This window comes from Jaculus jaculus, chromosome 1 (assembly GCF_020740685.1).
Source record: "Jaculus jaculus isolate mJacJac1 chromosome 1, mJacJac1.mat.Y.cur, whole genome shotgun sequence".
In the NCBI taxonomy this organism is placed as follows: domain Eukaryota; kingdom Metazoa; phylum Chordata; class Mammalia; order Rodentia; family Dipodidae; genus Jaculus; species Jaculus jaculus.
This window is the reverse complement of record NC_059102.1, coordinates 147,817,359-147,886,554: the sequence shown is the minus strand read 5'-3', so window position 1 is coordinate 147,886,554 and position 69,196 is coordinate 147,817,359. Positions and strand designations below refer to the sequence as shown.

General features: G+C 49.7%; 1 protein-coding gene and 1 pseudogene across 2 annotated transcripts; one reads left to right on the top strand and one right to left on the bottom strand.

Annotated features, from left to right (window-relative positions):
• The first annotated feature begins 9,651 nt into the window (after nt 1-9,651).
• On the top strand, nt 9,652-10,604 carry LOC101595715 (annotated as a pseudogene).
• Nucleotides 10,605-30,832: 20,228 nt separating this feature from the next.
• Nucleotides 30,833-52,561, bottom strand: LOC101600803 (histo-blood group ABO system transferase 1-like). 2 transcript variants are annotated; one of them, XM_045141923.1, is made up of 7 exons: nt 52,398-52,561; nt 37,430-37,499; nt 36,733-36,783; nt 35,248-35,298; nt 33,448-33,483; nt 32,829-32,963; nt 30,833-31,967 (listed from the first exon to the last, which is right to left on the bottom strand). In XM_045141923.1, exons 1-7 carry the CDS (start codon nt 52,423-52,425, stop codon nt 31,280-31,282), a joined length of 1,059 nt encoding a protein of 352 aa, XP_044997858.1. In that variant the 5' UTR covers nt 52,426-52,561; the 3' UTR covers nt 30,833-31,279. The 2 variants fall into 2 exon arrangements, with proteins under 2 accessions (XP_044997858.1, XP_044997859.1); XM_045141924.1 differs by lacking the exon at nt 36,733-36,783.
• Between the last annotated feature and the right edge of the window lie 16,635 nt (nt 52,562-69,196).

The window sequence follows — 69,196 nt, the reverse complement described above, 5'->3', positions numbered from 1 at the left end:
ATGCCTTTTAGTTTTCTAGTGTCTCAATTTATCTCTTGAGTATTCTAAAGTTTGCATTGTAGAAAAGCTTTCATTGTAGAGCTCCTTCACTTCCTTGGTTAGGTTTATTCTTGTCTTACTGTTGCAGCTAAGACTTCAAGTACTATTGAATAAGAGTAGAGAAATTAGACACCCTTGTCTTGTTCCTGATTTTAGTGGATTCAAGTTTTTCTCCATGTAGTATAATTTTGGCTATAGGTTTATTATAAATCGCCTTTATGATGTTGAGATATGTTCCTTCTATTCCCAGTTTCATTAGGACTTTTATCATAAAGGGCTATTGGATTTTGTCAATGTATTTTCCACATCTATTGAAATCATTATGTGATGTCTGTTCTTGAGTCCATTTATATAGTGTATTACATATATCGATTTTCATATGTAAAACTTTCCATGCATCTCCAGTATAAAACTCAGTTGATCAGGGTTAATGATCTTTTGAATGTGTTCCTGTATTCTGTTTACCAGTATTTTTTTTTTTTTTCTTTTTCCAGGTAGGGTCTCACTCTATCTAGCTCAGGCTGACCTGGAATTCACTACGTCCTCTCAGGGTGGCCTTGAACTCATGGCGATCCTCCTATCTCTGCCTCCCAAATGCTGGGATTTTAAAGTCGTGAGACACCATGCCCAGCTGTTTACCAGTTTTCTGCATCTATGTTTATGAGGGAGATTGGTCTGTAATTTGTTATCTGGTTTTGGTATCAGAGTAATACTGGCTTCATAAAAGGAGTTTGGTATTACTTCTGCTTCTACTTTATGGATTAGTTAGAAAAGCATTGGTTTCAGTTCTTCTATGAAGGTCTGATAAAATTCACTAGTGAATCTATCTGGGCCTGGACTTTCTTTAGTTGGGAGATTTTTTTAAATAACTGTTTTGATCTCATTGCTTGTTATAGATCTGTTTAAATGATTTATATCATCTTGCTTTAATTTTGGGAGGTCATATATATCTAGAAATCCATCCATTTCTTTTAGATTTTCAAATTTAGTGGAGAATATGTTTTTAAAGTATATCCTTATAATTTTCTGAATTTCATTGGTATCTGTTATAATGGTAACTTTTTCATCTTTAATTTTATTGATTTGCATCTCTTCCCTCATTTGAAATCATAATGTTCTCTTGTTAGATTGTGTTGCATTCAGGTCTGTATTGCTGGTAGAAATCACTCAACCAAGAGCAGCTTCTGGGAAAAAGAAGTTTAGTTTGGCTTATAGGTTCTAGGGGAAGCTTCATAATGGCAGGGGAAAATGATGGCATGAGCAGAGGATGAACATCACCCCCTGGCCCACATAAAGTAGACAACTGGAACAGGAAAGTGTGCCAAACACTGGCATGGGGAAACTGGCTATAATACCCATAAGCCTGCCCCCAACAATACACTGCCTTCAGAAGGCCTTAATTTCTGATTTCCATTAGCTGGGGAACTTAGCATCCAGAACACCTAAGTTTATGGGGGACACCTGAATCAAACCACCACATTCTGTCCCTGGCACCCATACACTGATACCCATACATGATGTAAAATACAATGCATTCAGTCCCACTTAAAAAGTCCCCATAGTTTTCATCATTCCAATGATGTTCAAACTTCCCCATAATCTAAGGTCTTTTAACTGAGCCATAATACCAAAAAGTATCCCCCAAATCCCATAATGGCACAGAATAAACATTTACACTGCAACAGATGACATTGGACATAGCAAAGAAATACTCAAAGCAATATATGATTTAAACAAGGCAAATACCAAACTCTGTAGCTCCAAGTCCAACAACTCTAGTCAGTGACAAATCTCCCACTCTGATAACTCTAACCAGCAACAAGTCTCTGGACTTCCAATTCCACCCCTCCAGCTAGGCTACTCACAGTCCTGAAAACTTCATCCAGGGTGGGCAGCTTTCCTTAGCAGCCATCTTATGGTCCTATCATCTCCACTGGGTCTCCTTTGCAATCCACGGTTCATCCTCATGGCCCCATGGGGTCTCCATGCAGGCAACCAGCAAACCTGCTACATGCTGCCATGGCCATTTCCAGAACACAAGAACCACATTGCAAACACAATGATCCTCTCTTTCCTGCATTTCTTATATGCCACAATACAGGTAGGGTGTCAATTTGTTAATCCAGAGGGTAATAAAGCAGACTTTGAAGAACAGGACACTTTTTAAAAATTTTTTGTAATTTTAAAATTTTTATTTATTTGAGAGCGACAGACAAAGAGGCAGAGAGAAAGAGAGAGAATGGGTGCGCCAGGGCTTCCAGTCACTACAAACAAACTCCAGACGCCCCCTTGTGCATCTGGCTAATGTGGGTCCTGGGAATCAAGCCTTGAACCGGGGTCCTTAGGCTTCACAGGCAGGTGCTTAACTGCTAAGCCATCTCTCCAGCCCATGGACAGAACACTTCTTAAGCACTCAGTCCCCTCCAGAAGAGTCTACATTCTTCCTGTTGCCCCAGTGCAGGTCAGCTGGCCCAGTCTCAAAGGTTGTAATCTCTCAATTGCAGCTGAATGGGCAACAGTTCACTCAAAGATTTTTCTTTCTGTACCATATCCCTCTGCTCACACCAGTTCATTTCTACACAAAACAACCCTGCACAACTTCTCAGAACATGTGCATAACATCAAGCTTCCCATACAAAATGCTAACCCAGTCCAAGCAAAGCTCTTTCTTACTCTCATAAGCCAAACCTCACAGTCCATAGTTCTTATTGCATTCAGGCCTTTCAATTCTGACCAGAATAGTCCATCAAGCTGTACTTACAGCACTGCAAGACATCTCTTAGGCCAAGGTTTTAAATCCTTCTACATTCTTCTTGAAAATCAGCTCCAAAAGGCCAAAGCCACATAGTCAGGTGTCTATCAGCAATCCCACTCCTCAGTAACATTTTACTGTTGCAGTCAGGTCTGCATTACTGGTAGAAATCACCCAACCAAGATTAGCTTGTGGGAAAAAAAGAGGTTTATTTTGGCTTACAGGCTCAAGGGGAAGCTCCACAATGGCTGGGGAAAACGATGGCATGAGCAGAGGATGGACATCACCCCCAGGCCACATAAGCAGACAAAAGGAACAGTAGAGTGTGCCAAACACTGGCATCGGGAAACTGGCTGTAACACCCATAAGCCTGCCCCCAACAATATACCACCTCCACGAGGCTTTAATTTCCAATTGCCATCAGCGGGAGAACCTAGCATCCAGAACATCTAAGTTTATGGGAGACACCTGACTCAAGCCTCCACAGTTGTTACCTTAATCAGTATAAAATGATCTTCTTTATCTCTTCTGACTAATGTTGGTTTGAAGCATATCCTGACAGATATTGGAACACTGATGGCCATGTGTTTGAATTATCTGTCTGGCATTTCATAAAATTCAATCTCATTAGAGGTTACTACTGTTGGATTTACAATTTTTGGAGGAATTATTTTGTCTTGATTTTTTGTGGTTTTTATTTCATTGAATTGAAATTTTTGCATCTCAAATGTTTCCAAGTCTTGAGCTTTCTAGTTATCGGCTGTACTCTTAAATGTGGAGATCAGAAGTTATATCTTTAGGGTAGGATGTGAAGGTGCCAAGTGTGGCCTCTGTATTACTCCCAGAATAACAGCAGGAGTGACCCAAGGTGTTGGATATGTCTTCTCTGCAAATGTCCTAGATACAAATTAACAATGTTCTTTTTTTATGAGAGGGAATGTTGCAGTCCAGTTCGCATTGCTGGTAGAAATCACCCAACCAAGAGTAGCTTCTGGGAAAAAGAGGTTTATTTTGGCTTACAGGCTTGAGGGGAAGCTCCTGATGGCAGGGAAAAACGATGGCATGAGCAGAGGGTGGACATCAGCCCCTGGCCAACGTAAGGTGGAACACAGCAGGAGGGTGTGCCAAACACTGGCATGGGGAAACTGGCTTTAATACCCATAAGCCCGCCCCCAACAATAACACTGCCTCCAGGAGGCATTAACTCCCAAATATCCATCAGCTGGGAACCTAGCATTCAGAACACCTAAGTTTATGGGGGACACCTGAATCAAACCACCACATTCCGCCCCTGGCCCCCATAAACTGATATCCATACATGATGTAAAATACAATGTATCCAGTCTGACTTTAAAGTCCCCATAGTTTTTATCAATCCCAATGATGTTCATATATCCCTATAGTTCAAGATCTTTTAACTGAGCCATAATACCAAAAAATAACCTCAAAAAACCCAGAATGGCACAGAATAAATATTCACACTGCAATAGATGGCATTGGGCATAGCAAAGAAACATTCAACCAATACAAGATTTAAAACAACCAGGGCAAACATCAAACTCTGTAGCTTCAAGTCCAGCAACTCAAACTAGTGACAAATCTTCAAGTCCGATAATTCTAACCAGCAACAAGTCTCTGGCATTCCAATTCCGCCCCTAGCTAGGCTACTCACAGTCCTGGGAAACTTCACCGGGGCCGGCAGCTCCTCGGCAGCCATCTCATGGTCCCGGCATCTCCACTGGGTCTCCACTGCAAGCCACGGTCCATCCTCATAGCCCCATGGGGTCTCTATGCAGGCAACCAGCAAACCTGCTTCACACTGCCCATGGCCATTTCCAAAACACAAGACCGTGTTGCAAACTCAATGACCCTCTTTCCAGCATTTCTTATACTCCACAATACCAGGTAGGGTGCCAATTTGTTAATTCAGGGGGGAATAAAGCAGACTTTGAAGAACAGGACACTCCTTGAGCACTCAGACCCCTTCAAAAGAGTCGACATTCTTCTTGTTGCCCCAGTGCAGGTCAGCTAGCCCAGTCTCAAAGGTTATAATCTCTCAGTTGCAGCTGAACGGGCAGCAGTTCACCCAAAGATTTTCCTTTCTGTGCCATATCCCTCTGCACACACCAGTTCATTTCTATGCAAAGCAACCCTGCACAACTTCTCAGGACATGGGCACAAGAGCAAGCTTCTCACACAAACTGCTAGCCCAGTCCAGGCAAAGCTTTTTCTCACTCTCATAAGCCAAACCTCACAGTCCATAGTTCTTACTGCCTTCAGGTCTTTCAGCCCTTCAGGTCTTTCAGCTCTGACCAGGATAGACCATCAAGCTGTACTTACAGCACTGCAAGGCATCTCTTAGGCCAAGGTTTCAAATCCTCTCACATTCCTCTTGAAAATCAGCTCCAAAAGGCCAGAGCCACACAGTCAGGTGTCTAGCAGCAATCCCACTCCTCAGTACCACTTTACTGTTGCAGTCCAGTTCGCATTGCTGGTAGAAATCACCCAACCAAGAGTAGCTTCTGGGAAAAAGAGGTTTATTTTGGCTTACAGGCTTGAGGGGAAGTTCCTGATGGCAGGGAAAAACGATGGCATGAGCAGAGGGTGGACATCAGCCCCTGGCCAACGTAAGGTGGAACACAGCAACAGGAGGGTGTGCCAAACACTGGCATGGGGAAACTGGCTATAAAGCCCATAAGCCCGCCCCCAACAATAACACTGCCTCCAGGAGGCATTAACTCCCAAATATCCATCAGCTGGGAACCTAGCATTCAGAACACCTAAGTTTATGGGGGACACCTGAATCAAACCACCACAGGGAAAGAGCAAGACAGTGAAAGAGAGAGAATGAGAATTGGTGTGTCAGGGCTTCCAGCCACTGGAATCAAACTCCAGACATGTGTGCCCCCTTGTGCACATGTGTGACATTGCACACTTGCATCACCTTGTGCATCTGGCTTATGTGGGACATGGAGAGTTGAACATGGGTCCTTAGGCTTCACAGGCAAGTGCCTTAACTGCTAAGCCATATCTCCAGCCCAAAAATGTTCTTTTTTTTAAAAAAATTTTTATTAGCATTTTCTGTGATTATAAAAAAATCCCATGTTAATCCTCCCCACTTTCTCCTTTGAAATTCCATTCTCCATCATATTACCTCCCCATCACAATCATCGTACTTACATATATACAATATCAACCTATTAAGTACCCTCCTTGTTCTTTTTTTTTTTTTTTTTTTTTGAGGCAAACCAAACAGACTAGCCTCTTTTATGCAAGAGAGAGACAGAGAATTGGTGTACCAGGGCTTCGAGCTACTGAAATTGAACTGTAGACACATGCACCACCTTGTGCACATGTGTGACATTGTACACTTGCATCACTGTGCATTCGGCTTACATGGGATCTGGAGATTCAAACATGGGTTCTTAAGCTTTGCAGGCAAGCACTTTAACCTCTAAGACATCTTTCCAGCCCCCAACAGCATTCTTTTTTTTTTATTTAAAAGAGAGAGATACAGAAACATGCAGGGAGAGAGGGGAGGAGAGAGGGAGAGGGAGAGAATGGGTGCACCAGGGCCTCTAGTCACGGCAAATGAACTCCAGATGCATGTGCCAACATGTGCATCTGGCTTATGTGGGTCCTGGGGAGTTGAACCTGGGTCCTTTGGCTCTGCAGGCAAAGACCTTAAATGCTAATCCATCTCTCCAGCCCAGCAATGTTCTTTTTCATTTCAGTAATAGCTGGTGGGTAAATTAACAAGGCTGGTAGAAGTATGTTAGGGTTTCCATTAATTAGAAGTGAGAGCAGTGTAGGGTGAGTTAATATGAGAACTAGTATTAATTTTGAACTATATAGAAGTGGCACAAGTATATTTGAAAGGGAATTTGGGGTACTGTTTCCACAGAGCTTGCATGTGGCCTCCTTGGAGCCTGTCACCCAGGAAGGTGCTAGCAGTTGTGATGTCCCACTACGTCCCTACCTGATGGTCCTCAGGTTCCATGACAGCCTGGCAAGTCCAGGGTGAGTAACCTGAAGGGTCTGGATCAGACTGGCCACCAGAGTCCAGAAACAAAGCTCAGGACACAAACAGAATGAATTCTGGGTAGCTGGGAGCTAGATGGACACTGACATCTTGGGGACAGATATGGGATCATCTGTCTAGGCAACAGGTTGCAACATCCATTTCTAGATCCTGAAACATAAGGTGTCTTTGGGTCTCCCCAAAGCAGTGTGCTTATATAATTTATGGGCTTTGGGACACAGGGAGTCATCCCTTGGTCTTCCCACAGCAGCATGTCTCAGGGAATACTTAACCTAAGCTTTAAAGTTTACATTATTGCAGGCTTCCTTTGTTCTCCCTCGGGTCTCTTGGCACCAGTGTGCTGACAGAAGCTGGACAAGAGCTCCCAGATCTCTGGAGAAAAGAAGGCAGCAATAGATCCCAACATGACTGGCATCATCTAGACTATTTTGGAAGCATATACTGTGTGTATCTTGTTTCTTTTTACCTCAGTTTTCTTTTTTTTTAAGATTTATTTTTGTTTGTTTATTTATTGAAGACAAGAGAGACGGATGGGGGAGAGAGAGGGAAAGAGAGGGAGAATGGGCCTCTAGCCACTGCAAACAAACTCCAGATGCATGTGCCACGATGTGCACGTGGCTTACATGGACCTGGAGAATTGAACTTCGGTACTTAGGCTTCACAGACATGTCCCTTAACCACTAGTCCATCTCTCCAGCCCTCCCCTTAGTTTTCTTTACTGAAACTCCTATTCAGCCACTTTAACTGGGAGTCCAGAAAGGTTCTGAGCCTAAAGCTTTCTTATATGGAGCTTATTTTCCCTTAGTACTTGCAGTCAAGTTCATATTGCTGGCAGAAAACACCCAACCAAGAGCAGCTTGTGGGAAAAAAAAGTTTATTTGGGCTTATAGACTTGAAGGGAAGCTCCCTGATGGCAGGGGCAATTTATGGCATGAGCAGAAGGTGGACATCACCTTTTGGGCAACATCAGATGGACAAGAGCAGCAGGAGAGTGTGCCAAACACTGGGAAGAGGAAGCTGGCTATAACAGCCATAAGCTTCCAGGAGGCTTTAATCCCAAATTGCCATCAGTTGGGGACCTAGCAATCAGAACACCTAAGTTTAAGGAGAACACCTGAATCAAACCACCACAGTGCTTTTCTCATTCAAAATGTCTTTGGGGGCTGGAACAATGGCTTTGCAATTAAAGCACTTGCCTGTGAACCCTAAGGACTTATGTTCTTCTCTCCAAGATCCCATGTAAGCCAGAAACACAGTGACACAAGAGTGTAAGGTTGCACATGGGCCCAGAGAGGTGTACACATCTGGAGTTCAATGGCAGTGCAGGGAGGCCCTGACATGCCAATTCATTCTCTCTTTTTCTCACTCGTGCAATAAAAAAAGGCAGTCTGTTGAGCTTGCCTCAAAAAATGTCTTTGGGTTATTCTTGTCTACTGATTTTTACATATGAACTGCAGAATCAGCTTAACTGCCTGCAGCAGTTTGAATGTGAGATGTTCCCCATAGTCTCATGTGTCTGTGATTAAACCTCATCCTTGATCTCTTGCTGGTGTAACCTTTGAGAGGTGGAGCCTTGCTGGAAGAGGTGTGCCCACAGGGATGGGCTGTGGAGTTTAAAAATCCAGCCTCCTATTAGTGCTCCTGAGCTTACCCTTGCTTCTTCTTCCCTGCTGAAGTGATAAGATGTGACACCACCCTTGCTTCTTCTTCCCTGCTGAAGTGATAAGATGTGACACCTTGGCTGTCTACTGTGCCATTCTTTCCCTGCCATGATGAAACTTCCCCTTGAAACTGTATGTTGAAATACATCATGGGCTATGGAACTAAATAGAGAGTTCTCAAAAGAAATACAGATGGCATATAAGCATCTAAAAAAATGTTCTGCATCCCTAGTCATCAGGGAAATGCACATTAAAATTACTTTGAGATTACATCTCACTCCTGTCAGACTGGCTACCATCATGAAAACAAATGACCATTAATGCTGGTGAGGATGTGGAAAAGAGGAATCCTTCTGCACTGCTGGTGAGAATGCAATCTGGTCCAGCCATTGTGGAAATCAGTGTGGAGGTTCCTAAGACAGGTAAAAATTAATCTACCATATGACCCAGCTATAGCACTCCTAGGCATATATCCTAAGGACTCAATCAATACCTTAGAGATACTTGCTGAACCATGTTTATTGCTGCTCTATTCACAATAGCTGGGAAATGGAACCAGCCTAGATGTCTCTCAGTTGATGAGTGGATAATGAAGATGTGGCACATTTACACAATGGAGTTCTACTCAGCGGTAAAGAAAAATGAAGTTATGAAATTTGCAGGAAAATGGATGGATCTGGAAAGGATTATACTAAGTGAGGTAACCCAGGCCCAGAAAGCCAAGCATCGCATGTTCTCTCTCATATGTGGATCCTAGCTACAGGTGACTGGAGTTCTGTGTGAGCAGGAAGAAAACTCAGTAGCAAAGGACAGTAAGCCAGAAAAGAGATATAAAGTGAAGAGAAAGGAAGGGACGGGGTGTATATATGTAAGTGGAAGAATAGATTAATGGGGGTGAAAAGGTCTAAGTGAGGTCAGTGGAAGAAACAGAATAAAGAATATGTGGAGGGAGGGCTAATCAAAATCCATGAGGACATAAATAAATCATATGGAGGAGGAGGCAGAGGGCTGCGAGCGACATGTCCCGGGGCTGCTGTGGCCAAGCGGTCCGTGGGGCTGTTTGACTGAGTCCGTGGTGGCCTGGCTACCGGCCCAGGATGAGTGGTGGCTGTCCGCCTCCCTCTCTCCCTCCCCAGTCCCCGCGGTTGGTGGCCCCTATGCTGGGACCCGGGGCAGTTCATGGGGCGGTTGTGGCGTCTCTCCGACTGCTGTTGCTGCTGCTGTCGCCGGTGCTCGGGGATCAGGCACTCCGTGTGGTCGGTTCCAGTGGGGCCGGGTTGCCAGAGAGCATCGTTTGGGCGGTCAACGAGGGCAGCGAGGTGCATGTGGACGAGCATGGGATCCACTTCCACAAGGACCCTCTGGAAGGCCGGGTGGGCCGAGCCTCAGACTATGGCATGAAACTGCCCATCCTGTGTTCTAACCCTGAGGACCAGATCCTGTATCAGACAGAGCGGGACAATGGGGAGACCTTTGGCTATGAAGTACCCATCAAGGAGGAGGGGGATTATGTGCTGGTATTGAAATTTGCTGAGGTCTAATTTGCACAGTCCCAGCAGAAGGTATTTGATGTCTGATTAAATGGCCATGTTGTTGTAAAGGACTTGGGTATCTTTGATCACGTTGGGCACAGCACAGCTCGTGATGAAATCATACCCATGAGCATCAGAAAGGGGAAGCTGAGTGTCCAGGGGGAAGTGTCCACCTTCACAGGAAAGCTCTACATGGAGTTTGTCAAGGGGTACTATGATAATCCCAAGGTCTGAGCACTCTACATCATGGCTGGGACAGTAGACAATGTACCAAAGCTGCAGCCTCATCCAGGATTGGAGAAGAAAGAAGAGGAGGAGGAGGAGGAGGAGGAAGAATATGATGAGGGGTCTGATCTCAAAAGACAGGCCAATAAGAACAGGGTGCAGTCAGGCCCTCGCACACCTAACCCCTATGCCTCGGACGACAGCAGCCTCATGTTTCCCATCCTGGTGGCCTTTGGAGTCCTCATTCCAACTATCTTCTGCCTGTGCCGCTTGTGAGAACAAATGACCAGCCTAAGCATGGTGGAGGGAGGGGAGTGGGAAAGAAACCATACCATGCTTCGGTTTCTGTATTTTTCACAATGATTACAAAACGAAAAACAAAACTAAACAAAAACCCCACACACATAAATTAAAGGAGAGTAAAAGAGGCAAAAAAAATCATATGGAAACCTACTTTTTTGGACATGGAACACTCAGAAGCTGAAGATTATTGCTGGAAAAATTTCAGTGCTAGGGATGGGATACCTTCCAGTGAGTTATTGGCCCGAGAGGTCCCTGATGCCCCCAAAACATCATAGGCAATTGCCAAGGCCCTTGTTTTCCCACCAGGAATAGATGGTAAGACCCTATTGCTGAAAACTCCACATACTTGGGCTGCAAAGCCACTGAGAAATCCTGTTTGAACTGAGCTGATAACCTCCTCCATGTAGACCAGCTGACAGAGAGATGCAAGAAGCCATTCTGCATGCAGTTCAATGGGAGAGAGAGAAATCACCAGTGAAGATACTCAGTGGTGGACAATGAAAGCCTTATATTTGGCCAGCCTGGCCAAATGAGCCAATGGGTGCAATAGTGGCACATCTGCCATGGTGGAAACCAACTGCCCTCCATTTGGACTGGAGGCACGCTCCATGGGAGGGAATACATCCCTGATACTGAAAACTTAAAACAGGGGTAGTTATGAGCCCTAGGGGTGTAACATCTGTTGCAGTCTTGCTAAATGTATATACTATGCCTATCAAACTGCCCAGTATGCATTCTCATAATGTTCACACCCTTATATTAATGCTATCCTCACTTTTGTTAGAGAATCTTCTCTTTTCAGATGGCAGTGACTTTGGGATGACTCAGAAGGCATCATGGTACTGGAAAGAAGTGACAGGAGTGCTCAGCACTGCAATATCTCTATCATACCTTCCAAGGCTCAGGGTCTATTGCAGAAGAGGTGGAGGAAAGAATGTAAGAGCCAAAGGAAGGGTAGAACTACTTACAACCTTCTCCCCCCAGACACAAAACGGCCTGGTTATCCATGACCTCACAGTGCCTGACACTACCTACACAAGACCATCATAATAAGAGGAAAAGATCATGACATCAAAATAAAAGACTGATTGAAGGGGGAGAGGATATGATGGAGAATGGAGTTTCAAAGGGGAAAGTGGGAGGGGGGAGGGAGGGCATTACCATGGGATATTGTTTATAGTCATTGAAGTTGTTAACAATAAAAGAGAAATTCTTTCATTTCATAAGCTGCTTCTGTTCAGGTATTTAGCAATAAGAAGGTATTGGTTACAGAAAATTCATACTAAGAAATTGAGCCATTGCTGGGTGAACTTTACAGAGTAGATTTTAGTATTTTTTTAAGAATAAGGTTTATTTATTTTTTATTTGTTTTTAGAGAGGGGGGAGGGAGGGAAGGAGGGAGAAAATGAATGTGCCAGGGTCTCTTGCCACTGTGAATGAACTCTAGACACCTGTACCACCTTGTGCATCTGGTGTTATATGGGTATTGGGGCATTGAACCTGGGTCCTTTGGCTTTGCAGGTAAGTGCCTTAACCACTAAGCCATCTCCCTCAGCCCTGGATTTTAGTCTTTTGGAATAGGTTTGGTGGCAGAATATTGAAGGATTGGGAACTTTGGACTACAGAAGCCTTCCATATACACAGGAAGAAGTGTGTACTGTGAAGATTTGGCCTTTGAAACTTCAGAGAGGAAACAGGACCTTTTCAGTAACTGGGCTAGAGGTAGTTCATGTGATATTCTGGCTACATTTGGCCCATGTTCTGAGGACTTGGGGAAAGTTGAATTTAAAAGTAATGGATTAGGGCCAGATATGGTGGTGTACATCTTTAATCCCAGAACTTTGAAGGCAGAAGTAGGAAGATCACTGAGTATAAGGCCAGCCTAGAACTACAGAGTGAGATCCAGGTCAGCTTCGGCTATAGTGAGACCCTACCTCATAAAAACCAAAATGATGATGATGATAATAATAATAATAGATTGGTGTGCTTGGCAAAGGAAAATACAGAGTAAAAGGCTATGAAAAATGTAAAATTTGGTATGGAAGGACATATAGATTGTTTTAGGCCACTTCAGCTGCAATTGTTTCAGAGATTCCCACCAGTGAGGATGGTCTAGCTGCTCTGCTCTGCAGAGGGACATTAGGAGGAATGCTGATTCTTTTGAAAGAAAGGGTGGGAGCTTGAAGGAAGATTTCTAGAGTTTCCTGCTCTGCAAGATCACATTTTATCCCACCTGGATTAAAATTTTTGACAGTGTACACTTGGTACTTGTTTTGGAAGTATGATAAATGAAGAAATTAGAGGGTCATTGAATTGCAACATGGTTTTCTGGAGATGACCACTGAGGCTTGGCAGTGTGAAGCAGGATCATGGTTCTCCTTGGAGTCCCTGGGGGCCATGGCATAGAGCTAGGAAGATGATCCAAGGAGTGCAGTGGAGACCCTAGGATTTTGGACATACCAGGACTATAGGATAGCCACCAAGGAAAGCTGCTGGTTCAGGTGAACTCTGTCAGGGAAGCAAGCAGCATGATTTGAGGGCCAGAGCTACCCAAAAGCCTTTTGAAGCCCAGGGGATTTCATCATGAGTCCCAGATTCTGGACAGGGAGCTGCAGGTTTTGATGTTTGCCCTGCTGCTTTTCCATCTTTCATTGGTCTGTTTTTCCTTGTTATGCCTTCATTCCTTCTTTGGAGACTAGAATTTATTTTTATGTTGTTGTTTTTAGTATTTCAAGGAAGGGTCTCACTCTAGCCCAGGCTCACCTAGATTTCACTATGTACTGTCAGGCTGGCCTCGAACTCATGGTGGTCCTTCTACCTCTGCCCCTGAGTACTGGGATTAAAGGCATGTGCCACTATACGCAGCTTAACTTTTTTTTTTTTTTTATGGGGCTCACAGTTAAGAGACTACCTAGGATTTCAGATGAGACTTTGGACTTTTGAAAAATATTGGGTCTGGTGAAGACTATAGAAACTTTTTTGTTATGTTTATTTATTTATTTAAGAGAGAGAGAGTGAGAAAAGAAAGAGAGAGAGAACAGATGGTGTGCCAGGGTCTCCAACCAGTGTAAATGAACTCCAGACACATGCACCACTTTGTGCATCTGGCTTTACATGGGTACTGAGGAATCAAACCTGGGTCCTTGCCAGAAGGTGCTACATGGGCGACTGGGGAAAATGACCAATATCTGTCCAAGCAACTCATGGTCGAACCTACTTAGCAGTAAATAACCTGTTGTGATGCCCACACAAGTGCAATAGTGGCACACAGCCATGGAGGGAACCAACTGCTCTTGATATGGCTAACTGATCCCTTCAGTGGTACGGGACCCATAGGTGGACCTGGGAAACAAGTCAGAACCATATCCAAACATAAGCCCACTCTCCTATATCAAGATACCATCAATCATGGGCTACAAGAGGGCCTACACCTATTAAACTCTCTATAAAAAAAAAGGAAGGGTTATCTCATTTGTCCTGGTGGTAACTTACTCTCCATTGGAGAATCTGCTTCTTTTTATCAGATAGATGTAGATCCTAAGGAGAGAGCCACCCAATCATACCTCAAAAGGGCCCCAGCTGAAACTAAGGAAAATTGGCGAAACAAGCAAGGGTGCTATTTCCCTGATGAACCGGGTACCAGCACAAGGGGGGAGACCAACACAGAGAAAAATCAACTCCTACCAAATCAGAGAGCCAGAGCCCCAGAGGCCCCCAACACCTCGTCACTGAAGCAGACCAAAAATGAACCCAACATGGCTCAGGGAAATTTTGTGGAAGAGGGGGTGGAAAGAATGTCAGAGCCACATGTTGGGTCATGATTTGCAGAGACATTTATCGTACCAATAAACGTAGGCTAACCCCACAATGCACGACCCATACACCTCAACAAGGAGGGGCCAATGGGGAGGGGGTAGGCCACGGATGAGCCTAATAATGGTACCAAACTGCCTGTATTTGCTAAATACAAAACTAATTTTAAAAAATACACACAAAAAAACCCTGGGTCCTTTGCCTTTGCACACAAGTGCTTTAACCAGTAAGCCATTTCTTCAACCTTTTTTCTTTTTTTAAGTCAGGGTCTCTCACTATAGCACAGGTTGACCAGGAACATACCTGTATTCCAGGCTGGCCTCAAACTCATGCCAATTCTCCTACCTCTGTCTCCTAAAGTGTTGGGATTAAAGGTGTGGCACCACACCCAGCTTAAGACTACAGGGACTTTTAAAGTTGAACTGAATGTATTTTGTATTGAGTTGGCCATGAGTTTGTGGGGGCCAGGGGGTGGGATGTGGTAATTTGAACATGAGATATCCTTCATAGACTCCTGTGCGCATGATTAAGCCTCCTACTCGATCCCCAGCTGAGCTGGCAGAACCTTTGAAAGGTTGAGCCTTGCTGGAAGGAGGGGTGTCAGTGGGGTTGGGCTGTGGGATTTGACAGTTCATTCCCCTTGCCAGAGCTGAAGTCATTTGTCTGGTGGGAGCAGTGAGGTGCAAGACAGTTCCAGACTGAGCTGATGATGCCCACTAGGGCTCACCATACAGAATCTGTAGGAAGGCACCATAGGCCAGGCTCTGGGGGTCATATGACAGGCCCACAGTGGGAAGTAGGTGGCTCCTTGAATGGTACTTTTGGAGATGAAGAGAGTGGGATATTGAAATCACCCACTTTTATTGTATCAGGGCCTGTGTGTCTGTTTTACAAAACTGGGAGCCCCAGTGTTCAGTAATGTGCCACTTTCTTTGAGGCAGGGCCTTTGGCTGCTGCAAGTGAACTGTTAGGCTGTAAAGGAATGTCTGACTAGCTGGCCTGTCAGCTTTAGGTTTTCCTAGATTTGCCTATCATCACAGGCAGGCTGCGATCATAGACACATGCACCACTATGCATTTGGCTTTATGTGGGTGCTGGGGGATTGAACCTGAGCTGGCAGGCTTTGTGAGCAAGCACCTTTGAGTGAGCCATCATCCCAGCAATGCTACCTTCATGATGAATTGTTCCCTTAATTCTATGTAGTGGCTTTCGTTATTCTTACATGGATGGCTTGGGAAGTATCTGCTGACTAATTTTCAGTTACAAGAATAGCTATGATAACTTGTTTTCAGCCTCTGCTCATTTAAGAGTTTTTTTGTCCTCCTTTGACTTCCAGTTTATGGTTTGGTTTACCTGTTACATGTGTTTCTTGGACTCCTGGGTGGTGGGATTAAAGGCATGTGCCATATACCTAGTTTAAGACTAATGTTTTATAATCCAGTAAGACTATGCATTTTTGTCATTTAAGGTTACTAAATGAGAAGTGTTTAGCAATATTTATAATTTCCTTATTTGCTTTTCTGGTTGGCTGGATTCTTTTTCTCTTTATTTTTTCCTTTATCAGTATCAGGGGTGTTTGTTTACTGTGCTGGATGTGATGGATTCCTTCCTACTCTCCTCTGTTCAGTAATTTCTCCACTAATCTATTCTTTCCTGTGCTCTTATGATTGAGACTGTCTTTCTTCTTCCTCTGTGCAGAGTATTCCTCTAAGTATCTGGCTTCTTAAGTGCTGGCTTGGTGGTCATGTATTACTTTCTGCATATCTTGATCTGACTTGTTTCTCTATTAAGTTAAAAAAAAGATAGGTTTGTTGGATATAGTATTCTTGGTCAGCAGTTATTTACTTTCAGGTATTGAAATAGAGTATTCCATACTTCATGGCTTTGATGGTTGCAGGTAAAAATTCTGATTTCTTTCTCTTTTTTTGGGTGGAGGGATGAGGTAAGGTCTCGCTCTAGCCCAGGCTGAAGTGGAATTCACTATGTAGTCTCAGACTGACCTGAACTCACAACAACCCTCCTACCTCTGCTTCCTGAGTGCAAGGATTAAAAGTGTGTGCCACTGCTCCAGAGAGAGAGAGAGAGGGAGAGAAAGAAAGAAAGGGAGGAGGGAGAGAGACAATAGGCAAAACTTGCTCTCTAGCCACTGCAAACAAATGCCAGATGCATATGCCACTCTTTGCTCCTGGCTTTATGTAGGAACTGGGGAATTAAACTTGGGTTGTTAGGCTTTATGGGCAAGCACCTTAATGGCTGGGCCGCCCCTCCAGGCCCTAAATATCTGATTTTATTTGGATGTTTCTGCCTTTGCAGGCAAGTTGGACTTTTGTTCACTGACAGCTTCCTTCAGAGCTTATGGTGGGAACATCTAGGCTCCATCATCCTTGGACAGGTCTACCCATCCAACTCTGCCATCTGCAGCTCACATGGTTCCTCTTTTGAACCACTCCTTGCCTTCAGCTTTCTGTGGCAGATAACCCACAGTCCTGGCATCACCAACACTCTAGAATCTGCACTGCAACTTAAACTTCTCAGCTTTGGGCTGGAGAGATGGCTTAGCGGTTAAGCGCTTGCCTGTGAAGCCTAAGGACCCCGGTTTGAGGCTCGGTTCCCCAGGTCCCACGTTAGCCAGATGCACAAGGGGGCGCACGCGTCTGGAGTTCGTTTTCAGAGGCTGGAAGCCCTGGCGCGCCCATTCTCTCTCTCTTCCTCTATCTGTCTTTCTCTCAGTGTCTGTCGCTCTCAAATAAATTAAAAAAAAAACAAAAAACAAACTTCTCAGCTTCATTTAATGGCCTCTGAGGGCCTCTTTGTTACGAATGTCACTCCCCTACATATGATCTGGCTTCAGTGGCTACCTGACACCTTTGTGTAAACTTTGTGTAAACCTCCATGAACCTCTCTCTTGCACTGAATAGGCATGCAAAACCAGCAACACGTGGAAAACGCTGCCAAATGCTGCTGGCAACTTGAGATGCAGTCTGCCTTGGTCGACTTGTTGGAGTTTTTCCCTTACAGCTTTTCCTCTGGGGTGTGTACAGAAAACATCAGGGTTCTAATAGCCTTGAGTAGCTCCATTCCTCCAAGGGTGTTCACCCCTTCTATGTCACTGTAGTGACTTCTGTGTACCATGTTGGCTTAATATGTGAAAATACTCTGCTAGAGATGGTTTTTAGTGGTTAAGGCACTTGCCTGAGAAGCCTAAGGACCCATGTTTGACTCTCTAGGTCCCACGTAAGCCAGACAGACAAGTTCACACAAGCACACAAGATGACGCAGGCGCACAAGTGGTGCACGTGTCTGTAGTTCAATTACAGTGGCTGGAGGCCCTGGCATACCAATTCTCTTTCTCTGTCTCACATAAAAAAGGGTGGGGGGCAGTGCGTTGGGTTTGCCTAAAATAAAAGAGAAACTGTTCTACTAGGCAGGAGTTTTTGAGCAGGAAGTCACTTGTGTGGCAATCTAAGTTCAGGCTCTTGTGTTCAGGTGAATTTTCATTTGTATATGTGTCCTCTATAAATTTTATTTCCATGGGTGGGGTTTGTCCTCAGGCTAACTTCCCTATTGTCCAATCACACAGCCCAAGGTTCTCTTTGGTGTTCTCATCTCTTCGGCTCTTGGAGCTGTTTCCTCATCTGCACCTGATCCTTGCTCATGCTCTTCTCCTGCTCAGACTGCATGTGGATCCTGTCTTCCTGTTCTACTCCATCTCTCCAAGTGTGCACTTAAAAGAGCAGTGAGCCATAACCCTGGCAGAGCCTGAATGGTATCTAGTCTTCAGATTTCCACAGATAAACCAATTAGCCCGTATTTTGAATCCAGCCTCACTTAATGTGGTCAGAATGCACCCAGATGTTTTTTTTTTTGTTGTTGTTGTTTTGCCAAAATGCAGCATGAAAGGCTTCTGCCCAGTTCCAGGTAGATTCCTGCCTCGTCTCTGAAACCACATGAGCCAGGCCTCCCCTGTCTGCACTTCACTTGACATTCTTTTTTGTTCTTAATTTTTATTAACACTTTCTATGATTATAAAAAATACCCCATAGTAATTCTGTCCCTCGTCCCCCCACTTTCCCCTTTGAAATTCCATTCTCCATCATATCCCCTCCCCCTCTCAATCAGTCTTTTATTTTATGTCATGATATTTTCTTCCTGTTTTGATGGTCTTGTGTAGGTAGTGTCAGGCACTATGAGGTCATGGATATCCAGGCCATTTTATGTCTGGAGGAGCACATTGTAAGGAGTCCTACCCTTCCTTGGCTCTTCACATTCTTTCTGCCACCTCTTACACATTAGACCCTGAGCCTTGGAAGGTGTGATGGAGATATTACTCCTACTGCATTCAATTCTTTCTAGCACCATGATACCTTCTGAGTCATCCCAAGGTCACTGCCATCTGAAATGAGAAGATTCTCTACCCAAAGTGAGAGTAGCATTAATATAAGGGTATGAATATTAAGAGAAGTGCTTACTGGGCAGTTTGATAAGCATAGTATATACATTTTTCCAGAAATCAGCAGATGTTACACCCCTAGGGCTCATGACTACTCCTGTTTTAAGTTTTAAGCATCAGGGATGTGTTCCCCCCCATGGAGAGGGCCTCCAGTCCAATTGGAAGGCAGTTGGTTTCCACCATGACAGATGTGCCACTATTGCACCCGTTGGCGCATTTGGCTTGCCTGGCCATTTATAAAGCTTGCAGTGTCCACTGTTGAGTATTTTCACTGGTGGTATCTCTTTCTCCCATTGAACTACATGTAGAATGGCTTCTTGCAGCTTTCTGTCAGCTGGTCTACATGGAGGAGGTTATCAGCTCAGTTCCAGCAGGATTTCTCAGTGGTCTTGCAGCCCAACTCTGACATTATCTTCCAAACTCAAACCAGAATGGCCCATTAGGCTCTGATTACAGCATTCTAGGGATTCTGCAATACCAAACTTTAATCTCTTCCTCATCCTCTGGCAACATTGTTCCAAAGGCTAAAGAGCGACATGGTCAGGTTCATCATTCATCACAACAGCAGCCCCATACTTGAAGAGATGACCTGTGCAAAATGACTCCAAAGTCAATGTATCTTTGTCTTAATCCTGTTTTATTTATTTATGTATTATTATTTTGGGTTTCCAAGATAGGGTCTCATTCTAGCTCAGGCTGGCCCGGAATTAACTATGTAGTCTCAGGGTAGCCTCGAACTCTTGGTGATCCTCCAACCTCTGCTTCCCGAGTGCTGGGATTAAATGCACGTGCCACCACACTCGGACTAATCCTGTTTTTTGAGTTCTAATTGGATGGAAAAATATCATGATTCTAAGTGACATCTGGCCCATGTCTTGCTAAACAAACATCTTTCAAGAGCCAGAGGGTGAACAAACACAGAAAACTATGTGCTGTAATAAAATAAATACTTGATTACAATTTCTGGAACCATGAGGTAAATGACTTCCAGGAACCTGCTGTCTTCCCCTTTCCCTTACTTGGCTCAACTTCAACAGAAACCCTAGCCTCTGACTAGAGCACCCATGCTTTCTTTAGCATCTCCACCCCTCTGTCCATGGAGCGTGAGGAAACTTTTTGCTTCTGCTATACTGCTACAATCTTTGCTTCCCAAACTCTGGCCTCAATGTCCACCTAACACTTGGTACCAATTTTTTTTTATTAGCTACTTTTCTTGCTGCCTTGACAAAATACCTAGAAAAAGCAATTTAAAGAGCTGGGGAGATTGCTTCGTGGTTAAAGATGCTTGCTTGCAAAGCCTGTACCCAGCTCCAATTTCCCAGTCCCATGTCAAGCTGGTGACAAAAGTAACATGTTTGGAGTTGATTTGTCAAAATAAGAAATCCTGGTGCACCCATACTTATGCACACAACCTACATAAATAAATGAAAAATTTGAAAGGAACTTAAGGAAGGAAGGGTTTGTTTTGCTTAGGAGTTTGTGGGGACAATCCATCCTGGAAGGGGAGGTGTGACTGCAGAAGCACGAGGTCATTGCACATGTGGTCAGGAAGCGGAGAGGTCTGAATGCTGGTGTTCCACTCTTTATTCAGGGCAGGATTCCCACCTATGGAATGAGGCTGCCCACATTCAGGGTGGGTCTTCCCTCCTTAGTTCATCCTCTCTGGAAATGTCTTCACAGACACATGCAGATGCTTGTTTCTTAGGTGATGCTGAATCCAGTGCAGTTGATAATGACCACAAACTGTGGCCATGGCCATATGGATTTATTGCAGGAAGGCAACTCTATCACTTACTTTTCTTGTTGCTGTCACAAAATACTTAACAAAACCAACTTAAATGCACCCATGCTCTTATTCTGAGGAAGAGGACTAGACTTGTGTCTTGTTCTAGGTACTCTGAGGAAAACCCTCCCATCTCAGCCTCAAAGCAGGTACCATGCCACTGGAAGTATTCCCAGTGGACTAAGACCAAAAGGAAGGCAACGGGGTACACTGTCACCACAGGTAGCCGTGTTCTAGAGGGACCAACTAACACCCAGCAGTGCCCCCAACTGAAACGACAATTGGGGAGTGTGGGAATCCGTTCTGAGACTCGCGGCTTCTGAAATTATGCTGTCTGGTAGGTAGGACTGGGAAACAAGCAAGAGACATATTAGTGCCAACCTTTCAGGTGGCTTTCACTGGAAACATGGTGGCACTGTATTCTCACTTCCTCCTTGAATAGCTAGAACTGTCCTGTCCTGTCACATGCTGGGCACACACCAAGACATGCATTAGCCTATGCCAGCCACTACCCTGACAGGAAGGGAGAAGGGAAATGCCCTATTCTCCTGAGGGTGTTTAGGGCACCCCAAAACCCAGATTATAGGTCTGGACTGAAAGGCCCAAGAATTCAGAAGCCCAGAAATACTATCACGCTCCAAAGGGAGCTTAAGTGGGCCCCTGCATACCTCAAACTCCAGGCTTTACTCTCTGTTGAAAGCAAGTAAAGAATCCCTCTTCTCATTATATCAGAGCCCGCTCCTAATATAAAACTAGGTAAAAAGGGCATGAGATAGCCCTCAAGGATGGGAAATGAGTAATAAAGTGAACCACTTATTTGGTTTCTGTAAATAGCCTGCACCATAAGCCTTAATAGACCACACCGTAAGCCTTAGTAGCCCGCACCATAAGCCGTAGCAGCCTGCCTCAGACCACCAAGGTCATAGGAGACTGATACCACACTCTGCTACTCCCACCCAAGGACCTGCGCAAATGCTGACCTCCAAGGTCATAGGAGACTGACACCACACTCTGCTACTCCCACCCAAGGACCTGCGCAAATGCTGACCGCTAAGGTCATAGGAGACTGATTGGTCTAATGCACAGGCTTTGTTAGAAACCCTATAAAAACTGTCCCGTTCCTGCATCCGGGGATCTGCAGTCCTCTACCCCTGTGCGGTGTACGACTGTGGGCCCCAGCGCGCTTGGAATAAAATCCTCTTGCAGTTTGCATCAAGACCGCTTCTCGTGAGTGATTTGGGTTGTCGCCATATCCGGGCAGAGCATGGGGTCCTTGTTTTGGGGGTCTTATAGGACCTGTGCAAACTTAGCAAACAGGTGGGGCCCACCCTCCACCTCAACCTTAACTCCTTTTATTTTTAAATGTCTTATTTTTATTTATTTGACAGAGAAAGAGGGAGAGTGTTGCAGTCAGGTTCGCATTGCTGGTAGATATCATCCAACTAAGAGCAGCTTGTGGGAAAAAGAGGTTTCTTTTGGCTTACAGGCTCGAGGGGAAGCTCCACCATGGCAGGGGAAAATGATGGCATGAGCAGAGGGTGGATATCACCCCCTGGCCGACATAAGGTGGACCACAGCAACAGGAGTGTGTGCCAAACACTAGCATGGGGAAACTGGCTATAACACCTGTTGGGCCTTGAAAGGCCCGGACATGAGGCCTAGTGGAACTTCCTGAGCCTAGCTAAGCTTTGAGAACTGCCTCCACCCAGCTATGACTCAGTAGGGGGCCAAAGGGCCTCTGGGCTGCTACTTCTGCTCAGGAAATTAGAGTTCCTGCCTGTGGGCGCTTAGAGCTCAGCATGGGGCCAAATGGCCTCTGGCCTGCTACTTCCACACAGGAAGTTAGAGTTCCCGCCTGTGTGTGCTTAGAACCAATCATCTCAAAGGTCGTGGTATGCTATTGGCCCTTACATCTCACCCCATCCTAAAATCCCCCGCCTTTGTTCTCAACATTATATAAAATAAACACCCGCCTGTAACAAAGTGAGCTCCTGCTTTGAGACTCCCAGCTTGGTGGTTTTGTTCCTGGCCATCTACACCTACCCTCCTCCTCAACCTCTTGGAAAGAACCAGTGGGCCTGGTACTTCCCCAGCACTACCTGCTGGGGGGGGGGGCAAATTCCCAAATCTCCATCGGCTGGGAACCTAGCATTCAGAACACGTAAGTTTATGGGGGACACCTGAATCAAACCACCACATTCCGCCCATGGCCCCCATAAACTGATAACCATACATTATGTAAAATGCAATGCATTCATTCAACTTGAAAAGTCCCCATAGTTTTTGTCAATTCCAGTGATGTTCATACATCCCCATAGTCCAAGATCTTTTAACTGAACCATAATAACCTGAACAAAACCATAATGCAACAGAATAAACATTCACACTGCAGAAGATGGCATTGGGCATAGCAAAGAAACATTCAGCCAATACAAGATTAAAACAACCAGGGCAAACATCAAACTGTAACTCCAAGTCCAACAACTCTAGCCAGTGACAAATCTCCAAGTCCGATAATTCTAACCAGCAACAAGTCTCCGGCATTCCAGTTCTGCCCCTCCAGCTAGGCTACTCACAGTCCTGGGAAACTTCATCGAGGCTGCCAGCTTTCCTTAGCAGCCTTCTCATTGTCCCTGCATCTTCACTGCAATCTCATGGCCCTGTTCTGGCAAGAGAGGAGACTCTCCTCTAGGGCACCCTTAGAAACCTTGAGATGATGTATGTGGGTCTTAAGCTTGGAATTTTCCTTTTTGATCTTCTGTTGTTCCCTCACTAGTTTGTCCAGAGATGCTAAAAGCAACCAACCAGCCTCATCATTTGTCTTATTTTTCCACAAATTTTCAAATATTTTAAATACACAGTCAGTAAATTCTTTTCTCTTCACAAGACATGACTCAGGATCACCAAATACATCTATCACACGGAGTTCCTTAAATAGTGCACACCATGGATTATTAGTGCCCTCCTTATTTCCAGTAAAAGCGCTCTCCTTACCACCAGTAGGGCCTTTGGTAGCATTGAAGTTGGAAAGCCAACCCCAGATAGCACCAAGCCCACTAGAGAAATTCATCCTTACAATTCTGTTTCTCTAGAACCACTCCTGGTACCAAAATCTATATTAGTCAGGGTTCTCTAGAGGAACAGAACTGCTAAATTAATTATTTTAAAAAGGAAATTTATTGGATTTGCTTACAGTAGTCCAATAGCAGTTGCAGGCCTGAGAATCATGGAACCTGGTAGCTGCTCAGTCCATGTGGTCAGATGCCTCAGCAAATGCAGATGGCACCTGAAGGGCTTGAGGTAGCCTGAAGAGCCTCTGGGTTTCAATCCATGCAGGTCTTCAGTTGACACTGGTCTTTAGTCTGTGGTGGTCTTCAGTCCATGCTGGAAGGCAGAGAGCAGCTCCGGCAGCCAAGTGGGAAGAAGGAAGGGGCTCTTTTCCCCCAGAGCTTCCTTATATGAAGTACTCCTCTGAGCAGGGTGCCCGCTCTGGGGGAAAGGCTCACTCCATCCCTCCAGCCCTCAACCCCAACTTCTTTTTTTTAAAATTTTTATTAGCATTTTCCATAATTATTAAAAAAATCCCATGTTAATTCCCTCCCTACCCCCCACACTTTCGCCTTTGAAATTCCATTCTCCATCATATTACCTCCCCATCACAATCACTGTACTTACAGATATACAATATCAACCTATTAAGTACCCTCCTCCCTTCCTTTCTCTTTCCTTTATGTCTCCTTTTTAACTTACTGGCCTCTGCTACTAAGTATTTTCATTCTCACGCAGAAGCCCAGTCATCTGTAGCTAGGATCCACATATGTGGCGCTTGGCTTTCTGGGCCTGGGTTACCTCACTTAGTATAATCCTTTCCAGGTCCATCCATTTTTCTGCAAATTTAGAAACTTCATTTTTCTTTACCACTGAGTAGAACTCCATTGTATAAATGTGCCACATCTTCATTATCCACTCATCAGTTGAGGGACATCTAGGCTGGTTCCATTTCCCAGCTATTATAAATTGAGCAGCAATAAACATGGTTGAGCACATACTTCTAAGGAAATGAGATGATTCCTTCGGATATATGCCTAGGAGTGCTATAGCTGGGTCATATGGTAGATCAATCTTTAGCTGTTTTAGGAACCTCCACACTGATTTCCACAATGGCTGGACCAGATTGCATTCCCACTAGCAGTGTAGAAGGGTTCCTCTTTTTCCACATCCCCGCCAACATTTATGATCATTTGTTTTCATGATGGTGGCCAATCTGACAGGAGTGAGATGGAATCTCAATGTAGTTTGAATCTGCATTTCCCTGATGACTAGTGACCTAGAACATTTTTTTCGATGCTTATACGCCATTCATATTTCTTCCTTTGAGAATGCTCTATTTAGCTCCATAGCCCATTTTTTGACTGGCTTGTTTGATTCCTTATTATTTAACTTTTTGAGTTCTGTGTATATCCTAGATATTAATCCTCTATCAGATATATAGCTGGCGAAGATTTTTTCCCATACTGTCAGTTGCCTCTTTGCTTTTTTCACTGTGTCCTTTGCAGTGCAAAATCTTTGTAATTTCATGAGGTCCCAGTGATTAATCTGTGGTTTTATTGCCTGAGCAATTGGGTCAACTCCAACTTCTTGAAGTAGCAGTTACCTTCTGGATGTATGGACAAAAAGCAAAACAAAACAACAACAACAAAAACCCTTACCAAATGGGAGAAAAGGTTTATTTCAGCTAATAGTCTTGAGAAGAATTTTCATTGCAGCAGGAAAGCATGGCAGTGCAAAGACTGGGTATCACGTCTTTTCACATCACCTGGAAGGTAACAACAAGAATGAGCTAGCTCATGAACACCCAGCAAGGCTGCACTAATAACCCCAAGGCCTGCCTCCAGTGACACACCTCCTCCAGAAAGGCTCCACCTCCTCAACCTCCACCAGCTGGGGATCCGGTACCAGGCTTAGTCACAGACACATGAAGCTATGGGGACATTTTACATTCAAACCACCAGAGAATCCAACCTCAGGAACTGGGAAATCTAGGGGTCAAATGTGATGGTGCATGCCTTTAATCCCAGCTTTTGGGAGAGAGAGGTAGGAGGATCACTGTGTGTTCAAGGCCAGCCTGAGACTACAAAGTGAAGTCCAGGTCAACCTAAAGGGAGGGGGCTGTGGTAGCGCCTGTGGGTGTCTGGCTGCAGGCCCTCTTCTCAGGACACTCCCTACAGCCAAACCCCTCCCATGGGATGTGGCTGGTGTGGCCTGGGCTGTGCAGAGTGTGCTCAGACTGCAGCCTCGCGTGGCAGGTCTGGTCACTGTGATGGCTCCAGCTGCATGTTGTGAGCAGGAGTCTCTGGATCTCAGCTTTGAATCCTGAACAGCTGCCTCCCATATCCTCACTTCCCACAGCTATGGCTTCCTGAATCACTTCCTGGGAAGCCCAGGACCCTCTGAGACCAGGTGAGGAAAAGATGCCGGGTGGGGAAGGGGAGATGGGACAACAGGTGGGTGACTTGTCTATTGTGCTGCCCTGGGGGCTCTGCCTGGTCCTCCACATGGGTGCTTTTTTTTTGTGGGAAAAAGAGTGTTATTTTGGCTTACAGGCACGAGGGGAAGCTCCACGATGGCAGGGGAAAATGATGGCATGAGCAGAAGGTGGACATCACCCTCTGGCCAACATAAGATGGACCACAGCAACAGGAGGGTGTGCCCAACACTTGCATGGGGAAACTGGCAATAAAGCCCATAAGCCCGCCCCCAACAATACACTCCCTACAGGAGGCATTAATTCCCAAATACCCATCAGCTGGGAACCTAGCATTCAGAACACCTAAGTTTATGGGGGACACCTGAATCAAACCACCACATTCCGCCCCTGGCCCCCATAAACTGATATACATACATGATGTAAAATACAATGCATTCAGTCTGACTTTAAAAGTCCCCATAGTTTTTATCAATTCCAATGATGTTCATACATCCCCATAGTCCAAGATCTTTTAACTGAGCCGTAATACCAAAAAATAACCTCAAAAAACCCATAATGGCACAGAATAAATATTCACACTGCAAAAGATGGCATTGGGCATAGCAAAGAAACATTCAACCAATACAAGATTTAAAACAACCAGGGCAAACATCAAACTTTGTAGCTTCAAGTCCAGCAACTCTAGCCAGTGACAAATCTTCAAGTCTGATAATTCTAACCAGCAACAAGTCTCTGGCATTCCAATTTCACCCCTCCAGCTAGGCTACTCACAGTCCTGGGAAACTTCATCGGGGCCAGCAGCTCCTTGGCAGCCATCTCATGGTCCCAGCATCTCCACTGGGTCTCCACTGCAATCCATGGTTCATCCGCATGGCCTCATGGGGTCTCCATGCAGGCAACCAGCAAACCTGCATCACACTGCACATGGCCATTTCCAAAACACAAGACCGTGTTGCAAACTCAATGACCCTCTTTCCAGCATTTCTTATAGTCCACGATACCAGGTAGGGTGCCAATTTGTTAATCCAGGTGGGAATAAAGCAGACTTTGAAGAACAGGACACTCCTTGAGCACTCAGGCCCCTTCAAAAGAGGGCTGGAGAGATGGCTTAGCGGTTAAACGCTTGCCTGTGAAGCCTAAGGACCCCGGTTCGAGGCTCGATTCTCCAGGACCCACGTTAGCCAGATGCACAAGGGGGCGCACGCATCTGGAGTTCATTTACAGCGGCTGGTGGCCCTGGTGCACCCATTCTCTCCCTCTCTCTCTCTCTCTCTCTCTCTCTCTCTCTCTCTCTGCCTCTTTCTCTCTGTCTGTCACTCTCAAATAAATAAATAAAAATGTTTTAAAAAAATGAGTCTACATTTTTCCTGTTGCCCATTTTAGGTCAGCTAGCCCAGTCTCAAAGGTTGTAATTACTTAATTGCAGCTGAATGGGCAACAGTTCACCCAAAGATTTTTCTTTCTGTGCCATATTCCTCTGCTCACACCAGTTCATTTCTACGCAAAGCAACCCTGCACAACTTCTCAGGACACGGGCACAAGAGCAAGCTTCTTACACAAACTGCTAGCCCAGTCTAAGCAAAGCTCTTTCTCGCCCTCATAAGCCAAACCTCACAGTCCACAGTTCTTACTGCATTCAGGTCTTGCAGCTCAGACCAGATTAGTCCATCAAGCTGTACTTACAGCACTGCAAAGCACCTCTTAGGCCAAGGATTCAACTCCTTCCACATTCCCTTTGAAATCAGCTCCAAAAGGCCAGAGCCACACAGTCAGGTGTCTAGCAGCAATCCCACTCCTTGGTACCACTTTACTGTTGCAGTCGAGTTCACATTGCTGTTAAAAATCACCCAACCAAGAGCAGCTTGTGGGGAAAAGAGATTTATTTTGGCTTACAGGCTTGAGGGGAAGCTCCACGATGACAGGGGAAAGTGATGGCATGAGCAGAGGGTGAACATCACCCTCTGGCCAACATAAGATGGACCACAGCAACAGGAGGGTGTGCCCTCCACGTGGGTGCTTCTAACTGCCTGGATGCCTGGAGCAACCTCATCCATTTCTTCTTGCCTTTTAGAACCCCAGGGACACTGCTCGTCCACATATCTATTCACATCATTCTCTTTCTTGACTTCCAATCTAAATCTGGACACCCCAAGAGAAGCTCCTCCTGTATCCCCACCTGAGCACTGTGTAGCTGCCCAGGTTTGAGGCCAGCCCCATCCTCACTGTCCCTGATCCTGTCATTCCGTCTTTCAGGAGGCACCCCTGGGCTTTACTCTGTCCTCCAGGGTCTGTCTTCACCTTGTAGCACCCTCATGCTTTTCTTTCTGACCTGGCCCTCTCTCCCCACAGTCGCTAGTGACCTTCTAATACAAAAGGTAGCTGGCCCTGTGGGGTCTCACCTTGCCTGCAGTCCTTACCATCAGCGGCTTGTGTCTGAGCTCCGACAGGAGCAGGAGAAACAGTTGGGTCTGAGCTCCTGAAATTTGCCTTTACTTTGCCAAGACCAGGACCACTCTTGCCTCCTTCCCGCTAAGTCCCTCTTGTCTGTGGAGCACTGCCGCCCAGCACCCTTTCCTCTCCCCATGTGTGGGGAGACAACCAGTTCCTTGCTGACTGTGAGCTGAGGGGGTGTCCCTGGGTGTCTATTTCCAGAATTTTTGTTTGTTTGTTTGTTTGTTGAGCTAGGGTTTCAGTCTAGCCCAGGCTGACCTGGAATTCATTATGTAGTCTCAGGGTGGCCTCGAACTCATGGCGATCCTACTACATCTGTCTTCTGAGGGCTGGGATTAAAGGTGTGCGCCACTATGCCTGGCTATTTCTGGTTTTTCCGGGTGGCTCAAGGCTGAGACACCCCCACTCTTAGGGACTCCTTGTGACTTGGGGTTCCTTTTAGCTTGGTTAGGAGTTTCAAACACCACTGACCCATTAAATGATAGGCATGTCACCTTCTGAGCTTGTCACCACTTCTGCCTCTGCTTATTTCTCATCACCACATTTTTCAGACCCCACCTCTTTTTTATTTTATTTTATTATTTTATTTTTGAGAGAGAGAGACAGAAATTTCACTCCAGGTTCTTCTGTCCTTCAAATGAACTCCAGATGCCTGCACCACCTTATGCATCTGGCTTATGTGGGTCTTGTGTAATCAAACATTGGTCCTTTGGCTTTGCAGTCAAGTGCCTTGACCACTAAGCCATCTCTCCAGCCCCAGACCTCACATCTTGATGGGTAGGAGTTGAGAACCTCCACCCTTTCCCCGCTCCATTCAGAAGCAGGTGATGAGCATGAGAGCTGGGCTGCTCAGCGAACCTGGGCTGCACTATTTGACACTAGTGTGTCGGCGTGTGACAGGGACACAGGCAGGAACCAGGCAGTTCCATGGCAATGCCGGTCTGTGACTCTCCCAGACGAAGTCCACTCTCAGGAACCACAGGACCCTCCACGGAGCTCGCGTGCCCGCGCCTCAATACCCCAGGTGTAGACATGTCTCTTGTGGTCTCCTTTTACAGTGTGGTCACTGCTGGAGAGCGGGATGCTCGGGAAGTTGTCACCTTGTCAAGGTATACTGCCCTTACGTCCTGGGATGAGAGGATGGGGGCAGAGGGGAGCGCCTAGCTGGGATATGGGAAGTTCGGTAGTCCCCCTCCTGTGGCTGAGGTGACACAGAGAGACAGAGTGTGTCTCTGGCCCAGGCTCTGCTGTGGTCTTGTTTGTTCTGCCAACACTGAGAGACCAGAGTGCAGCCAATGCTTTGTTTAAGCAGCCACATGTCATTGGCACTTAAGAGGGTGACTGTCAGTCTGCTTCCTGGTACTAGAAAGCAGCTTACAAGCAGTGATGTGGAGCTTTTAAAGCTAAATCCATCTTGAGCAACTAGATGGAGATGGCCCCTCTCCTTTAAAAAAAAAAAAAAAAACAACAACAACAAAAAAGCAAAGCCAGGCATGGTGGCTCATGCCTTTAATCCTAGCACTTAAAAGGCAGAGGTAGGAGGATTGCCATAAATTCAAGGCCACCCTGAGACTACATAGTGAATTTCAAGTCAGCCTGGGCTGGGCTTACTTTGAAAAACCAAAAAAGAAAGAAAACTTTTCTTTTGGTTTTGCAAGGTAGGGTCTCACTTTAGCACAGACTGACCTGCAATTCACTACGTAGTCTCAGGGTGGCTTCTAATTCATGGTAACCCTCCTGCCTCGGCTGCCCAAACGCCCGGCAGAAAGAAAACTTTTGTCTTAATTTTTGTTTATTTATGTGTGTGTGTGTGTGTGTGTGTGTGTGTGTGTGTGTGTCTACAGATCCTCCATGATCTCTTGTCACAGCAAGGAATGCTCTTTTGGCTTTATGTGGATAGCTAGGGAATTCAACCTGGGTTGGCAGGCTTTATAAGCAAGCACATTTAACTTCTGAGCCATCTCTGCAGTCCATTCCTCTTCTTTTTTGTTTTAGAGACCTGGTTTTGCTATGCAGCCCAGAGTGACTTGGAACCTGTAGTCCTCCTGTCCCAGAATTCTGAGTGCTGGGGTTACAGGGGGGCCATTGTTTCACTTCTGGTGAAACGTGTAAAAACATGAGGTGACCATCATCATCTCAGCTGCTCGGCGCACTCAGACATTCAGTCTGTGGTGCGGCCATCCCCACCATCCATCTCTACAGCCTTCCATCTTGCAAAACTGCCCCATGAAACAGACTTTTGGTTTGTTTATAATAATGTTTATAATAATGATAAAGAAAGTGGACAAAGGCAATGGCCAAGGGGGGCTACTCCACCAAACGTAGGCTGGATCAGGCTGGCCTGGAGGTTATGATTCATCCTCCTTGCTGCCCGTTCCAAAAAGGACTGACCCGCTCTCAGGACTCTCAGAGAGAACAGGATTGGCTTGACGTGAAGATTTGCAGGCCCTCAGCTGACTGAGTGACAGGCATTCTTCATTCAGAAGGACTCCATCCCTTTTCACTATTGGGAGGGACTGAGACACCGCCTCACAGAGTGGAGGGGTTGAGGAGCTGAAGGTGGAGGCCACTCTACGAGGCCCCAGCCTGGGGCAGAGTGTGCGACAGGCCAGGTGGAGCAGGGCCTGCTTGAGTCTGAGGTAGACCTTGATGCAGTAGCAATTTCCCTAAAGCCTTTCTATAGTGGGGAGGGTACATGGGCTGCAGGTATGGCCTCTTGCTTCCTCCCACAAATGGGTTATCAGTTTCGGATTGCTTTGTGGTTCTTGGGCACAGCCATATAACGGAGCTTCTTCATGATGGGGGGCCAACCTAGCAGCTGCTGGTCCCACAGGTACTCTGGGGACAGCACCTTAGTGGGCTTGTGGTATAGCAGGTACTTGTTCAGGTGGCTCTCATCGTGCCACACGGCCTCAATGCCATTGGCCTGGTCGACCACCATGGCTTCATGACAGGACTTGGTGAGCTGGAGAACCTCTGCCACAGACCCCCCAAATAGGCCTCCCAGGTAGTAAAAATCACCTTCGTCCTTAGGTATGAAGGCCTGAGACTGGGGCCGGCGCTCATAGGTGAAGGCCTCTCGGTTGCCTCTGTAGAAACCCGGATGCAGAGTTCCGAAGAGTTCTGACAGGATCTCCACACCCACGTGGTCACGGAACTTCATGTCCACATCAGTACAGACCAGGTAATCCACCTCGTGCTGGAAGCGCAGCTCCGAGAAGCGGCTGATCATCTCCATGCGGTGCATAGACACGTCCTGCCAGCGAGTGTAGTTGCGCACGGTCAGGACCGCCAGCCGCCGTCCTGCACCCAAGGGCACTTGCGGCACGTCTGCTGGCCGGTCAGTGAAGACATAGTAGTTGACCCTGTGTCCAACCATGAAGTGCTGCTCGGCTGTCTCCAAGAACAACTTCAGGAAGACCACATATCTGTGAGGGGGGATGAGAGGGCAAGGAGAGCCTTAGATGCAGCATCGTCAGGAGCCAGGACACAGAGCCCCAGACCCCCGCTGCAGAATCCCCGACCTCCTGACGGCTGTAGGCAGCACAGCCTCACTTTCCAGCCATCCTGACCAATCTGCGGCCATCTCACGTCACCTAATCTATCACAGAAGGGGGGGCATTGGTAATCATCTGAGGAAGGAGAGCTAGGGGTTGCGGGCAGAACCCTTGCAGGTTCCCCTCAGCAGACCACCTCTCCCATGGCCCCCCATGGCACCTTCATCCCACCACATCCCACACCCCCAGGTCTGTCCTGGCTGGAGCATTGCACCAGTTCACAGTCCTCTCCACTCTGTGACTCAGTGGGGTTGGTGGGAACTCTGGAGAGTTGGGTATCCGCACCTCTCCTTTGTTGCTGTTTCTGGGAGTTCGTTTTAGGCAAAGAAGGGTCTCAGTTCCCCAAATGTTCCTTACACAGGAGGCTATCTTGTGGAGAAAACAAGTAAAACACTTATGTCCTGAGGCAAGGTCCCATATGGACTGCAGTACAGCCAGAGTCAGGACTCATGGTACGCAGGGAAGGGGAGATGGTCACTAGGGAGAAGGAACAGGTGCAGGTGCTTCCTGGCAGACACAGTGGGAGGGGCAGCTGGCCCAGAGGTCTCATCCCTGGGAGCTGCCAGGCCTGGTGCAGTGCTGCCTCTAGAGGGCGATGGAGCTGGGTTCACTGACCCAGTGATGCCCCTGAGCTCAGCAAGGTGGCCCAGTGGAGGAGCCCCTCCCCCATGGCATCCTGATCACAAGGCAGGACTTGATCTACCTTGGCCTCTTTCCCCGGTCATGTCTTACTTTTTGATGGCAAACACGGTCAGTCCAATGGTGGTGTTGCGAAGCCTGAACTGCTCATTGAGGATGTCGATGTTGAAGGTCCCCTCCCACACAATGGGAGCCAGCCATGGAGTCAGGATAAGGACATCGCTCCTACTGCACGGGCAGAGAGCCACATGCAGCATGTAACGCACGTGCCTGCACCCCGGGAGCCTGGGAACCCCTTCCTCAGCCCTCTTCTCCCCAGTTCCCAGGCTGAGCAACCTTCCACCGGGACTCGGCCAGCAGCAGCGGCTCCCCTGACCATCAGGGCTCTTGGGCCACCGAGGAAGCCGAGATTTGTCAGCAGGGGTAGGAAGGAAGCACTCATCATGAGTACCCGCCACCACTGCAGATGCCTTGATGGGCAAGCGATGAGAAACAAGCCACCAGGAGCAGGAGAGCGAGAAATAGAACAGGATGTGGGTGTCCAGATTCGGGAACCAGACAGGCTGACATAGCAGCTAATTTGGGATTTAAGGCAAGTCTTTCTGACCCAGGGCCTTATGCATATTAACTACTCCCCAGGCCAAGGAAATCATTTTCTTAGAGTCTTTGTAGCAAGTTTTACATGATGGGAAATTTCAGTGCATCTACTCACGCAGGTGTGAGCACCTTTGGCTGGGTGTAGATCATCCTGCAAAAACAGAACACGGTAACTGGATCATTTGGCATGCACATCACAAGGAACCTTGCAGTCCAGACAAACACGACACAGGGCACCCTGAGCAGACGATATTGTCCAATCAGCCCGGAATCACAGGAAACAGGGAAAGATGAAAGCAGGAGCTCAGTCTCTGATTCATTATTTGTAAGGTGAGGAGATGAACTCAGAGCCCCCCCACCCCCATTTAAGGCTGACAGATCTAAGAACTCCTTTAACCCTCAAGCAGGAGGGTTCAGAACAAGGTCTCTGTCCCTGTTAGATACCCGTCATCCCATCTGGCCCTTCCCTGGCTGAGGACAGGGGCAGGTCTGGTGGCACCAAGGCCTCCTATCTCTGATGTCATATCAGCCAAAACAGGGACCTAAAGTGCTGCCCATGCAAGTCTGGGACTGTGTAAGTCTCCCCCAAAACATCCAGGGCTCTTTCTACCTGCCAGCCACAGCCTCGACTTGCATTTCCTGTCACAGCTTTTACAGGCTGGGAGTGAGTCTGAAAAATCCAAAACAGAGCCTGCAAGATTCTGCCCAGTGGAGGTGCCAATTTAGAGTGGCCATTTCCAGTAATAAAGAAGGTAGAGAGTGGAAGCCAGGGCCTGGGTGTGCAGGGGAAAAGGAGTCTGTTTCAAGCCAGATGTGGTGGCGCACACCTTCAGTCCCAGCACTCGGGAGGCAGGGTAAGAAGACTGCCATGAGTTCGAGGCCACCCTGAGACTACATAGTGAATTCCAGGTCAGCCTGAGCTAGGGTGAGACTCTATCTCAAAAACAAACAAACAAACCAAAAGTCTGTTTCATGGGCAGTTTTGCAAGATGGAAGGCTGTAGAGATGGATGGTGGGGATGGCCGCACAACAGATTGAATGTCTGAGTGCGCCGAGCAGCTGAGATGATGATGGTCAGCTCATGTTTTACACGTTTCACCAGAAGTGAAACCATGGCCCCCCTGTAACCCCAGCACTCAGAATTCTGGGACAGGAGGACTACAAGTTCCAAGTCACTCTGGGCTGCATAGCAAAACCAGGTCTCCAAAACCAAAAAAGTAACTAAAAAGAAGAGGAGCGGGCGGTGGAGATAGCTCAGAAGTTAAATGTGTTTCCTTGTAAAGCCTGCCAACCCCGGTTGAATTCACATAAAGCCAAAAGAGCATTCATTGCTGTGGTAAGATATCATGGAGGATGTGTACACACTCACACGTAAGTAAAGCAATAAAAACTGAGACAAAGTTGTTTTTCTTTTTTTTTTTGGTTTTTGAAATAGGGTCTTGCTCCAGACCATGGCTGACATGGAACTTGCTAGGTAGTCTTAAACTGGCCTCGAATTCAGGGCAATCCTCAGACCTGGCCTCTCCAGGGCTGTGATTAAAGGCATTCGCCACCATACCTGGCTTTTTTTCTTTTTGAAGGAGAGAGGCCAGCTCTATCTAGTTGCTCAAGATGGATTTAGCTTTAAAAGCTCCACATCACTGCTTGTAAGCTGCTTTCCAGTACCAGGAAGCAGACTGACAGTCACCCTCTTAAATGCCAATGACATGTGGCTGCTTAAACAAAGCACTGGCTGTGCTCTGGTCTCTCAGTGTTGGCAGAACAAACAAGACCACAGCAGAGCCTGGGCCAGAGACACAGTCTGTCTCTCTGTGTCACCTCAGCCACAGGAGGGGGACTACCGAACTTCCCATATCCCAGCTAGGCGCTCCCCTCTGCCCCCATCCTCTCATCCCAGGACGTAAGGGCAGTATACCTTGACAAGGTGACAACTTCCCGAGCATCCCGCTCTCCAGCAGTGACCACACTGTAAAAGGAGACCACAAGAGACATGTCTACACCTGGGGTATTGACGGCGCGGGCACGCGAGCTCCGTGGAGGGTCCTGTGGTTCCTGAGAGTGGACTTCGTCTGGGAGAGTCACAGACCGGCATTGCCATGGAACTGCCTGGTTCCTGCCTGTGTCCCTGTCACACGCCGACACACTAGTGTCAAATAGTGCAGCCCAGGTTCGCTGAGCAGCCCAGCTCTCATGCTCATCACCTGCTTCTGAATGGAGCGGGGAAAGGGTGGAGGTTCTCAACTCCTACCCATCAAGATGTGAGGTCTGGGGCTGGAGGGATGGCTTAGTGGTCAAGGAACTTGACTGCAAAGCCAAAGGACCCAGGTTTGATTACACAAGACCTACATAAGCCAGATGCATAAGGTGGTGCAGGCATCTGGAGTTCATTGCAGGCCCTGGAGTGTTCATTCTCTCTCTCACAAAAAAATAAATGTAATATAATAAAAAAAGACGTTGGGTCTGATATGTATGGTCATGAGAGATAAGCAGAGGCAGAAGTGGTGACAAGTTCTGAAGGTGACATACCTATCATCTAATGGGCCAGTGGTGTTTGAAACTCCCAGACAAGCTAAAAGGAACCCCAGGTCACAAGGAGTCCCTAACAGTGAAGGTGTCTCATCTGAGATCCACCCTCAAAAACTGGAAATATAAGAGACACCCAGGGCCACCCCCTCAGCTCAGAGTCAACAAAGAAGTGATCGTCTCCCCATACACGGGGAGAGGAAAGGGTGCTGGGCGGCAGTGCTTCATAGATGAGAAAGACTTAGCAGGAAGGAGGCAAGAGTGGTCCTGGTCTTGGCACAGCAAAGGCAAATTTCAGGAGCTCAGACCCAACTGTTTCTCCTGCACCTGTCGGAGCTCAGACACAAGCCACTGATGATAAGGACTGCAGGCAAGGTGAGACCCCACAGGGCCAGCTACCTTTTGTATTAGAAGGTCACTAGCGACTGTGGGGAGAGAGGGTCAGGGTAGTAAGGCAAGCATGAGGGTGCTACAAGGTGAAGACAGGCCCAGGAGGGCAGAACGAAGCCCAGGGGTGCCTCCTGAAAGACGGAATGACAGGATCAAGGACAATGAGGATGGAGCTGGCCTCAAACCTGGGCAGCTACATAGTGCTCAGGTGGGGGTAGTGGAGGAGCTGCTCTTGGGGTGTCCAACTCAGGTAAGCCCAGATTTAGGATTGGAGGTCAGGAACGAGAATGATGTGAATAGATATGTGGATGCAGCAGTGTCCCCACGGTCCTAAAAGGCAAGAAGAAGCAGATGAGGCTGCTCCAGGCATCCAGGCAGCTAAAAGCACCCATGTGGAGGACCAGGCAGAGCCCCCAGGGCAGCACAATAGACAAGTCACCCAGCTGTTGTCCCATCTCCCCTTCCCCACCCGGCATCTTTTCCTCACCAGGTCTCAGAGGGTCCTGGGCTTCCCAGGAAGTGGCTCAGGAACCCATAGCTGTGGGAAGGGAGGACATGGGAGGCAGCTGTTCAGGATCCAAAGCTGAGACCCAGAGACTCCTGGTCACAACATGCGGCTGGAGCCATCACAGTGACCAGACCTGCCACGCGAGGCTGCAGTCTGAGCACACTCTGCACAGCCCAGGCCACACCAGCCACATCCAGGGAGGGGTTGGGCAGAAGGGAGTGTCCTGAGAAGAGGGCCTGCAGCCAGACACCCACAGGCGCTACCACAGCCCCTCACCCCAGCCCCAGCCTGGCACACACAGCCCAAGGCCATGCCAGATAGTGCTTCCCGGTGTGTCCACAGAAATCGGCAGTGATGTGCAAGGACTCAAGGACCTTCTGCGCCTGGAAGCGACTGCAGCCAGGCTTGCCTTTCCCAGAGCTGACCTTGAGGATGGGGGAAATGAGTTGGTCCTGACCTCAGGTCCCCCGTGTGAACTGGGAGGGAGACAGGTGTGCCCAGGTTGAGGCTTGACTAAGGGTACAGGAGAAGGCGGGGCAGGCCACCACCAGAGCCACGCTGACAACTGAGTATGTCATTGTGGAGAGTGCCTTCGTCATTGCTGGGGCAGTGGGACAGGACCAGCCCAGGTTCTGAACAGGGTCTCATGAGTCACCTCACAAGCCCGGATTCTTACCTAAAGAAGACCAAGATGACAATTATCACAGGAAAGATTCCACTATAAAAGGAGGAACATTTTTGCTTTCCTGAAAAACAGCAGTGCAAGATCCAGTTAGTTGTCTGCCTCCTCCACTTGTCCACTTTTCCACCTGTGCCCTTTTTCTACCTTCCCTCCTCCTCCCCCTTCCCACCTCCTCCACCTGTCCTCCACCTGCCAACCTTCTTCCACCTGTCAACCTCTACCAGCTGCCCATCCACTCCTCCTGCCTACCTCTGCCACCTACCCACCACCTCCTCCTGTTCACCTCCTGCTCCTGTCCACCTCCTCCTCCTCCTGACCACCTCCTCCTCCTGTCTACCTCCTCCTCTGATCTGCCTCCTCCTGTCCTCCTCCTCCACCTGCCCATCTCCTCTCCTGTCCTCCTCCACCTGTCCTCTTCCTGTCCACTTCCACCCCCTGTCTATCGCCTCTTCCTGCTCAACAATCCAACTGTCCACCTTCTCCTACTGCTCACCGCCCCGACCTACCCACATCCTCCACCTGTCCACCACCTCGTTTCCACCTCCTCCTGTCCACCACCTCCTACTGCCCACCTCCTCCTCCAGTTACCTCCTGCCCTGCCCTCCTCCTCACCTATCCTCTTACTCCTCCTGTCCACCTCCTCCCCTTGCCCACCTCCTCCTACTGTCCATCTCCTTCTGTCCTCCTCCTCCTGCCCAAATTCTCTTTTGGTCCACCACTTCCTCCTGCGCACCTCCCCCTGTCCACCAACTTCTCCTATCCACCTTCTCATCTGGTCCACCTCCTCTTCCTGTCAACTTACTCCTACTGTACACCTCCCTCTACTGTCCACCTCCTGTTCCTGCTCACTTCCTCCTCCTGTTCACTTCCTCTTCCTGTCTTCCTCCTGCAACTGTCCACCACCTCTTCTGGTCCAGCTCCTCTTCCTTCCACCTACTACTCCTGAACATCTCCTGTCCATTTCCTCCTATAGCCACCTCCTCTAGTGTAAACATCCTCCACCTGTCCACCACCTCCACTTGTCCTCCTCCTCCACCTGTCCTCCTCTTCCTGCCTACCTCCTCCTTCTATCCACTACCTAGTCCTGCACACCACCTCCTCCTGTCCACATCCTTCTACTGTCCACCTCTTCTTCCTGCCCACCTCCTCCACCTGTCCACCTCCTCCACGTGCCCACCTCCTCCACCTGCCCACCCCCTCGACCTGTGCACCTCCTACTCCTGTCCACCTACTCCACCTGCCCACCTCCTCCACCTGTCTACCTCCTCGACCTGATCACCTCCTCCACCTGCCCACCTCCTCCACCTATACACCTCCTACCCCTGTCCAACTCCTCCACCTGCCCACCTCCTCCACCGGCCCACCTCCTCCACCTGAACACCTCCTACTCCTGCGCACATCCTCCACCTGCGCACCTCCTCCACCTGTGCACCTCCTACTCCTGTCCAGCTCCTCCACACTGCACACCTCCTCCACCTGCCCACCTCCTCCACCTGTCCACCTCCTCCACCTGTACACCTCCTACTCCTGTCCACCTCCTCCACCTGCCCACCTCCTCCACGTGCCCACCTCCTCCACTTGTCCACCTCCTCCACCTGCCCACCTCCTCCAACTGATCACCTCCTCCACCTGTCCACCTCCTCCACCTGTGCACCTCCTCCACCTGTCCAACTCCTCCACCTGTACACCACCTCCACCTGCCCACCTCCTCCACCTGTGCACCTCCTACTCCTGTCCACCTCCTCCACCTGCCCACCTGCTCCACCTGCCCACCGCCTCCACCTGCCCACCTCATCCACCTGACCACCTCCTCCACCTGTCCACCTCCTCCACCTGCCCACCTCCTCCAGCTGTACACCTCCTCCTCCTGCCCACCTCCTCCACCTGTACACCTCCTCCACAAGTCCACCGCCTCCACCTGCCCACCTCCTCCACCTGTACACCTCCTACTCCTGTCCACCTCCTCCACCTGTAACCTCCTACTCCTGTCCACCTCCTCCACCTGCCCACCTCCTCCAGCAGTACACCTCCTCCTCCTGCCCACCTCCTCCACCTGTACACCTCCTCCACAAGTCCACCGCCTCCACCTGCCCACCTCCTCCACCTGTACACCTCCTACTCCTGTCCACCTCCTCCACCTGTAACCTCCTACTCCTGTCCACCTCCCCCACCTGCCCACCTCCTCCACCTGCCCACCTCCTCAACCTGCCCACCTCCTCCACCTGTACACCTCCTACTCCTGTCCACCTCCTCCACCTGCCCACCCCCTCCACCTGACCACCTCCTCCTCCTGCCCACCTACTCCACCTGTACACCTCCTCCACCAGTCCACCTCCTCCACCTGCCCACCTCCTCCACCTGTCCACCTCCTCCTCCTGCCGACCTCCTACAACTGTATACCTCCTACAACTGTCCACCTACTCCTCCTGCCCACCTCCTCCTCCTGCACACCTCCTCCACCTGTACACCTCCTCCACCTACCCACCTCCTCCACCTGCCCACCTCCTCCACCTGTCCACTTCCTCCACCTGTCCACCTCCTCCACCTGCCCACTTCCTCCACCTGTACACCTCCTCCACTTGTACACCTCCTCCACCTGTACACCTCCTACTCCTGCCCACCTCCTCCACCTGTCCACCTCCTTCTCCTGCCCACCTCCTCCACCTGTACACCTCCTACTCCTGCCCACCTCCTCCACCTGTCCACCTCCACCACCTGTCCACCTCCTCCACCTGTACACCTCCACCTGTCCACCTCCTCCACCTGTACCCCTCCTACTCCTGTCCACCTCCTAATCCTGTCCACCTTCACCACCTGTACACCACCTCCAACTGCCCACCTCCTGCACCTGCGCACCTCCACCACCTGCCCACCACCTCCACCTGTACACCTCCTCCACCTGTACACCTCCACCTGTCCACCTCCTGCACCTGTCCACCTCCTCCACCTGCCCACCTCCTCCACCTGTACACCTCCTCCACCTGCCCACCTCCACCACCTGCCCACCTCCTCCACCTGTCCACTTCCTCCACCTGTCCACCTCCTCCACCTGCCCACTTCCTCCACCTGTACACCTCCTCCACTTGTACACCTCCTCCACCTGTACAGCTCCTCCTCCTGCCCACCTCCTCCACCTGTCCACCTCCTCCTCCTGCCCACCTCCTCCACCTGTCCACCTCCTCCTCCTGCCCACCTCCTCCACCTGTACACCTCCTACTCCTGCCCACCTCCTCCACCTGTCCACCTCCACCACCTGTCCACCTCCTCCACCTGTACACCTCCACCTGTCCACCTCCTCCACCTGTACCCCTCCTACTCCTGTCCACCTCCTAATCCTGTCCACCTTCACCACCTGTACACCACCTCCAACTGCCCACCTCCTCCACCTGCGCACCTCCACCACCTGCCCACCACCTCCACCTGTACACCTCCTCCACCTGTACACCTCCACCAGTCCACCTCCTGCACCTGTCCACCTCCTCCACCTGCCCACCTCCTCCACCTGTACACCTCCTACTCCTGTCCACCTACTCCTCCTGCCCACCTCCTCCACCTGTACACCTCCTACTCCTGTCCACCTCCTCCACCTGCACAGCTCCTGCACCTGCCCACCTCCTCCACCTGTATACCTCCTCCACCTGCCCACCTCCTCCACCTGTCCACCTCCTCCTCCTGCCTACCTCCTCCACCTGTACACCTCCTACTCCTGCCCACCTCCTCCAACTGTCCATCTCCTCCACCTGTCCACCTCCTCCACCTGCCCACCTCCTCCACAAGCCCACCTCCTCCACCTTTACACCTCCACCTGTCCACCTCCTCCACCTGTACACCTACTCCTGTCCACCTCCTCCACCTGTCCACCTCCTCCACCTGCCCACCTCCTCCACCTGCCCACCTCCTCCAACTGCCCACCTCCTCCACCTGTCCCCTCCTCCACCTGCCCACCTCCTCCACCTGTATACCTCCTACTCCTGTCCACCTCCTCCACCTGCCCACCTCCTCCACCTGAACACCTCCTCCACCTGCCCACCTCCTCCACCTGTACACCTCCTCCACCAGTCCACCTCCTCCACCTGCCCACCTCCTCCACCTGTCCACCTCCTCCACCTGCCCACCTCCTCCACCTGTCCACCTCCTCCACCTGCCCACCTCCTCCACCTGCCCACCTCCTCCACCTGTACACCTCCTCCACCTGACCACCACCTCCACCTGTACACCTCCTCCTCCTGCCCACCTACTCCACCTGTACACCTCCTCCACCAGTCCATCTCCTCCACCTGCACACCTCCTACTCCTGTACACCTCCTCGACCTGTACACCTCCTACTCCTGTCCACCTCCTCCACCTGCCCAACTCCTCCACCTGCCCACGTCCTGCACCTGTACACCTCCTCCACCTGCCCACCTCCTCCACCTGCCCACCTCCTCAGCCTGTACACCTCCACCTGTCCACCTCCTCCACCTGTACACCTCCTACTCCTGTCCACCTCCTCCACCTGTCCACCTCCTCCACCTGCCCACCTCCTCCACCTGCCCAACTCCTCCACCTGTACACCTCCACCTGTCCACCTCCTCCACCTGTACACCTCCTACTCCTGTCCACCTCCTCCACCTGTCCACCTCCTCCACCTGCCCACCTCCACCAGCTGTCCACCTTTCCACCTGCCCACCACCTCCACCTGTACACCTCCTACTCCAGCCCACCTCCTCCAACTGCCCACCTCCTCCACCTGCCAACCTCCTCCACCTGCCAACCTCCTCCACCTGCCCACCTCCTACTCCTGTCCACCTCCTCCACCTGCCCACCTCCTCCACCTGCCCACCTCCTCCACCTGCCCACCTCCTCCAACTGCCCACCTCCTCCACCTGTCCCCTCCTCCACCTGCCCACCTCCTCCACCTGTATACCTCCTACTCCTGTCCACCTCCTCCACCTGCCCACCTCCTCCACCTGAACACCTCCTCCACCTGCCCACCTCCTCCATCTGTACACCTCCTCCACCAGTCCACCTCCTCCACCTGCCCACCTCCTCCACCTGTCCACCTCCTCAACCTGCCCACCTCCTCCACCTGTCCACCTCCTCCACCTGCCCACCTCCTCCACCTGTACACCTCCTCCACCTGACCACCACCTCCACCTGTACACCTCCTCCTCCTGCCCACCTACTCCACCTGTACACCTCCTCCACCAGTCCATCTCCTCCACCTGCACACCTCCTACTCCTGTACACCTCCTCCACCTGTACACCTCCTACTCCTGTCCACCTCCTCCACCTGCCCACCTCCTCCACCTGCCCACCTCCTCAGCCTGTACACCTCCACCTGTCCACCTCCTCCACCTGTACACCTCCTACTCCTGTCCACCTCCTCCACCTGTCCACCTCCTCCACCTGCCCACCTCCTCCACCTGCCCACCTCCTCCACCTGTACACCTCCACCTGTCCACCTCCTCCACCTGTACACCTCCTACTCCTGTCCACCTCCTCCACCTGTCCACCTCCTCCACCTGCCCACCTCCACCAGCTGTCCACCTTTCCACCTGCCCACCACCTCCACCTGTACACCTCCTACTCCAGCCCACCTCCTCCAACTGCCCACCTCCTCCACCTGCCCACCTCCTCCACCTGTCCACCTCCTCCACCTGCCAACCTCCTCCACCTGCCCACCTCCTACTCCTGTCCACCTCCTCCACCTGCCCACCTCCTCCACCTGTACACCACCACCTGTCCACCTCCTCCACCTGTACACCTCCTACTCCTGTCCACCTCCTCCACCTGGCCACCTCCTCCACCTGTCCACCTCCTCCTCCTGCCCACCTCCTCCACCTGCCCACCTCCTCCACCTGCCCACCTCCTCCACCTGCCCACGTCCTGCACCTGTACACCTCCTCCTCCTGCACACCTCCTCCACCTGTACACCTCCTCCACCTGCCCACCTCCTCCAACTGTCCACCTCCTCCACCTGTCCACCTCCTCCACCTGCCCACCTCCTCCACCTGCCCACCTCCTCCTCCTGCCCACTTCCTCCACCTGCCCACTTCCTCCACCTGTATACCTCCTCCACCTGTACACCTCCTCCACCAGTACAGCTCCTCCTCCTGTCCACCTCCTCCACCTGCACACCTCCTACTCCTGCCCACCTCCTCCTTCTGTCCACCTCCTCCACCTGCCAACCTTCTCCACCTGTACACCTCCTACTCCTGTCTACCTCCTCCACCTGCCCACATCCTCCTCCTGTCCACCTCCTCCTCCTATACACCTCCTACACCTGTCCACCTCCTCCACCTGCCCACCTCCTCCACCTGCCCACCTCCTCCACCTGTCCACCTCCTCCTCCTGCCCACCTCCTCCACCTGCCCAACTCCTCCTCCTGTCCACCTCCTCCTCCTGCACACCTCCTCCACCTGTCCACCTCCTCCACCTGTCCACCTCCACCACCTGCCCACCTCCTCCACCTGCCCACCTCCTCCACCTGATCACCTCCTCCACCTATACACCTCCTACTCCTGTCCACCTCCTCCACCTGTCCACCTCCTCCACCTGCCAACCTCCTTCACCTGTACACCTCCTACTCCTGTCTACCTCCTCCACCTGCCCACATCCTCCTCCTGTCCACCTCCTCCTCCTATACACCTCCTACACCTGTCCACCTCCTCCACCTGCCCACCTCCTCCACCTTTACACCTCCACCTGCCCACCTCCTCCACCTGTCCACCTCCTCCTCCTGCCCACCTCCTCCACCTGCCCACCTCCTCCTCCTGTCCACCTCCTCCTCCTGCACACCTCCTCCACCTGTCCACCTCCTCCACCTGTCCACCTCCACCACCTGCCCACCTCCTCCACCTGCCCACCTCCTCCACCTGATCAGTTCCTCCACCTATACACCTCCTACTCCTGTCCACCTCCTCCACCTGCCAACCTCCTCCACCTGTACACCTCCTACTCCTATCCACCTCCTCCACCTGTACACCTCCTCCACCTGCCCACCTCCTCCACCAGCCCACCTCCTCCACCTGATGACCTCCTCCACCTATACACCTCCTACTCCTGTCCACCTCCTCCACCTGCCAACCTCCTCCACCAGTACACCTCCTACTCCTATCCACCTCCTCCACCTGTCCACCTCCTCCTCCTGCCCACCTCCTCCACCTGCCCACCTCCTCCTCCTGTCCACCTCCTCCAACTGTCCACCTCCTCCACCTGTCCACCTCCTCCACCTGTCCACCTCCTCCACCTGCCCACCTCCTCCACCTGCCCACCTCCTCCACCTGCCCACTTCCTCCACCTTCCCACTTCCTCCACCTGTATACCTCCTCCACCTGTACACCTCCTCCACCTGTACAGCTCCTCCTCCTGTCCACCTCCTCCACCTGCACACCTCCTACTCCTGCCCACCTCCTCCTTCTGTCCACCTCCTCCACCTGCCAACCTTCTCCACCTGTACACCTCCTCCACCTGTCCACCTCCTCCACCTGTCCACCTCCTCCTCCTGCCCACCTCCTCCACCTGTACACCTCCTACTCCTGCCCACCTCCTCCACCTGTCCCCCTCCTCCTCCTGCCTACCTCCTCCACCTGTACACCTCCTACTCCTGCCCATCTCCTCCACCTGCCCACCTCCTCCACCAGTCCACCTCCTCCACCTGCACACCTCCTACTCCTGCCCACCTCCTCCTTCTGTCCACCTCCTCCACCTGCCCACCTCCTCCACCTGTCCACCTCCTCCACCTGTCCACCTCCTCCACCTGCCCACCTCCTCCTCCTGCCCACCTCCTCCACCTGTACACCTCCTACTCCTGCCCACCTCCTCCACCTGTCCCCCTCCTCCTCCTGCCTACCTCCTCCACCAGTACACCTCCTACTCCTGCCCATCTCCTCCACCTGTCCACCTCCTCCACCAGTCCACCTCCTCCACCTGTACACCTTCACCTGTCCACCTCCTCCACCTGTACACCTCCTACTCCTGTCCACCTCCTAATCCTGTCCACCTTCTCCACCTGTACACCACCTCCAACTGCACACCTCCTCCACCTGCGCACCTCCTCCACCTGCCCACCACCTCCACCTGTCCATCTCCTGCACCTGTCCACCTCCTGCACCTGTCCACCTCCTCCACCTGTCCACCGCCTCCACCTGTACACCTCCTACTCCTGTCCACCCACTCCTCCTGCCCACCTCCTCCACCTGTACACCTCCTACTCCTGTCCACCACCTCCACCTGCCCACCTCCTCCACCTGTACACCTCCTACTCCTGTCCACCTCCTCCACCTGCCCACCTCCTCCACCTGAACACCTCCTACTCCTGTCCACCTACTCCTCCTGCCCCCTCCTCCACCTGTACACCTCCTACTCCTGTCCACCTCCTCCACCAGCACACCTCCTCCACCTGCCAACCTCCTCCACCTGCCCACCTCCTCCACCTGCCCACCTCCTCCACCTGTCCACCTCCTCCTCCTGCCCACCTCCTCCACCTGCCCACCTCCTCCACCTGCCCACCTCCTCCACCTGTCCACCTCCTCCACCTGTCCACGTCCTCCACCTGCCCACCTCCTCCACCTGTCCACCTCCTCCACCAGCCCACCTCCTCCACCTGCCCACCTCCTCCACCTGTACACCTCCTCCACCTGCACACCTCCTCCACCTGTCCACCTCCTCCACCTGCCCACCTCCTCCACCTGCCCACCTCCTCCACCTGTCCACCTCCTCCTCCTGCACACCTCCTCCACCTGCCCACCTCCTCCACCTGTCCACCTCCTCCACCTGCCCACCTCCTCCACCTGCCCACCTCCTCCTCCTGTCCACCTCCTCCACCTGCCCACCTCCTCCACCTGCCCTCCTCCTCCACCTGTCCACCTCCTCCACCTGCCCACCTCCTCCACCTGTCCGCTTCCTCCACCTGCCCACTTCCTCCACCTGTACACCTCCTCCACCTGTACAGCTCCTCCTCCTGTCCACCTCCTCCACCTGCACACCTCCTACTCCTGCCCACCTCCTCCACCTGTCCACCTCCTCCACCTGCCAACCTTCTCCACCTGTACACCTCCTACTCCTGTCTACCTCCTCCACCTGCCCACATCCTCCTCCTGTCCACCTCCTCCTCCTATACACCTCCTACACCTGTCCACCTCCTCCACCTGCCCACCTCCTCCACCTGCCCACCTCCTCCACCTGTCCACCTCCTCCACCTGTCCACCTCCTCCACCTGCCCACCTCCTCCACCTGCCCACCTCCTCCACCTGCCCACCTCCTCCACCTGTACACCTTCTACTCCTGCCCACCTCCTCCACCTGTCCCCCTCCTCCTCCTGCCTACCTCCTCCACCTGTACACCTCCTACTCCTGCCCACCTCCTCCACCTGTCCACCTCCTCCACCAGTCCACCTCCTCCACCTGTACACCTCCACCTGTCCACCTCCTCCACCTGTACACCTCCTACTCCTGTCCACCTCCTAATCCTGTCCACCTTCTCCACCTGTACACCACCTCCAACTGCACACCTCCTCCACCTGCACACCTCCTCCACCTGCCCACCACCTCCACCTGTCCACGTCCTGCACCTGTCCACCTCCTGCACCAGTCCACCTCCTCCTCCTGTCCACCTCCTCCACCTGTACACCTCCTACTCCTGTCCACCTACTCCTCCTCCCCACCTCCTCCACCTGTACACCTCCTACTCCTGTCCACCTCCTCCACCTGCCCAACTCCTCCACCTGCCCACGTCCTGCACCTGTACACCTCCTCCACCTGCCCACCTCCTACACCTGCCCACCTCCTCCACCTGTACACCTCCACCTGTCCACCTCCTCCACCTGTACACCTCCTACTCCTGTCCACCTCCTCCACCTGTCCACCTCCTCCACCTGCCCACCTCCTCCACCTGTACACCTCCAACTGTCCACCTCCTCCACCTGTACACCTCCTACTCCTGTCCACCTCCTCCACCTGTCCACCTCCTCCACCTGCCCACCTCCTCCACCTGTACACCTCCACCTGTCCACCTCCTCCACCTGCCAACCTCCTCCACCTGCCCACCTCCTACTCCTGTCCACCTCCTCCACCTGCCCACCTCCTCCACCTGTACACCTCCACCTGTCCACCTCCTCCACCTGTACACCTCCTACTCCTGTCCAACTCCTCCACCTGCCCACCTCCTCCACCTGTCCACCTCCTCCTCCTGCCCACCTCCTCCACTTGTCCCCTCCTCCACCTGCCCAACTCCTCCACCTGCCCACGTCCTGCACCTGTACACCTCCTCCTCCTGCCCACCTCCTCCACCTGTACACCTCCTCCACCTGCCCACCTCCTCCACCTGTCCACCTCCTCCACCTGCCCACCTCCTCCACCTGCCCACCTCCTCCTCCTGCCCACTTCCTCCACCTGCCCACTTCCTCCACCTGTATACCTCCTCCACCTGTACACCTCCTCCACCTGTACAGCTCCTCCTCCTGTCCACCTCCTCCACCTGCACACCTCCTACTCCTGCCCACCTCCTCCTTCTGTCCACCTCCTCCACCTGCCAACCTTCTCCACCTGTACACCTCCTACTCCTGTCTACCTCCTCCACCTGCCCACATCCTCCTCCTGTCCACCTCCTCCTCCTATACACCTCCTACACCTGTCCACCTCCTCCACCTGCCCACCTCCTCCACCTGTACACCTCCACCTGCCCACCTCCTCCACCTGTCCACCTCCTCCTCCTGCCCACCTCCTCCACCTGCCCAACTCCTCTTCCTGTCCACCTCCTCCTCCTGCACACCTCCTCCACCTGTACACCTCCTCCACCTGCCCACCTCCTCCACCTGCCCACCTCCTCCACCTGTCCACCTCCTCCACCTGCCCACCTCCTCCACCTGCCCACCTCCTCCACCTGCCCACCTCCTCCACCTGTCCACCTCCTCCACCTGCCCACCTCCTCCACCTGTCCACCTCCTCCACCTGCCCACCTCCTCCACCTGCCCACCTCCTTCACCTGTACACCTCCTTCTCCTGTCCACCTCCTCCACCTGTCCACCTCCTCCACCTGTACAACTCCTACTCCTGGCCACCTCCTCCACCTGCCCACCTCCTCCACCTGATGACCTCCTCCACCTATACACCTCCTACTCCTGTCCACCTCCTCCACCTGCCAACCTCCTCCACCTGTACACCTCCTACTTCTATCCACCTCCTCCACCTGTACACCTCCTCCACCTGCCCACCTCCTCCACCTGCCCACCTCCTCCACCTGCACACCTCCTCCTCCTGTCCACCTCCTCCTCCTGCACACCTCCTCCACCTGTACACCTCCTCCACCTGCCCACCTCCTCCAACTGTCCACCTCCTCCACCTGTCCACCTCCTCCACCTGCCCACCTCCTCCACCTGCCCACCTCCTCCACCTGCCCACTTCCTCCACCTTCCCACTTCCTCCACCTGTATACCTCCTCCACCTGTACACCTCCTCCACCTGTACAGCTCCTCCTCCTGTCCACCTCCTCCACCTGCACACCTCCTACTCCTGCCCACCTCCTCCTTCTGTCCACCTCCTCCACCTGCCAACCTTCTCCACCTGTACACCTCCTACTCCTGTCCACCTCCTCCACCTGCCCACATCCTCCTCCTGTCCACCTCCTCCTCCTATACACCTCCTACACCTGTACACCTCCTCCACCTGCCCACCTCCTCCACCTGCCCACCTCCTCCACCTGTCCACCTCCTCCACCTGTCCACCTCCTCCACCTGCCCACATCCTCCTCCTGCCCACCTCCTCCACCTGTACACCTCCTACTCCTGCCCACCTCCTCCACCTGTCCCCCTCCTCCTCCTGCCAACCTCCTCCACCTGTACACCTCCTACTCCTGCCCATCTCCTCCACCTGTCCACCTCCTCCACCAGTCCACCTCCTCCACCTGTACACCTTCACCTGTCCACCTCCTCCACCTGTACACCTCCTACTCCTGTCCACCTCCTAATCCTGTCCACCTTCTCCACCTGCCCACCTCCTCCACATGCCCACCTCCTCCACCTGCCCACCTCCTCCACCTGTCCACCTCCTCCACCTGCCCACCTCCTCTACCAGCCCACTTCCTCCACCTGCCCACCTCCTCCTCCTGTACTCCTCCTCTACCTGTACACCTCCTCCACCTGTACACGTCCTCCTCCTGCCCACCTCCTCCACCTGTATACCTCCTACTCCTGCCCACCTCCTCCACCTGTCCACCTCCTCCACCTGTACACCTTCACCTGTCCACCTCCTCTACCTGTATACCTCCTACTCCTGTCCACTTCCTAATCCTGTCCACCTTCTCCTCCTGTACACCACCTCCAACTGCCCACCTCCTCCACCTGCCCACCTCCTCCACCTGCCCACCTCCTCCACCTGCCCACCTCCTCCACCTGTACACCTCCTACTCCTGTCCACCTCCTCCACCTGCCCACCTCCTGCACATGACCACCTCCTCCACCTGTCCACCTCCTCCACCTGCCCACCTCCTCCACCTGTACTCCTCCTCCTGCCCACCTCCTCCACCTGTCCACCTCCTCCACCTGTCCACCTCCTCCTCCTGCCCACCTCCTCCACCTGTACACCTCCTACTCCTGTACACCTCCTCCACCTTCCCACCTCTTCCACCTGCCCACCTCCTCCACCTTTCCACCTCCTCCACCTGCCCACCTCCTACTCCTGTCCACCTCCTCCACCTGCCCACCTCCTCCACCTGCCCACCTCCTCCACCTGTCCACCTCCTCCACCTGCCCACCTCCTCCACCTGTACACCTCCTACTCCTGTCCACCTCCTCCACCTGCCCACCTCCTCCACCTGCCCACCTCCTCCACCTGCCCACCTCTTCCACCTGTACGCCTCCTCCTCCTTTCCACTTCCTCCTCCTGCCCACCTCCTCCACCTGTACACCTCCTCCTCCTTTCCACTTCCTCCTCCTGCACGCCTCCTCCTGTCCATCTCCTCCTGCCAATCTCCTACACTTGCCTACCTCCTTCTCCTGTCCACCACCTCCTTCTGTCCTCCTCTTCTAGCTGACCACCTCCTCCTGCCCACCTTCTCCTCCTCCTGCCCACTTCCTCCTCCTCCTGCCCACCTCCTCCTCCTCCTGCCCACCTCCTCCTCCTCCTGCCCACTTCCTCCTCCTGTCTTCCTCCTCCACTTCTTTTTCTCCCCTTAATCCCACCTCCTTCTCTTGTTCACCTCCTCCGCCTCCTGTCTTCCTCATCCACCTGTCCTCCTCCTCCACCTGCCCACCTCCTCCATCTGTCTACCTCCTCCTCCTGTCCACTTCCTCCTCCACCTGTCCTCCTCCTCCTCCTCCTGTCCACCTCACCTCCTATACCTTTGCACCTCCTCCTCCATCTGTCCTCCTCCTCCTGCCCTCTCCCTCCTCCTGTCCACCTTCTTCTACTGCCCACCTCCTCCTCTTCCTACTCACCTTCCCCTCCACCTCTGTCATCCTCCTCCACCTGCCCACCTCCCCCGTCTGTCTACCTCCTCCTCCAACTGTCCTCCATCTGTCCACCTCACCCTCCTGTCCATTGCCTCCACCCGTCCACCTCCTCCTCCTGCCCACTTTCTCCTCCTGTCCACCTCCTCCACCTGGCCTCCTCTTCCACTTGCCCTCCTCCTGCACTAGCCCACCTCCACCAACTGCCCACCTTCTCCACCTGTCCTCCTCCACCTGCCCTCCTTCACTACCTGTCTTCCTTGTCCACATGCCCTGGCCTTACTCTGCGCAATCCTACTACTTCAGCTTCCTGGATGTGACCTCACCCAATGAGCAAATATTCTTAAAATAAGTTTATCTAAGAAGGCTTGCCTTTCCCTACCCTAGCCCGTTCCTTCTCCCAAAATCAATACTTTTCAACTACCTGTTACTTCTTATCTGGTAATTCACTTACTCCATGTTTCTGAATCTCTATTAGCTCCAGAAACAAAGAACGGAGGACTTAACATTCGAAGGCTATAGGTTTGTGACTATGTTTTATTTCTCCTTTCTGTAGCTGGTACTTTCCTTGTGGGGTCATTTAAATGAGAATAAGTATTTGTTCACTTCTGAATAATTGTTCCTTGTGTGACACATGCACCTGTGTGGTGAGTATACGCGTGTGTGCAGATGTGTATCACCCATGCACGTGTGCGTGAGGAGACCAGAAAAAGTCTTCCTACTCTTTCTCATGTTTCCTTGAGAGGGGTTTGTCCCGCAGCTAGCAGCTACTGTCAGTCAGTGAGCCCTCTACCCACCAAAGATAATACGCTTGTGGCCACACAGGTCTTCCCAAAGCAAAATGAAGGCAGCACTCAACTTCCAGAGCTTTCCCTGGAGCTCACTGACCCTGGGCACCGCCTGGCTCAGAATGAGCACTCACGTACCGCTGAGGGTACTGGTGAGGGAAGGGACTTGGCCTGCAGACAAACCCCCATAGATCCTCTCTGAGTTTTCCCCGGCCTCCTCCCCCAGCCAAGTTTCCACACCACGTCTCCCTCCCCAACGTGTCTGCAAGGCAGAGCCCTCCATCAGACATGCGCACCAGCTCTGGGCACCTGCGTCCATTTCCTCCCCAGGTGGTCACCCCTGCCGCCGCCCCCAGCCCCTGCGTCCCCAGGCCCTGCTTTCCCTGCTGGGGTCAGGTCCACTTCCCGCCGCGCTGTCCCCAAGCGCCTGCGCCTGCTGAGCCCAAAGAACAGCACCTTTGCTAAGAACCTTCTCGTGACTCTCTTGCCCGGTCCCCTGTGGTCTTTCTGGGGGTCCCAGTTAGGCCAAGGCAGGTGAGTGTGGCGGAAGGACGGGGAGACGTGGGGACCATCCTGGAGTCCTGGGGCCACCCCTCCTAGCCCCGGTCCAGGAGGTCTGTCTGTTCGCTGCGGGCAGTCAGGCGCGCGCACCCTGCGCCGGGCCCGGGCCGAGGGTCGCGGACGCCCGGGACCCCCACTCGCGTCTCTCCCTAGACAGCTAGGCGCTCAGCCCTCCCGGAGCACTCACCGACCACGGTCCGCAGCATATCAGGCATGGCTCCACCTCACACCACCCTCCTCCGCCAGGGGTCTGGGTACAAGGTGACTCCAAGGACCTAGTCTGCGTCCTGGCGCCCGGGGCTTGCGCGAGAGGACGGGGAGCGCAAGCTGCGCCGCTGCCCGAGGGGGAAGACTAGGTGGCCCCGGGAACAAGAGCTGCGAGGGGTGGGGCAGAGATCCGGCCCCCCCCAAGAACGTCACCTGCGTCCCCGCCCCTATTACCCTGTCTCCAGCAAATCCTCCTGGCGCCCTTAACCACTTGATGCAAGGTGCGGAGTAACCATCCACGGGCCACCAGCCCCCAGGCTCACTAACCTGGGACAGACACAGAAGTCGCCCACGCTTTAAGTCCTGTTCAGGTGTCACGAAGCCCCGTCCCCCGTCTCCTGCCGCACCCAACATTCCACCCTGCTCCGGGTCTCCAAACCCGCTTCCTGCGCTTAAAGCCCCGCCCTGAGAAGCTGGCTGTGGTACTCGCGGCAGTGATTTCCACACCCCGCAGTCTGTGAGTTGGAGACCAACCTAGGCTACGGAGTGAGGTCCTGCAGCCCAGCCGCGTAAGCTTCTTCCCTGGACGCCTAGGTTAGCTGATGAAGCCCGGGCGCCAGGACACAGACCCAGACTCAACCCACCTGAACTCCGTCCCCTGCGCGGCCCTTAGCGCTCCGACCTAGGCAGGCCCTGAGACTCTGGCTCCTAGCATTTGGGCCCTCTGGGCCCAGGCTCCAGCAATGCATCTGCAGTTCTCATGCTGCTGCTGCCTGCGTTCTAGAGCCCCCTCCTCGGGGGAGGGGTTCCCCAGGCCCTTGGCATCGTCCTTGGACTTTGGCTGTGCCTAGTTCCCAGCCCAGCCATTCGGTGCTCCTACTCTGCCCTAGGAAGCCAGGCTCTGGGACACTGTGGGCTGCCTGGAGGAGAACCCGGATGCGAAAGGAACACCTTGATGGCGCCAGGACGTTGAGTGTCCACAGGCAGTGTCCAGTGCTGCCCAGCCTGTTTAAGAGTCTGAGTCTTCCTCTTCATGGCTGTGCTATCCTGGTCCATCTTTAACAGGAAACAGAATCAAGGAGGAAAGAGGGGTGACAGTTGTGAGGGATGGAGTCTGGTACCCTCACATCTTGCAATAAATCCGTGCACGGTCATTGTTCACAGTCCTGAGCTGGGCCCAGCTGCAGGGTTCCCAGAGCAGAAGGAAGGCCAGTGGGCAAGCAGGGGTACTAATGGTCCTGGGAGCTGTGTATGTGTGTTTTGAGAGGAGTTCCTCGTTAGAGGATGGTGGGACTGATCCCAACTGGATGAGGCCTCTGAAAGTGCCAGGGAGTTGTAGTAGGCCACTCATTTAACTGAGAACTGAGAAGGAAGGTAGCAGTAGAGGCCTTTAGCTCCCACTCCACACTCTGGTGGGATGCTCATTCTGCCCCCTCCCGTTCCTCACACATCTGGGTGATGACGCACTTCCTCCACCCAAACTAACCCAGCAGAGTTACCAGCGTACCCACCCAGAACCCTGGAGACTCCTCCCTTTGGCCTCCCTCCATCTGACCCGTCTTCCTCTTATTCCCCTAGTTTTCCCGAATTTCTGTGAGCTCTCACAGTTTACACATACCACATATGCATGTGAAGATAAATTGGGCTGGAGAGATAGCTTAGCGGTTAAGCGCTTGCCTGTGAAGCCTAAGGACCCCGGTTCGAGGCTTGTTTCCCCACGACCCACGTTAGCCAGATAGATGCACAAGGGGCCGCACGCGTCTGGAGTTCATTTGCAGTGGCTGGAAGCCATGGCGCATCCATTCCCTCTCTATCTGTCTCTTTCTCTCCCTCTCTCTCTGTCGCTTTCAAATAAATAAATAAAAAATGAACAAAAAATATTTAAAAAAAAATAAAGGATTGTGTTGCATAGAGTCCATGTTAACTATTTTGTCTTATTTTGTTTTCTACCATTGGCTCATGATGGACAAATAAATTATGCTGCTTTCCTTCGCCACCCTTATCATCTGGGTTTCCCAGCTCTATACTTTTTGTTTGTTTGGGTTTTCGAGGTAGTGTCTCCCTCTAGCCCAGGCTGACCTGGATCTTACTCTGTAGACCCAGGTTGGCCTTGAACACCCGACGATCCTCCTACCTCTGTCTCCCAAGAGCTGGGATTAAAGGCATGCACCATCACATTTGACCCCTAGATTTCCCAGTTCCTGAGGTTGGATTCTCTGGTGGTTTGAATGTAAAATGTCCCCATAGCTTCATGTGTCTGTGACTAAGCCTGGTACCGGATCCCCAGCTGGTGGAGGTTGAGGAGGTGGAGCCTTTCTGGAGGAGGTGTGTCACTGGAGGCAGGCCTTGGGGTTATTAGTGCAGCCTTGCTGGGTGTTCATGAGCTAGCTCATTCTTGCTGTTACCTTCCAGGTGATGTGACAAGACGTGATACCCAGTCTTTGCACTGCCATGCTTTCCTGCTGCAATGAAAATTCTTAAGACTATTAGTGGAAACAAACACTTTCCTCCCATTTGGTAAGGGTTTTTGTTTTGTTTTGTTTTGTCCCAGCATCCAGAAGGTAACTGCTACTTCAAGTAGTTGGGGTTGAGAGCTGGAGGGATAGCTTAGTGATTTAAGGCATTTGCCTGCATAGCCAAAGGACACAGGTTTGATTCTCCAGGACCCATGTTAGTCAGATGCACAAGGGGGTGCACACATCTGTAGTTCGTTTGCAGTTCCTGGAGGCCCTGAAGTGCCCATTCTCTCTCTCTCCCTCTTTCTTTCTTCTTTTTTTAAATATTTTTTTATTTTTATTTATTTATTTGAGAGCGACAGAGAGAAAGAGGCAGAGAAAGAGAGAGAGAGAGAGAGAGAGAGGGAGGGAGGGAGAGAGGGAGAGAGAATGGGCACACCAGGCCCTCCAGCCACTGCAAATGAACTCCAGTTGTGTGCGCCCCCTTGTGCATCTGGCTAACGTGGGTCCTGGGGAATGAAGCCTTGAACCGGGGTCCTTAGGTTTTACAGGCAAGCACTTAACCACTAAGCCATCTCTCCAGCCCATCTCACTCTATCTTTCTTTGTCAAATAAATAAAAATAAAATATTTTTTAAAAAAGAAGTTAGGGTTGAGGTGGAGGGTGGGCCCCATCTGTATGCTATGTCTGCACAGGTCCAAACCTATAATCTGGGGTTTGGGGTGCCCTAAACACCCTCAGAAGAATAGAGCATTTCCCTCCTCCCTTCCTGTCAGGGTAGAGGCTGACAGGCTAATGCATGTCTGGGTGTGTGCCCAGTATGTGACAGGACAGGACTGTTCTAGCTATTCAAGGAGGAAGTGAGAACACAATGCCACCACATTCCCAGTGAAAGCCACCTGAAAGGCTTGCACCAATGTGTCTCTCTCTTGTTTCTCAGTCCCACCCACCAGCAAAGCTCTTGTCCAGCCAGTACCTCTGCCATCCCTCATTCCACTCATATATGTTTCATTAATTTTTTTCTTTGTGTATGTATCTAAGTGTGTGTGTGTGTGTGTGTATGTTCCAGGGTCTCTTATCACTGCAAATGAACTCCAGATACACATGTCAGATTCTATTTGGGGGTCTGGGGATTGGAATCAAGCATGTAGACTTTACAAGCAAGCCCCTTTAACCCCTAAGCCATCTCTTCTACCCTATTTCATTTTTAAAAATACTTTTTAAAATTTATTTGAAAGGTGAGAGAAAGAGAGAAGAGAAGAGAGACAGAGAGAATGGGTGTTCCAGGACCTCCAGAAACTGCAAATGAACCTCAGATGCACACAACACATTGTGCATCTGGCTTTGCATGGGTACTGGGGAATTGAACCAGGGTTGTTAGGCTTTGCAGACATGCACCTTAACTGTTGAACCATCTCTCCAGCCCTTGTTTTATTTTTTTAAATATTTTATTATTTATTTATTTATTGAGAGAGAGAGAGAGAGAGAGAGAGAGAGAGAATCAATGGTCATGCCAGGGCCTCCAGCTAATGCAAATGAATTCTGGACGCATACACCACCTTGTGCATCTGACTAATGTGGGGACTGAGGAATTGAAACCAGGTTCTTAGGCTTCATAGGCAAGTTACTTAACCGCTAAGCCACCACTCCAGATTCCCTTGTTTTATTTTATCTTTTTGTTTTTTTGTTTTTTGAGGTAGTTTCTCACTCTAGCCCAGGCTGACCTGGAATTCACTATGTAATCTCAGGTGGCCTCAAACTCATGGTGATTCTCCTACCTCTCTCTCCCAAGTTCTGGGATTAAAGGCGTGCACCATCATGCCCAGCTTGGTTTTATTTTATTTTTTTTTAGGATTTTTTTTTAATTTTTTAATTTGAGAGCGACAGACACAGAGAGAAAGACAGATAGAGGGAGAGAGAGAGAATGGGCGCACCAGGGCTTCCAACCACTGCAAACGAACTCCAGACGCATGTGCCTCTGGCTAACGTGGGACCTGGGGAACCGAGCCTCGAACCGGGGTCCTTAGGCTTCACTGGCAAGCGCTTAACCGCTAAGCCATCTCTCCAGCCCGGTTTTATTTTTTTTGAAGAGAAATGCTATGCATCATTTTAAACTCAATAATGCTCTCACGAATGACCACTCAGCTCTTGCTTCAGATCTCCTGAGTTTCCAAGCCCTATGTGCTAAAAATGATAACTTCCAGCCTTTTACCTGATTCTGATATTTGTGCCAATGTTTTAATAATTTTACAGCTTTTCTTTCCCCTTATTTATGTATCTTTGGATGGGTAATTATTATATGCTCTGTTGAAAAGGGTGTGTATTAAAACTCACTGAACAAACAAACGGTGTCAGGTTAAATGTCACCCAGTGGTTTTCTCAGTCACAAAGACAAGGGCTTGGCACTGTCATTCCACTCCCTATTTTTGAACAGGATTCTGTGTTGAATTATTATGACAATGCAAACATGTTGAGGCATGCAGGGCTCTTTTTAACACAGCTGTGCATTTCTTATGGGACTAAAAATTGGCCAGCCATTATGGTGCATGCCTTTAATCCCAGCCCTTGGGAGGTAGGAGGAATACCATGAGTTCAAGGTCACTCATAGTGAATTCCAGGCCAGCCTAGACAAGAGCAAGACCTTGCCTTGAGAAACAACAACAACAAAAACACTTAACTGATTCATCATGTTTAATTTCCTATGCATTAATCACCAGTTCATTCAGAAGCTGACTGTCAGGACTAAGACCTGACCTCTAATCTGATCAAACCCATCAAGTAAGCCAGGCATACACTTCATTCTCTTCAAGAATTCTCTCTGGAATATTCTGTTCCCTTCTTTGGGAGAGTAACACACTAGACTATTTACTTACTGTCAGCCCTGCTGCCTGACTTGAGAGTTAAATTCTCTTTCCAGGACCCCAGATAAAATGAGCATTTGTCATTCAATCACTTTGATGAGTCCGCAGCCAGACCTCCTCCATATGCTTGTGGAATTCATCATCTGAGGAGACAGCGTAATTGCAGAAGCCACGAGTCTCAGAACGGATTGCCACACTCCCCAATTGTCGTTTCAGTTGGGGGCACTGCTGGGTGTTAGCTGGTCCCTCTAGAACACGGCTACCTGTGGTGACAGTGTGCACCGTTGCCATCCTTTTGGTCTTAGTCCACTGGGAATACTTCCAGTGGCATGGTACCTGCTTTGAGGCTGAGATGGGAGGGTTTTCCTCAGAGTACCTAGAGCAAGACACAAGTCTAGTCCTCCTTCCTCATGGGTGCATTTAAGTTGGTTTTGTTAAGTATTTTGTGTCAGCAACAAGAAAAGTAAGTGATAGAGTTGCCTTCCTGCAATAAATCCAGATGGCCATGGCCACAGTTTGTGGTCATTATCAACTGCACTGGATTCAGCATCACCTAAGAAACAAGCATCTGCATGTGTCTATGAAGACATTTCCAGAGAGGATGAACTAAGGAGGGAAGACCCACCCTGAATGTGGGCAGCCTCATTCCATAGGTGGGAATCCTGCCCTGAATAAAGAGTGGAACACCAGCATTCAGACCTCTCCGCTTCCTGACCACATGTGCAATGACCTCATGCTTCTGCAGTCACACCTCCCCTTCCAGGATGGACTGTCCCCACAAACTCCTAAGCAAAACAAACCCTTCCTTCCTTAAGTTCCTTTCAAATTTTTCATTTATTTATGTAGGTTGTGTGCATAAGTATGGGTGCACCAGGATTTCTTATTTTGACAAATCAACTCCAAACATATGTTACTTTTGTCACCAGCTTGACATGGGACTGGGAAATTGGAGCTGGGTACAGGCTTTGCAAGCAAGCATCTTTAACCACGAAGCAATCTCCCCAGCTCTTTAAATTGCTTTTTCTAGGTATTTTGTCAAGGCAGCAAGAAAAGTAGCTAATAAAGAAAATTGGTACCAAGTGTTAGGTGGACATTGAGGCCAGAGTTTGGGAAGCAAAGATTGTAGCAGTATAGCAGAAGCAAAAAGTTTCCTCACGCTCCATGGACAGAGGGGTGAAGATGCTAAAGAAAGCATGGGCGCTCTAGTCAGAGGCTAGGGTTTCTATCGAAGTTGAGCCAAATAAGGGAAAGGGGAAGACAGCAGGTTCCTGGAAGTCATTTGCCTCATGGTTCCAGAAATTGTAATCAAGTAATTTTTTTTTTTTTATTACAGCACATGGTTCTCTGTGTTTGTTCATCCTCTGGCTCTTGAAAGATGTTTGTTTAGCAAAACATGGGCCAGATGTCACTTAGAATCAATATTTTTCCACCCAATTAGAACTCAAAAAACAGGATTAGTCCGAGTGGTGGCACGTGCATTTAATCCCAGCACTCGGGAGGCAGAGGTTGGAGGATCACCAACAAGGCTACCCTGAGACTACATAGTTAATTCCAGGCCAGCCTGAGCTAGAATGAGACCCTATCTCAGAAACCCAAATTAATAATCAATAAATAAAACAGGATTAAGACAAAGATACATTGACTTTGGAGTCATTTTGCACAGGTCAGCTCTTCAAGTATGGGGCTGTTGTTGTGATGAATGATGAACCTGACCATGTGGCTCTTCAGCCTTTGGAATAATTTTGTCAGAGGGTGAGGAAGAGATTGAAGTTTGGTATTGCAGAATCCCTAGAATGCTGTAATCAGAGCCTAATGGGCCATTCTGGTTTGAGTTTGGAAGATAATGTCAGAGTTGGGCTGCAAGACCACTGAGAAATCCTGCTGGAACTGAGCTGATAACCTCCTCCATATAGACCAGCTGACAGAAAGCTGCAAGAAGCCATTCTACACGTAGTCCAATGGGAGAAAGAGATGCCACCAGTGAAGATACTCAACAGTGGACACTGCAAGCCTTATAATTGGCCAGCCAGGCCAAATGAGCCAATGGGTGCAATAGTGTCACATCTGTCATGGTGGAAACCAACTGCCTTCCAATTGGACTGGAGGCCCCACTCCATGGGGGGGAACACATCCCTGATGCTTAAAACTTAAAACAGGAGTAGTCATGAGCCCTAGAGGTGTAACATCTGCTGATTTCTGGAAAAATGTATATACTATGCTTATCAAACTGCCCAGTAAGCACTTCTCTTATTATTCATACCCTTATATTAATGCTACTCTCACTTTGGGTAGAGAATCTTCTCATTTCAGATGGCAGTGACCTTGGGATGACTCAGAAGGTATCATAGTGCTGGAAAGAATTGAATGCAGTAGGAGTAATATCTCCATCACACCTTCCAAGGCTCAGGGTCTAATGTGTAAGAGGTGGCGGAAAGAATGTAAAAGCCAAGGAAGGGTAGGACTCCTTACAATGTGCTCCCTCCAGACATAAAATGGCCTGGATATCCATGACCTCACAGTGCCTGACACTACCTACACAAGACCATCATAATAGGAGGAAAAGATCATGACATCAAAATAAAAGAGAGACTGATTGAGATGGGGAGGGGATATGATGAAGAATGGAATTTCAAAGGGGAAAGTGGGGAGAGGATGGACAGAATTACCATTGGGTAGTTTTTATAATCATAGAAAATGTTAATAAAAATTAAGAACAGAAAAGAATGTCAAGAGAAGTGTAGACAGTGGAGGCCTGGCTCATGTGGTTTCAGAGATGAGGTAGAAATCTACCTGGAACTGGGCAGAAGCCTTTCATACTGCATTTTGGAAAAAAAAAATCTGGGTGCATTCTGACCACATTAAGTGAGGCTGGATTCAAAAGTAATGGGCTAATTTGCTTAGCTATGGAAATCTGAAGACTAGATACCATCCAGGCTGTGCCAGGGTTATGGCTCACTGCTCTTTTAAGTGCACACTTGGAGAGATGGAGTAGAACAGGAAGACAGGATCCACATGCAGTCTGAGCAGGAGAAGAGCATGAGCAAGGATCAGGCGCATATGAGGAAACAGCTCCAAGAGCCGAAGAGATGAGGACACCAAAGAGAACCTTGGGCTGTGTGATTGAACAATAGGGAAGTTAGCCTGAGGACAAACCCCACCCATGGAAATAAAATTTATAGAGGACACATATACAAATGAAAATTCACCTGAACACAAGAGCCTGAACTTAGATTGCCACACAAGTGACTTCCTGCTCAAAAACTCCTGCCTAGTAGAACAGTTTCTCTTTTATTTTAGGCAAACCCAACGCACTGCCCCCCCCCTTTTTTTATGTGTGACGGAGAAGGAGAATTGGTATGCCAGGGCCTCCAGCCACTGTAATTGAACTACAGACACGTGCACCACTGTGCGCCTGCGTCATCTTGTGTGCTTGTGTGAACTTGTCTGTCTGGCTTACGTGGGACCTAGAGAGTCAAACATGGGTCCTTAGGCTTCTCAGGCAAGTGCCTTAACCACTAAAAACCATCTCTAGCAGAGTATTTTCACATATTAAGCCAACATGGTACACAGAAGTCACTACAGTGACAGAAGGGGTGAACACCCTTGGAGGAATGGAGCTACTCAAGGCTATTAGAACCCAGATGTTTCCTGTACATGTCCCCGAAGAAAAGCTGTAAGGGAAAAACTCCAACAAGTCGACCAAGGCAGACTGCATCTCAAGTTGCCAGCAGCATTTGGCAGTGTTTTCCACGTGTTGCTGGTTTTGCATGCCTATTCAGTGCAAGAGAGAGGTTCATGGAGGTTTACACAAAGGTGTCAGGTAGCCACTGAAGCCAGATCATATGTAGGGGAGTGACATTCGTAACAAAGAGGCCCTCAGAGGCCATTAAATGAAGCTGAGAAGTTTAAGTTGCAGTGCAGACTCTAGAGTGTTGGTGATGCCAGGACTGTGGGTTATCTGCCAGAGAAAGCTGAAGGCAAGGAGTGGTTCAAAAGAGGAACCATGTGAGCTGCAGATGGCAGAGTTGGATGGGTAGACCTGTCCAAGGCTGATGGAGCCTAGATATTCCCACCATAAGCTCTGAAAGAAACTGTAAGTGAACAAAAGTCCAACTTGCCTGCAAAGGCAGAAACATCCAAATAAAATCAGATATTTTGGAGCTGGAGGGGTGGCCCAGCCATTAAGGTGCTTGCCCAGAAAGCCTAACAACTCGAGTTTAATTCACATCCTCTGACATTTGTTTGCCGTGGCTAGAGAGTGAGTTTTACCTATTCCCTCTCCCCTTCCTCCCTTTCTCTCTCTCTTGTAGTAATGACACACACTTTTAATCCCTGCACTAGGGAGACAGAGGTAGGAGGATTGTTGTGAGTTCAAAGTCAGCCTAAGACTAACTAGTGAATTCCTCGTCAACCTGTGATAGAGGGAGACCTTACCTCACCCCTCCCACAAAAAAAGAAAGAAAGAAATCAGATTTCTTTTATCTGTAACTATCAAAGCCAGAAAGTATGGAATACTCTATTTCAATCCCTGAAAGTAAATGACTGCCGACCAAGAATACTATATCCAGCAAAGCTATCTTTTTCACTTAATAGAAAAACAAAGTCATATCAAGATATGCAGAAACTGAGCTGGCTTTGGTGGTGCACACTTAATCCAAGCAGTCTGGAGACAGAGGCAGGAGGACTGATGTAAGTTCAAGGCTACCCTGAGACTACATAGTGAATTCCAGGTCATCCTGAGCTAGAGTGAGACTTTACATTGAAAATACATAAAAAAAAAGTATTCTAAAATTCAATTTGTCACTAGAATAAAAATAATTGTCATATATTAAAAAAAAAGAAAATACATAAAAAAAGGAAGAAAGATATGCAGAAACTAGTACATGACGACCACCAATACAGCACTTCAGAAGATACTTAGAGGAATACTCTGCACAGAGGAAGAAGAAAGACAGTCTCAATCATAAGAGCACAGGAAAGAATAGATTAATGGAGAAATTACTGAACAGAGGAGAGTAGGAAGGAATCCATCACATCCAGCACAGTAAACAAACACCCCTGATACTGATAAAGGAAAAAGTAAAGAGAAAAAGAATCCAGCCAACCAGAAAAGCAAATAAGGAAATTATAAATATTGCTAAACACTTCTCATTTAGTAACCTTAAATGACAAAAATGCATAGTCTTACTGGATTATAAAACATTAGTCTTAAACTAGGTGTGTGGTACATGCCTTTAATCCCACCACCCAGAAGTCCAAGAAACACATGTAACAGGTAAACCAAACCTTAAACTGGAAGTCAAAGGAGGACAAAAAAACTCTTAAATGAGCAGAGGCTGAAAACAAGTTGTCATAGCAATTTGTGTAACTGAAAATTAGTCAGCAGATACTTCCCAAGGCATCCATGTAAGAATAACGAAAGCCACTACATAGAATTAAGGGAACAATTCATCATGAAGGTAGCATTGCTGGGATGATGGCTCACTCAAAGGTGCTTGCTCACAAAGCCTGCCAGCTCAGGTTCAATCCCCCAGCACCCACATAAAGCAAAATGCATAGTGGTGCATGCGTCTATGATCACAGCCTGCCTGTGATGATAGGCAAATCTAGGAAAACCTAAAGTTGACAGGCCAGCTAGTCCAGACATTCCTTTACAGCCTAACAGTTCACTTGCAGCAGCCAAAGGCCCTGCCTCAAAGAAAGTGGCACATTACTGAACACTGGGGCTCCCAGTTTTGTAAAACAGACACATAGGCCCTGATACAATAAAAGTGGGTGACTTCAATATCCCACTCTCTTCATATCCAAAAGTATCATTCAAGGAGCCACCTACTTCCCACTGTGGGCCTGTCATATGACCCCCAGAGCCTGGCCTATGGTGCCTTCCTACAGATTCTGTAGGGTGAGCCCTAGTGGGCATCATCAGCTCAGTGTGAAACTGTCTTGCACCTCACTGCTCCCACCAGACAAATGACTTCAGCTCTGGCAAGGGGAATGAACTGTCAAATCCCACAGCCCAACCCCACTGACACCCCTCCTTCCAGCAAGGCTCAACCTTTCAAAGGTTCCACCAGCCCAGCTGGGGTCAAGTAGGAGGCTTAATCATGCGCACAGGAGTCTATCGAGAATATTTCATGTTCAAATGACCATATCCAATCACCCTAGCCCCCACAAACTCATGGCCAACTCAATACAAAATACATTCACTTCAACTTTGAAAGTCACTATAGTTTTAAGCTGGGTGTGGTGTCACATGCCTTTAATCCCCACACTCAGGAGACAGAGGTAGGAGAACTGGCATGAATTTGAGGTCAGCCTGGAACTACACGTATGTTCCTGGTCATCCTGTGGCATAGTGAGATCCTGACTTAAAAAAAAAAAAAGGTTGAAATAATGGCTTAATGGTTAAAGCACTTGCCTGCAAAGGCAAAGGACCCATGTTTGATTCCTCAGTACCCATGTAAAGCAGATGCACAAGGTGGTGCATGTGGTTGGCGTTCATTTACAGTGCCTGGAGACCCTGGCACACCACCTGTTCTCTCTTTCTTTTCTCTCACTCTCTCTCTCTTAAATAAATAAATAAATAAACATAACAAAAAGGCTTCTATAGTCGTTACCAGTCCCAATATTTTTTAAAGTCCAGTCTCATCTGAAATCCAGAATAGTCTTTTAACTACATAGTGAATTCCAGATGAGCCTGGGCTAGATAGAGTGAGACTCTACCTTGAAAATCTTTAAAAATAAAATCTATCACCCAAAGAAGGAATGAAGGCATAACAAAAGAAAATCAGACCAATGAAAGATGGAAAAGCAGCAGGACAAACATCAAAACCTGCAGCTCCATGTCCAGAACCTGGGACTCATGATGAAATCCCCTGGGCCTCAAAAGGCTTTTGGGCAGCTCTGGTCCACAAACCATGCTGCTTGCTTCCCTGACAGAGTTCACCTGAACCAGCAGCTTTCCTTGGTGGCTATCCCATAGTCCTGGTATGTCCAAAATCCTAGGGTCTCCACTACAATCCTTGGATCATCTTCCTAGCTCTATGCCATGGCCCCCAGGGACTCCAAGGAGAACCATGATCCTGCTCCACACTGCCAAGCCTCAGTGGTCATCTCCAGAAAACCATGTTGCAATTCAATGACCCTCTAATTTCATTTATCATACTTCCAAAACAAGTACCATTGTACACTGTCAAAAATTTTAATCCAGGTGGGATAAAGTCTGACCTTGCAGAGCAGGAAACTGTAGAAATCTTCCTTCAAGCTCCCACCCTTCCTTTCAAAAGAATCAGCATTCCTCCTAATGTCCCTCTGCAGAGCAGAGCAGCTAGACCATCCTCACTGGTGGGAATCTCTGAAGCAATTGCAGCTGGAGTGGCCTAAAACAAATCTACGTGTCCTTCCGTACCAAACTTTACATTTTTCATAGCCTTTAACTCTGTATTTTCCTTTGCCAAGCACACCAATCTATTATAATAATAATAATAATAATAATAATAATAAAAATTATTATTATTATTATTTTGGCTTTATGAGGTAGGGTCTCACTATAGCTGAAGCTGACCTGGATCTCACTCTGTAGTTCTAGGCTGGCCTTATACTCAATGATCTTCCTACTTCTGCCTTCAAAGTTCTGGGATTAAAGATGTATACCACCATATCTGGCCCTAATCCATTACTTTTAAATTCAACTTTGCTCAGGTCCTCAGAACATGGGCCGAATGTAGCCATAATATCACATGAACTACCTCTAGCCCAGTTACTGAAAAAGTTCTGTTTCCTCTCTGAAGTTTCAAAGGCCAAACGTTCACAGTCCACCCTTCTTCCTGTATATATGTAAGGCTTCTGTAGTCCAAAGTTCCTAATCCTTCAATATTCCTCCTCCAAACCAGTTCCAAAAGACCAAAATCCAGGGCTGGCTTAGTGGTTAAGGCACTTACCTGCAAAGCCCAAGGACCCAGGTTCAATTCCCCAATATCCATATAACACCAGATGCACAAGGTGGTACAGGTGTCTAGCGTTATTTTGCAGTGACTAGACGCCCTGGCACATCCACTTCTCCTTCCCTTCATCCCTCCCACTCCCTGTCTCTAAAAACAAATGAACAAAATAGACCATATTCTTTAAAAAAAAAGAAAAAAGACTAAAATACACTCTATAAGGTTCACTCAGCAATGGCACCATTTCTTTTTATGAACTTTCTGTAACTGTTACTTTCTTATTGCTAAATACCTGAACAGAAGCAGGTTATGAAATGAAAGGATTTATTTCAACATACATTTTCAAGAGGAAGATTAATCATGGCAGGGAAAAAATGGCACAGTAGACAGCAGGGAAGAAGAAGCAAGGGTAAACTCAGGAGTACTAACAGGAGGCTGGATTATTAATCTCCACAGCCCATCCCCATGGACACACCTCTTCCAGCAAGGCTCCACCTCTCAAAGGTTACACCAGCAAGAGATCAAGGATGAGGTTTAATCACAGACACATGAGGCTATGGGGAACATCTCACATTCAAACTACTGCAGGCAGCTAAGCTGATTCTGCAGTTCATATGTAAAAAATACATATGTAAAAATAAGTTCATATGTAAAAATAAGTAAACAAGAATAACCCAAAGACATTTTTTGAGGCAAGCTCAACAGACTGCCTTTTTTATTGCACGAGTGAGAAAAAGAGAGAATGAATTGGCATGTCAGGGCCTCCCTGCACTGCCATTGAACTCCAGATGTGTACACCTCTCTATGCAACCTTACACTCTTGTGTCACTGTGTTTCTGGCTTACATAGGATCTTGGAGAGAAGAACATAAGTTCATAGGAAAGCACCTTAATTGCAAAGCTATTGTTCCAGCCCCCAAAGACATTTTGAATGAGAAAAGCACTGTGGTGGTTTGATTCAGGTGTTCTCCTTAAACTTAGGTGTTCTGAATGCTAGGTCCCCAACTGATGGCAATTTGGGATTAAAGCCTCCTGGAAGCTTATGGCTGTTATAGCCAGCTTCCTCTTCCCAGTGTTTGGCACACTCTCCTGCTGCTCTTGTCCATCTGATGTTGCCCAAGAGGTGATGTCCACCTTCTGCTCATGCCATCAATTGCCCCTGCCATCAGGGTGCTTCCCTTCAAGTCTATAAGCCCAAATAAACTTTTTTTCCCCACAAGCTGCTCTTGGTTGGGTGTTTTCTGCCAGCAATATGAGCCTGACTGCAAGTGCTAAGGGAAAATAAGCTCCATATAAGAAAGCTTTAGGCTCAGAACCTTTCTGGACTCCCAGTTAAAGTGGCTGAATAGGAGTTTCAGTAAAGAAAACTGAGGGGAGGGCTGGAGAGATGGACTAGTGGTTAAGGGACATGTCTGTGAAGCCTAAGTACCGAAGTTCAATTCTCCAGGTCCATGTAAGCCACGTGCACATCGTGGCACATGCATCTGGAGTTTGTTTGCAGTGGCTAGAGGCCCATTCTCCCTCTTTTCTCTCTCTCTCTCTTCCCCATCCCTCTCTCTTGTCTCCAATAAATGAATAAACAAAAATAAATCTTAAAAAAAAGAAAATTGAGGTAAAAAGAAGCAAGATACACACAATATATGCTTCTAAAATTAGTCTAGATGATGCCAGCCATGTTGGAGTCTATTGCTGCCTTCCTTTCTCCAGAGATCTGGGAGCTCATGTCCAGCTTCTGTCAGCACACTGGTGCCAAGAGACCCGAGGGAACAAAGGAAGCCTGCAATAATGTAAACTTTAAAGCTTAGGTTAAGTATTACCTGAGACATGCTGCTGTGGGAAGATCAACGAAAGACACCCTATATCCAAGAACCCACAAAATATATGAGAACACTGCTTTGGGGAGACCCAAGGACACCTCATGTCCCAGGATCTAGAAATGGATGCTGCAACCTGTTGCCTAGACAGATGATCCCATATCTGTCCCCAAGATGTCAGTGTCCATCTAGCTCCCAGCTACCCAGAATTCATTCTGTTTGTGTCCTGAGCTTTGTTTCTGGACTCTGGTGGCCAGTCTGATCCAGACCCTTCAGGTTACTCACCCTGGACTTGCCAGGCTGTCATGGAACCCGAGGACCATCAGGTAGGGACGTAGTGGGACATCACAACTGCTAGCACCTTCCTGGGTGACAGGCTCCAGGGAGGCCACATGCAAGCTCTGTGGAAACAGTACCCCAAATTCCCTTTCAAATATACTTGTGCCACTTCTATATAGTTCAAAATTAATACTAGTTCTCATATTAACTCACCCTACACTGCCCTCACTTCTAATTAACGGAAACCCTAACATACTTCTACCAGCCTTGTTAATTTACCCACCAGCTATTACTGTAATCAGAAAGAATACTGTTGGGGCTGGAAAGATGTCTTAGAGGTTAAAGTGCTTGCCTGCGATGCCTAAGGACCCATGTTTGAATCTCCAGGTCACACATAAGCAGAAACACAGTGATGTAAGTGTACAATGCTGCACATGCACACAGGAGGGTGCATGCATCTAGAGATCTATTTTATTGGCTGGAGGCCCTCATGCACCAATTCTCTCCGTTTCTCTCCCTCTCTCTCTCTTTCTCTCTCTCTCCCTCCCCCTCCCCCTCCCTCTCCTCTCTCTTGCATAGAAAAGGCCAGTTTGTTGGGTTTGCCTAAAACAAAAAGAACGTTGTTGGGCTGGAGAGATGGCTTAGCAGTTAAGGCACTTGCCTGCGAAGGCTAAGGACCCATGTTCAATCTCCAGGTCCTACATAATCCTGTTGGACAAGGTGATGCAAACATGCAAGTTCACACATGTGTTCCAATATAGAGGACACATCTGGTACCTTTACATGCTACCCTAAAGATATAACTTCTGACCTGCACATTAAAGAGTTCAGCTGATAACTAGAAAACTCCAGACTAGGAAAGATTTGAGATGCAAAAATTGCAATGCAATGATATAAAAACCACAAAAAAATCAAGAAAACACAATTCCTCCAAAAATTGTAAATCCAACAGTAGTAACCTCTAATGAGACTGAATTTTATGAAATGCCAGACAGATAATTCAAACACATGGCCATCAGTGTTCCAATATCTGTCAGGATATACTTCAAACCAACATGAGTCAGAAGAGATAAAGAAGATCATGTTATACTGACTAAGGTATCAATCCAACAAGAGAACATTATGATTCCAAATGAGAAAGGAGACCCAAATTGAGAAATTAGAGATGGAAAAGGCACTATTATAACAGATACTAATGAAATTCAGAAAATTATAAGGTCATACTTTAAAAAACATATTCTCCATGAAATTCAAAAATCTAGAAGAACTGGATAGATTTCTAGATATATATGACCTCCCAAAATTAAAACAAGATGAGATAAAACAGTTAAACAGTTCTATAACCAGCAATGAGATCAAAACAGTTTTTTAAAAAATATATCCAAGGCTGGAGAGATGGCTTGGTGGTTAAAGTGTTTGCCTGCAAAGAC

Bases quoted from the DNA above. Each gene is read 5' to 3' on its own strand.
- LOC101600803 (XM_045141923.1), bottom strand. From the start codon at position 52,425: ATGCCTGATATGCTGCGGACCGTGGTCG. The intron at 36,784-37,429 runs GTAAGAATCCGG...CCCTTCCCACAG, and splicing joins GTCATCTTGGTCTTCTTTAG to CTATGGGTTCCTGAGCCACT. The intron at 32,964-33,447 runs GTGAGTAGATGC...CTGCCCGTGCAG, and splicing joins CCAAAGGTGCTCACACCTGC to TAGGAGCGATGTCCTTATCC.